The 72,089-nt window shown below is 41.2% G+C and overlaps 1 protein-coding gene across 5 annotated transcripts; it reads right to left on the bottom strand.

The window, feature by feature from the left end:
- Positions 1 to 17,723: 17,723 nt before the first annotated feature.
- Positions 17,724 to 66,235, bottom strand: WT1 (WT1 transcription factor). Of its 5 annotated transcripts, none has more exons than XM_077818458.1 (9): positions 65,845 to 66,235; positions 59,559 to 59,681; positions 58,866 to 58,968; positions 48,204 to 48,281; positions 37,413 to 37,515; positions 35,828 to 35,978; positions 23,727 to 23,816; positions 22,182 to 22,274; positions 17,724 to 18,898 (listed from the first exon to the last, which is right to left on the bottom strand). In XM_077818458.1, exons 1-9 carry the CDS (start codon positions 66,233 to 66,235, stop codon positions 18,777 to 18,779), a joined length of 1,254 nt encoding a protein of 417 aa, XP_077674584.1. In that variant the 3' UTR covers positions 17,724 to 18,776. The 5 variants fall into 5 exon arrangements, with proteins under 5 accessions (XP_077674584.1, XP_077674585.1, XP_077674589.1 ...); XM_077818459.1 differs by having other exon boundaries at positions 22,191 to 22,274; XM_077818463.1 differs by lacking the exon at positions 22,182 to 22,274.
- Positions 66,236 to 72,089: the final 5,854 nt, after the last annotated feature.

Here is a 72,089-nt window from a genome sequence, read left to right as displayed (position 1 = left end):
TATTGTTTCATATTCTCTGTGTATATATAAAGTCTGCTGCAGTTTCCACGGTATGTATCTGATGAAGTGAGCTGTAGCTCACGAAAGCTCATGCTCAAATAAATTGGTTAGTCTCTAAGGTGCCACAAGTACTCCTTTTCTTTTTGCGAATACAGACTAACACGGCTGTTACTCTGAAACCTATCTAATAATTGTGTCTGCAATCTACAGCACTTGGATTCATAACAGATTGGTTGGATTTGAACTCTGGGAAACTAGAGATATGTGAGAGTGTGATCATTTGCATTTTATTATAGTGGCTTTCCCACAGAGGAGATAAGGGTTCTGACTAGTAGCGTGAGCTGTGTTATGTCCTCGAATGGTAGAGACTTTGGCTAGTTTGAGGGCCAGCGCTGTCACATTGCACCTGTATAGAGCCCAAATGCTCTGGCTTTACCAGGGTCGAGTGTATTTTGCCCACAAGGAATATTGTACTGACTGCATTATTCACTTCCATATTTAATTCAGTAAAAACTTCTGTTGTTAAATTTACATGAAGATGCTGCAGGATTGAGTCTGCTGCAGAATCCAGGGGGTCTTTGTTCAGGGTTGCCACAGAGTATAGAGGGCCTTCTTGGAACCTAGTTTGCAATAGACTGATTTTATAAATATGTGTTTCAGAGAAGCAACTGTGTTAGTCTGTACCCACAAAAAGAAAAGGGCCTTTTCTTTTTATAAATGTGTGTTTATGTTTGTGTAGTTATATGTGTGAATTAAATATATAGTACATCAGAGAACCTAATTTAATTGCTGCAGACCCAGTTATCCTTTGTATTCATGAAAGCTTGAAAGCTTGTTATTATTTTTACATTCTATAATAAATGCCAACTGATTCTAACAAACAACAGTATAATGATTAATAATTAAAAGAATCTGGCTTTTATTTTAGCAATAGCTTTTATTTGGGAAGTTTAACAAACCCACTCATCAGACAACTGAAATCTTAACTTCTCACTTTGTCAGGTCACCTACAAAGCACCGAAGATTTATGTGAGCAAGAAATGTTGTTGCTATTTTAGGTAGTGACTTTTTTCTATCTCTATTAGAAATTTAGTCTCATGGTGCGTACAAAGGGCTTTTGCTTTGAGAGTATTTGGTATGAACTGGGTCACAAGAGCAAGTAAAAGTTGTAAACCAGATGTATCATGTCTGTCCAATCCCTTTTATTTGTGTCAGAGAGTGAATCGTCACCTGGTGTGCACTGGTGCATTTTGTCATTCTAAACTGGAAGTGATGTAAACCAAAAAAAGCAACTCCCTCTGATTTTGTAATACTGGAATGGAAAAGATATTTATTAATATACATTCATCTTCATGAGTTGGATTTTCATATGTATCCATCAATATAATCAGTGAGTATCAATTCATTTATTTAAAGATATTATTTTACTTTAATTTGAGCAGGACTGGGCTGTAAATAGTTATTTTCTGCTTCCATGGATGATCAGTTTTAACAAGTAGGAATAAATGAACCATTTATGTGGATTACACACTAATAAACAACTCAACTCAATTATAATTCGGTTGCTTTTGGCAAATACCTAGTGCTGCAATATCTACTCTACTGTAATAATTTGGTGGGAGCTCTAACCCTCTTTTGAATCACACTTTCTATGCATAGTTCAAAAACTATAAACATATTGGAGTGAGGTTTTTGGATTCCATAGAAAGTTTGTTAGCTACTTTACCAACCTAGCCCACCTGCAACAGAGGAGAGTGAAGGTTCCCAAAATCCCACATGTTTGCCCCAAATTTCTGCAATAGAAGTACTTAATTGTTACATAGCTAGCTACATAGAAGGGTCAGGATGTGGAACTATAAGCAGAGTTTTCTACAAGTAACCAGAGAGGGCTTCTTAGTAAAATAGCCCGCCTCTTTACAACCCAGGATTGGTGGCAGGGACTCTTGTTGCTCCTTGAATCTGCAAGGGCACTGGCAGCTGCAAGTGAAGGAGTGACTCTGTAGGGCCATATCTTCACTCCCATGTTCACATGTGGGGCTTCTTCCACATGTGAGTGATACAGTTATGGTTGTTTTATGCTGAAAAATGGCATATGTAATCTCTATGCAGGTTGCTTTCTTTGTACATCAACACACGTGCAGTGATATGGCTATGCTTTTACTTCACCCTGCTAGCATTTTTATCAGAGGAAACTTAGGTCATTGAAAGTTATTTATTTTCTCCTCTACTTTATTGGGTTATTTCCTGTTTTTCTTCCTATTCTCTCGCTGTGTCTGATTTGGCAGATTGATTGATTTTCTTCTTGCACTTTCCTCCCTTTCAGACTTATTCTCCCTGATCTACTCATATCTCTCTCTCACTCACTCACACACACTTTGAAATTTTCATGTTTTAGGTTAAAACTTTAAAAGCTGAGCTGGTCAAAATGTTCAAATATCATTTTGAGGTTTTTCAGCTCACTTCAATCTGTAAAAGTTTTGCAAAAATTAGGTGTAGTTTTTCAACCTGATCTATTAAAAAGTAATTTCGCCTATTTTTGCATATTTATTATTTAATATTTTCTTTAGATTGTGTTTCTCCAGCACCTGCACTACCCACTTCCTTATCTTTTTCCTGCTCCCACTGAACTCAATAAGAATAAGACTGGGCCCAGTCCAATGCCCATTTTATCTACCTGAGGAACCTATATGGACTTCATTATCATAGTATCTGAGTGCTTCACAATATTTATCCTCACAACACTGTGAGGCAAGGAAGTGCTATTTTCCCCATTTTATAGATGGGGAACACAGAGCCTAAGCAATTTGCCCAATATCACAGTAAATCTGGGGTAGAGCAGGGAACTGAACCTTCATCTCCTGTATCCTTGGTTAGCAGCCTAACTGCTGGCTGGATCATCTTTTCTTTCTCTATCAATTTCAGTAAGCATGCCCTATGTGAGTAACATTCATTTTCAGCTCAGCTGACACAAACTTCAGCTTTGATCTGTAGCTGGCTCCTCTTTGCTAGATGTTGCAGATTTTATAATGATGGTCAGAAGTGAAAACTGCTCATTATGCTGAGGAAATGAGCCAGTTTTCTCCAATCAAAAGATGAGTTTCCCAACCTGCTCTCAATAAACCTTATTTCACCAGTTTCTAATAAAATGCAACATGTTTCAGGGAAATAGTCACTCAGAGCAGTAGTATCCCTTTGGATTGAGATACATTGAACAATGTCAGCTGTATCTACTCCATCACCTCAGGGGGAGAGACCATTAAGCTCAGCTCATAAAGGAAAAGCCCCAAAGTGCTTGATCCTAAAGTACTTATTCAGGCTAAGCACAGACTCTAAATCAGCACAGCAAAAAATCCTAAATTTGGCATACTCAGACTATTGTTTTGAATTCCCAAATGGCCCTCAGACGTACTGTTTTGGAACCCAGAAGCTATATATTCTGTGGTTAATCTCACTCATCAACTATATTAATAAGTCTTCCAGGAAAGGGGGTGCATTACTTTACTGGGGTGTAGTGAAAAATAATCCAAGGACTTTTTATTTAAAAAAAATCAGGTACTGATTGTTCTAATTCTCACAATCAAAACAAAACAAAGTGATTTAGTTCTAATAATACAGAAACCAACAAGTACACGAAAGAGGCTTACCAAAACATTATCGCTCCAAACCCCAAACTGAGGAAAATCGATTTATTTTAAAAAAATATTAGTACTAATTGTACTCAGTTCACCAAAACCAGAGAGGAAAACTCCTAACATACTGCGTTTTTAATCCATTTACAAACTTTATCTAAATTTCAACATTTATTCTAAGTAACTAAGCAAAAATTTAATACAGTTTGATAGGAAGAAATAGATTACAGAGACAAAAATATGCTGATACTAAAAGCAATGAAAAAAATATATTTTTCATGCCAAAAAAGAAAAAAAATCCTTGGAGTATGACCTGGAAGTTTGAACACTTGAAGAACAAGGGTTCAGCATATATTTATTTTTTTGGCACACTCTCTGCTCACTCCAATTTACTGCTCATGTGTTTGGACACAGACTTCAACTGTCTCTTGTATCCAAGGATAATGACCTAGCACTCTAGTGATTTAGTAAACCTCAACTCTGTGTAGCCACTCAATCAATGATGGGCTAATCCCTTAATGGCCATTCATGTCTCTCCAATGCCTCTCAAAGAATTCTGCAACACTCCAAATTGTGCTACGTGGAATTACGTGCATGTCTTCCACCCTCGTTATCTTATCTGGTAGCTAATTCCCACAAATTATCATGCAGTTTCAAGTAAAAAATTAAATTGATGTTGAATCATAAATTTGTCACTCTTCAGACAGCTGCTAAATCAGTAAAATCTTGATCAAGTGGGGATTAGTCACTGGATTGAACAATTAAGACCTGTAAGTGTATTTGGCCTTCTGTCAAAGAAATGTTTATTAATGAAAAAAATAGTTTATGTAGAGGTTTAAAGTGTTATTAATTCTTAAGTGGGGCATAATCTTTTATCTGGTATATTGTGACACATAGCACGCTATCCCACTAAAGTCTAGTACAGCTCAGTGCCTGTTTAATCAGAATCTTTTGAAATAGCAATGTTTGAGTCTTTATAAATTACCAGAGTAAATGCAGAGATGTCATTTATTGAAATTGTTTGGTTCAGCTTTTAGTCTGTAAAGGAAAACCTGATTCCACATCATCATTTAGCTATGTTTCTTAATGCAGTTCTTGTACATATTGGGTGAAAGACTTCCTGCACAAAGAAAATGAGTTTTATACAGTAAACTCTCTCTCTCTCTCTCTCTTCCCCCCACCACCTCCCTCAGACCTATTTTAAAAATATGTTAGGGTACAAGGTGCTATTGAAACATCACTTTATAGTGATTTTTATATAATAGAAACAGCTAAAGGAGGTAACCCATTTCTTCAAATTAGCAATCTCTGCTCAAAGCTTTGCCTACCTAGAGATTTTTTGCCATTTTTATCATGTATCCATATTTAAACACAAAGTCCATTTTTCTTAATATATGTGTAGAAACTAGAGATTAGACCTTTAGATCCCAAAGCATGGGGTATTACTGTATCCGCTGCTGTAAGATGACTCTGGAAACCTTTCATAGCTGGATCATTAAGACTATAGTGCCTTAACTGAAGGTATATCTGAATGAGGGTATTAGTAAAAAGAAAAGGAGTACTTGTGGCACCTTAGAGACTAACAAATTTGTTAGTCTCTAAGGTGCCACAAGTACTCCTTTTCTTTTTGCGAATACAGACTAACACATCTGCTGTTATATATTAGTGTAATTATTGAGGTTTTTGTGATGTGGACATTTGTCTACTGAGAACAAACCTTAGACCACCAAGCGCATTTCACACCCACACACACCTCATGGCAACAACTTTTGATTACTATTGTCCTTGGCTGAATTTGAGCCAACAACCTAAAACTAAAATGATCTAGAGTACAGCCCAGTACCAAACCACAGCACCATTCAAAGCTGTGTTTAAATAGCGCCTTAGTAGATTCATGCATGCCCATGTTCTTGAGAATGCTTTTTTCCCCCCCTATTGTGGTTGGCATCAGCTGAATAATCAAACTCTTCCAGTACAACTGATACCTTTTTCTGGTTTGCATGGTGTAAGGAAAATAGCATGGTGTGATTATCTCTTTTGGGTTAATGTCTGGTTTAATCAATTTCTTGAAATGTCTGTGTAGTATTCAGTGGTTTTGAAAATGATTCTCTAGAACTACCTTAGAAATGTTATTTATATTATAGCCAAGTGTGTGGTCTTAATAAAAATAGTGTTGAAACAGCTCAAAAGCCACATTAATTTAACACCTAGCCCCCACATCAGATAAATGGCTTAGTATGTGCTAGAGAGGGAATTCACATCTGTTATATTAAGACATTAACAAAGTTTTCCCTCTTGGTTCTGTACAGCACCAAACACTCTGTCACATGCAATAAATAATAATAATGTTTAGCCAATAAATCATCCACAGCACTTAGATGGAATTAAAGGCATGTATAATTTAGGCTGTTGGTAATTATGTAATGTATCTTTAAAATACTATCTGCCTGGGCATTTAGTATAGACCTTGTTTATGGCCGATGCAAGCTTGAAATTAAGGAAGAAGAGAAAAAGAAGAATGAAAATTTTTTAAAGGATTTATAATTCTGGAGAAATATTTTTAGTCTGACAAACACTTAAATATAATACAAATAAATAGTCCAGCAGCACTGTGAATGTGACAGAAAAATGCAGGCCCCAGCTCAAACATAATAACCCTCTTATATAAAGTACCTCTCAGTCCAAAAGATCCCAAGGCATGTGACAAACATAAGCCCTTCTTCTGAAACCTCTGCCTATGCAAGTAATCCTTGCACTTTAATTTCAGTGCACCCACTCACATGAGTAAGGGTTGCAGAATTATGCCCTTAACAAATTAAGCTGTAGAATTTACAAAGGACTCCGAAACTGAGATGGCAGCAGCGAGCCATTATTTTACATCCAGCAATGAGATACGGTCACCTCTAGGGTGAAATTCAGCAATTGTTTCGGATAGGTGGAAAGAAAGAATGCCATGCCCAACCAACTGAACCTACAAAGGTAGGCAGGTTCATCAGAATGAATTATTATTACTCTAGCAAAAAGATAGATTCTTCCGTTACCATTTCTGCACCAAGCAGGAGTCTGCAGACCTTGTATATTTTTAATGCGCCAGATTGCAACTTAATCTCCTGCAAAACCTCCTCCTGTGTTCTTGTTCTCGTAACCCTAAATTTTGGGCTCGATCCTCAGCTGGTGTAAGTCGGCATAATTCCTCGTATAGACCTATGCCAGTTTATACCAGCTAAATGGAGCTATACCAATTGACAGGAGCTGAGGATACAACCCTTTGTTTTGAGGTGCTCTGCTGGTAGCTCCATTTAGTCTAGAAACCTCTCCCTTCACCCACTGCTGGCTGTGACAAGTCCAAGAAATTGGATGATGTCTCTTTGCATGAGGCCATATTTAGGATATTTCTTAGAGCATGTCTGCAGGCAGAGTTCTCATAGTGTACGGCCACAGGCTCTATTCTTTTTTTTTAGAATAATGCATGCTAAATGGCGTTCACTGAGGACAGTCTCCCCATATTATATTTCTTGATCTGAGTTTTTTATGATCACTGTTAAGAGCTGTATATAAAGAGTGATGCACAAGCAGCCTTCTGCAGTGTACAATAAGTTTTATTGGTCCAACAATATCAAGGAACAATGCTGTATGTTTTTGAGTGCCCTCTACAGAAATGGTATCTATTAGCTAACTATTTACATCTCTTACAGAGCTCTGCTGTAACAGTTGTCAGCAGCTTTCTATTAAACTCAGGTCAGTCCCAGTCTTTTTTTTACCTTTCTCCCTTTAATTTATATATCTTATACGGCCCCGATCACTGTAGCAGCCAACTAGTTGCCAACATGGGTGATTTTATTGCAAATCTCATGCTAGCTGGTATTTTTCTTCAAGCCATCAGCTCTTGGAATCTTCCGTTTTCAAGAGAATCATAGATTTGTTTTAATGAATTTCTAGTCCTTGTGCTTGTGGTGAAAAGCTTAAAAATGGGATCCACATGAACCAAAAAGCCTCAAAATCAACAGACAATAAAAAGAACCTAATATTTATTATTTCAAATTATCCTGATTCTTAAGCCAATATCATGATTTTGGGGGGCCTGACTGATGATTACTGACTTCTTGGGGCTGGTGATACTGAGGGTGTATGAGCGGATTTTAACATAATTTCTTTGGGCTAAAAATATTTCCTTGCAGGTCTCCAGTAGGACAAACACAAGTAGGTTTTACTGGGTTTTATCCATATCATATATACCCACTACAAATAGCAGTGGTTTTGTTGGTTTGTCTTAATAATAATAATTATATTTTAACTTTCTTTTGTAATTGTTTTGGTCTTTTGGACCCTCTGCATCAGATAACTACTGTTTCTTCTTCTGGCTACCTATGTTTCTTTTATACAAAAGGGGAAGACAATATAGCACAGCACAGTTGTTGCCACCCTCTGTCCAAATGGAAGAATTGTGTGGGTGTGGATGTGGGAGATAACTAGTCACACACACAGGTAGTTCACTATGGATTTCTTCACAAATCAGAATGAAAATGCCCTAGTCCAGCCATTGCTTCTCAGTGCTATTCAGATAACATCCAGAAGCATAATTTAGTAACTACTTAAAATGCTACATTAATGGGTCATGATAAAATTCCTGCTTGCCTTATCTACAACTGATTAATGCGAATTAAATTTCATGCTAATCAGCCCAAGCAGTTTGCATGCTGTACAGATAACCACTATTTTCACTAGAGTGAAAAAATATTTTCACTGTTATTAATGGTGTCAAAAAGGTCAGAATATTAAGGGCACTGGTTTCAAAAAAAGAGGATGTGAAAAAAATGAAATCATGCTAACCCTATATCTGAAAATATGATTTAAAAAAATCTGCTGGGTTACTAATTAATTTTCCTAAGTTTAGTGTGTGTCTGAGCAACGATATTTAACAAGCATAAAAATAATTGAGCCTCATGAAGATGGGTTTTCTAGGAAAAAAAAGCCAGGAATGCAGATAGCTATTTCCAGCAAATGGCCAAGTTAAAATGCCATGACAAAAGTTCCAGTCAATTAAAAAAAAAAGTGGTACATTTTATACTCATTCGAAGTGGAAAAAAAAGAGTCTTAGTTTTTTCTGTTGCCTGAATTTTTAGTAGCAACCAAAGTACTTAATGAAATATACTCAAGCATATATCAAAGGGAGTAGTATCCTTCTAAACTGAATGACTCATAGTCTGTAGACACAATGTGAAACCACTTCCCTATTCCCAGTAACTCATCCACAAACTATTTTATGGTTCATCCTCTAAAGCTGGTACTAATCCACACCCTATGGGTCAAATCCTGCAAGTTCTTAGGCAAAATTCACATTGATTTTGGCTGCAGGGAAGTGGGGCGCTTTGCCCACTTCTCAGCAAAGGACTAATAGCACACAGATGTAGCTAGCAAGGCCTCTTACTAAAATTGTACTGTGTTTAAACTGTAATACAGTACATTTATTAACACGATACCTCATCATAAATGGCTACAATGACAATTCTCAAAATAAATTTACGTGGTTCATTCTGTAATGCGTCGTCTTTGCTTTTAATGTTTGTAACTCACAAAATTCACTGATTTGCAGTGATTCTCCCAATTACCATTAATACAAAGTTCCAGCAAATAATGTGCCCAAAGGTGTGTAGTTTTCTAACTCCCATTGATTTCAATGGGAGATAGGTACCTAAATACCTTTGAGGATCTGGGCTTATGTAGTCATTATGAAGGTTTATTGTATAGGTTGTAGGCCCTTATTAAATATAAATGATGCATTTCATGTTAATCATGTTTAAATTTTCAACCCAGTCAACTTTGAATCGGAGTATGGCACATTTCAGTTAAAATAATCATCACCGAGATACTAAATGTTTCAAGCTTTACATTATGACTATGAAGTATTTCACTATTAGGATCACGGAGTTTGAGTTAGCCTAGGCTAATAGTAAAAGAACTTTGGTACCATGTGATGGATCATCAGTGGTTTATGTGCAGTAAGTATTGTGGTTTCAATCCAACTCCTAGTGGACACATGCTCAACATACACCACCACTACATCTGCAGATTGCACCTTGTTGGCAGCCTAAGCACAGAGGCCAAAGACTGGCCTACTATCTCACCCCCTAAAAATTAACTTTCCAGAACAGAGTTGAGGCATGAAACTTACACTGCTACTACCTGTTTCCTACTTGTGCTATGGATAAATAAAGGGTGCCACTCCTGAAGGCTGGCATCTTTCAAGAGTACTAATTTAACTCAAAACTTTTTCCATGTGTTTAGATTGCATAGAAAAAGTCCTCCTGTAGTTTATTCGGCTTTAGAAAACTGGAAATTTCAGAAAACATAACTATTAGAGAGCTCTGGCTCAAGTGAGAACCAAGAGGTTAACAAAACTCTAATCACGTGTTACCATCAAGCAGCAGAGAGTAGCAAATGTACTGGACATAAATAGGTGATAAAAGCTGATAAGAAAGATGACAACATTAAGAAAATAAAGAACACTGTTCTAAAGATTTATAGGTCAGCTAAAGCAGAGCAAAATAAATGATAAACACTGATAAAAAGAAACGGGGCATCAGCCATATAAACACACAGGAAACTTCAATGCTTCTGTATAGTACTATGACACTGGTTTGTTTACATCAGCATTGACCTTTTGCTCCCAGAGAAGTTTATTAACCATCTTGGCCTTCTTTTGTGTTGCTTTACTCATCAAGAGAAAGTTGTACAGGGTTGATTCTGATGAATGGCTTTTTCAGAAAGTCAAGTTATCCTTGACTAGATGCAGATGGCCCAGTAAAAAATGAATACTGCCAGCAGACATTGTCTTTATCAGTTGTAAAAGTTCAGCAGGGACTAGACTTCCTCATCTCTGGCCAGAGAAACATAGCCTTCTGTTTCAGCACCATATCACATATTGTCCTAATGAATTCTTGTAACACACTGCAGCCCAGATAAATACGCTTTTATTAATGTTTTTGGCAGTCTGGGGCATGGTACAGAATTGACACAAGTGTTTGGATTCTGCCTAAAGCAGACATCAGGAATTTATACAGCTTAGGAATATTAGACTGTTAGGTTGTTTGTCCTGTGTGATGACCCTCAGTATCATAAAATGTGGTTCATGCTCCCTGAACTGTCTTCATATAGGGGAACTCTGCATCACGCTTGTGCTGAACTCCCACAGCTCAATCACAAGAGGGTGAGAAATCAAATGCGTCACTAGGAGGTTCCATTCATTCCAAAGACAGCACAAAAGAATAGAGATGTTTTCAAAGAGGTACACAGGGATTTAATGGGTTGAATTCCATTTCAGTCAGTGCAAATCACAATGCCAAGCCACTCTGAGTGCTTTGAAATGGTCACATGACCCAATACCCCACATTGTTGCTTCTAACAGAAGCAACACTAATCTTCATCTCTTTCCATCTCAGAATAACTGAAGGATGGCAAGACATACTTAGAATGCAAACTCCTTGGGGAAGGGATCATTTTTTTGTTATATATGCGTATATATATGTATATGTATATATACATGCGGCATCTAGCACAATGGGGCCAACCAGATCCTTGCTTTGGGCCTCTCGACAACACCAGATATCAATAAACAACCAACATATTTAAAATCTGGTCAGTATAACTACCAAGTAAATTCCAATTTTTATAATATTTCATTATTAATGAATAATAATAAGCATTGAAGCTCAGGTTGCTGAATCACAGTTCAAAATGTGTTATACAATATAATGCAGCTCTGATTCTTCCATTGTAAGCGCTGGAACTTTCTGTTTCAAGTTAGTAAATTCCTCCATGTGTTAAGAGTTGGTTGTTTCTCCTGTAAATACATTGTATTCCCAGTAATGTATAATGGTTCATAAAGAGAATAAGTCATCTGGGGTGAGCCCTCTAGTAGCTAAAAGTTTTTATACATAAGTAAGAACATTTTAACCTTTTGCTAATCTAAAATTAGTTCTTTGCTGGGTCACTTACCTTTTGATGGAGTAAAATCCTCCATTTTTGCCTAATATGATATACAGCATATTTATATTTACAGCATATATTTAGCATGCAGCCAGGCCTATCATTTAATTTACAGACTTCAGTGATTTAAGAGAGACTTTCACAGGCAGAAATCCAATGAAACTTATACAATTATTATAGTACTAGTAGTTGCCCAAGGGTATATGCAGTTTTTCCAAGGAGACTTGAGGCGGAGATTTTTGAGGAAGAGAAGTGTCATGCTTTTTAAAATGTTATATCTCAACATTGCATTCATATTGTGCACACTGAAAATAAAAGTCAATGAGAAATAGCCTGAACATTTTTTTAAAAGTTCTATCTATCCCATTTTAATCTTGGGTACTTCTTTGGCTCCATTATAACTGTATCTGATCACCTCACCATATTTAATGTATTTACCCTCACAATGGCTCCTGGAAGGTAGGGAAGTTCTTCTTTTCAATCCTCTAGTACCACATCAAGTGCTATTATGACCCAGGGGAATGACAGGCAGATTTGTATTAGATTTATCTGGAAACGGTTACTCTCTTAACACATTCTGTTTAGCCAGTGAAGTTAGTGAGTACTGTCTGTCTAGCACTCCTTCAGCGTGGAGTGTAGTGGGTACTGCTGTGCAAAACTTCAGTTAATCAAATGTCAACAACACGTTTCAGAAGAAAAACAATGATGTTACAGTATTAAAATATTTGGCATTCTGTTACCAGGAATGAGAAACTTCTCTCTTTGAAGCTATATTTTTATTCAAGTATTTCAGTTCCTTAAAAAAAACCAAAACTTTGCATACCACAGTTAAAAAGGAATATTAGCTTACCTTTCCTTGAGAGTCAGTGAAGTCCAGCAGACTGAGTACAGAACTGGGGAGAGGGAGGGTCAGCTCTGCCACTGATTTGCTGTGTGACCTTTGTCTAGTCATTTAATCTCTCTGTGCTTCACTTTCATCACTGGTATAACAGGGAGAATACCTACCTTTATAAAGTCCTTTGAAAAATACAGAGAAGTAGTATATTTTTGTATATTCACCTTTGTTATTAAAGTGCAACATTATTACACTTTTAGAAGAATTTCTCTATCTGTTTAAACAAATTGGCTGTGATAACCTCAGAATAGCTATGTTGCTGATATTTTGTAGCAACAGATTGATATCTATGATGTGAAAATTGGAACTGCAAATGATGAGAGAAAAGATGGCTTTGAGATGATGGCACGGGACTGGAAATCAAGAGATATGGGTCCAATTCTGGATGTAGTAGCATTTCAGCAAGTCATTAAAGGCCAGATTTTCCAGTGGGATATTGAGCATTTTTAAAAGTTTGGCCATTAAACACTGTGAAAAATAAAAATAATCTTTTCATTCTCCAATGCTTTGTCTGTCTTGTTTATTTAGATTGTAAACCCTTAGGGACAAGGACTGTCTCTTACTAGATTTTTTTTGTACAGTGCTTACCTTGTGAAGCTTGTGAATGGGACCCTGATAGTAATTCTAGGTGAAACTGTAATACAAATAATAAATAAGTTCAAAATGAAATAGATGTCATGTTAAAACAGGTCCTGAGTACTCATGGTCATTTGAGATCGCCAGGCCTATTTTTTTTCCCCCCTCTCTTTTTCTTTTTTGAATGAGTAAGTTACCATTTCTGTTTTGATCAAATTCCAATTCCAAATTCCACTACTGCATTCTACCTAACCGAATGTACTTACCCATATCAGCTGGATGTGCTATTCCCAATTTCCTGACCTAAACCATTTTAGAGTGCTGCTGTGTCTGTGAGACTGCTGCTGCCCTTAATGATCAGTCCATTAACACCAGGCTTAACCATGCCCCCACTTAAATCAATGGGAATTTTGCCACTGTTTCTAATGGGAGCAGGTTCAGGCTCTGTTTACAATATGGTTTGGGACCCTTTGGGTTGAATGATGTTATGAAGATGATAATCTAATATAAAGATGTATTTCCTTGTACTTTGAAACATGTAATGGGCATCTTCTAGTTTATAGTGCTTTTTCCTGTCCTACAGACATTCTTAGTCTTTTAAGAAAAGTTGATAGAAATACCCTTTTTTATTTTAGCATATCAGCTCCCCACATCATGGACTAAGAAGCTAACAGAGACCCAGTTGCATGGGTTCAAATTCTTCACCACGTTTGTGCTTTCATGCTAATTTCTTGTAGTCATAAGCATCGTCATAAGCATCGCATTAATGAGGCTGCAGGCAGCAATAACAAGCAGGGCTGCTGATAGCTTACAAATTCCTGTCTGTCAGACTCATCTTCCCTTCAAACCATTCTGGCATTTTACCGTCAGTCTTCACATTTGTTGACATGTATGTGAGGCTCCTCCAGAGGTCTGATAGCCTTCTCAGCTACTTTACAGAACTCCTGCAACTCACAGGCGCACTCTGAATTATAGAGCCACTTGGCCCACCAAGCCTGTCCTCCGAGTTTATCTCAACTCTTCCCCCTCTCTTCCCCCTTTTGTCACCGTATCCTTCAATCCCTTCTCTCTCTCCATAAAAGTGTCTTGCTGTCTCTTAAACTCACTTTCCCATTTGCTTCTTTGACCTCACTTGGCAACTTATCCTTGTATTTATTATTTGGGGTGGAACAGTTCTGGCTGCATTTCTGGTTTTCCTATTAATTGTCTTGGTTGGGATTTTTCTTAATTTTATTATTTACTCATCACTATTGTGACCAGTTCCATATTATCAAACTTCTTCCCAGTTCTAACTTCTTTCACGTCTTCTATCTTGAAAAGTTCTTTTTTATAAAACTATATATATATTCATAGGGCCCGATTCTCTGACCCACTAATGCCATTTTGCATTGCATAAGCAGTGCAAAGTTGCCTTAACCCAGCAAGAGATGACCAGTGGAGAATTCCCACTGTGCAGGAGGTCTCCCGACAAGTAGAAAGCTGGTGGAGTCAGCTCCACCATGTCCTGAGCCAGCTGCTTCCCCCCTCTGCCCGATGACCCGTGACATAATGGGAAGAAGGCAGCATGCTGGGGCAGGCATGGGCAGGATAGGGAGGAGTGAACTACTCCCAGTCCTCCACTGGCAATTTCCCTGAGGGTTGTCCTTGTGCAGCCCTAATTTGTACCAGACTCAGGCAGCCCTGAATCTGGGAGCTGCAACCAGCTCCTGAGTGCCCCCTCTCTACCCTGGCCATGTGCAGCTTGACTAGCCTGTTGAACAAGGGTCTAATACGTTTGACCCAGCCTAGCAGCTCTCTTTGACATACTCACATGGTTCCTGTTTGAAAGGCAATATGCTGAATATAGTTGACAAATGAGGTTTAACCAGTGCCTATTCAGGAGGAAAAAACCTTTGTTCAAAGTACAAACCTATATCTCCAAGCCCCAGTTGTCTTTTTAAGGCTGGTTGGTAGAGGAATGAAGTCAGTTCTACTGACATCCTGAAATAGCTAGAGATGATTGTAGGGCCATCTAAAAACATACACACTTTGCCTGGCCTAAAGGGAGACATGCAAATAGTTATAAACTCATTCCTCACTACTGTCTCTTCTCAGATGGATGTAACTATGACTATAGGCTAGATTATTCAGAATAGTACTATAGTCCCAGCAAAATGAAAACTTCTTTGTACCTCATCTTGATTTACCATCGTCCATAGCCTGAAAGAATAAGATGCTACCCAAAAATATGATAGTGTGATTAAATACAGGACATTTTAAGTTACTTCTTGTCAAAAAAGAAAGGCACATTTAGCTGTACTCAGCTGTCTTCAAAAAAAATTTTAGTGATCCCCTGGATCTCAGCAAGTGAGATAAGAAATAGGAGAGATTAGGCTGCTTACCACTACTACCTGTATAGATTTTTGCATCATAATGCAACCAAATAAATGGAATGGCAGTGAATTGCGAATCCATTTTACGTAAGGGAGATATTACCTCACCCACCTTGTCTCTCTCCAATATCCTGGGACCAACATGGCTACAACACTGCATACCTTATGTAAGTAACACGCTACTATATGGTGGATGGCTACTTTTTCTTCCAGGAGTTACTGAAGCTACAGAGCAGGAATGCTAAACTAAGCGCAGTAAAATATATAGAAAATGGTCAAAATAATACAACTCACTGTTTTCAGTTTAAGAACACAAGGCAGAGGGTTACAAGATTTGCTCAATTAATTGTTGCACTGACAACTTTCCCAGCGACCTCAGGCCACATATAACATGCCTAAAATATAGACTACAGCCTCCCTGCTGCCCATCTTCCCTATAGAGGGCTGAGCAACAGAAACTGAGCCCAGTGAACAGTTTGTGTGTGGCTCAAAGCAAGCAGCGCTTCCTCTTAAGTAGTAGTGTTTGTGGACTACATTTGTACAATTCCATTAGTAAAGCACCTCAATAAAAGATTCCATGTCCGATATAATCTTTAGAACAAGAATGAGATAACAAGAGGAAAGGACATAAAAGTCCTCTTTTGACAAAGACTGTAAGAAGACTAGAAATAAAAAAAAACAGTAAAAAAATGTAAACACTGTTCTCACAGCAGTCTGAATGTTGCAGGTATGGTGAACATCATAGGTTACTGTACCAGGGGGCACTGTCGTAGAAAAAGTGGCTGGAGTCAAAACACAAAGGAACAGATGTTCAGCCCCCCCCCCAGCAACCCAGCCTTCATTTTTGGCTTGTGCAGTTGTGTATCCTTCTATTATTATTTGCCCTGCAATTCACTACAGGAGGAAAGCTGTGGACACCCCTATTTGCTGAACACTGAAAGTCTGGGCCATGTTGTCCTGTAGTTTTGGTTACATTTCAGGGACATAGTTTTATTTATGTTTGACTAATGCAGGCATAACTTGAGGTTGGATTTTTTTGTTTATAGTGTAAACACATCTGGCAGATCTCTCTTTTGGGTGCAGATTTTTGTAGTCAGAGAACGCTACTGGTAAATCAGAGAACATTCTTTCTAAAGCTAAATGTTGCCAGAGGACGAGGTGGGGCTGTTTTATTTGTTTAATACTGCATAGTTTCACACCCACCATTCGCTCCAAATATTTGATGTTTGCCACACGTGTTATGGGTTTCTCCAGAGAGATGCTGTCTTTTTGCAGCAAAAGATAAAAACTGACTGATATAAATGAGTCACAGTATCCCAACAGTAATTAACAATGATGCAATATCCATGTGAAAAAGAGAACTTAAAGAATTAACTGTTAAGTTTTCTTGAGGATGCAGCTGCCAAAAGCTTAACCTATCATAGCTGGAGTGCCTTTGTGTTGCATTACAGAGAAAGAAAAAATCTTGGAACGATTTAAAAATAGTTAATGAAAAGGGAATTAGGATACAATAATTTTGCAAGGTCAAAATCTGAGCCTGAGGGCACCAAATCAGATTGTATTTATTTACAAAATAAAAATCACTCAGGATGACAAAGGAACTGTTATTTTTATCCTCATTTTCACACTTCACCTTCTAGAAAAGAATGAGTGTTTTTTAAACCTGCTCAACTGATTTAATGCACCACAGTTGTAATTTAAGTCTTACTTGGTATCCAGCCTATGACCTCCGAAGCTAAAAAGGTATTCATGCGAACTACAACATGTGATTCTATAGGTCAATATTTTCTGTTTCAAACATTTTTTACTAAGCTGTAGTGTTTTCACTCAAATTGTCTTTTAGTGGGTTAGACCAACACAAACTATTGTAAGAAAAAAAAGATTGAAGCAACTGTTTTATAACATAATATGAAACCTGATACTGTTTTCTGTTGCCAGTACAATTCCCCAGTGAGATGGATAAATTGTGGTCAAGACCTGGACAGGTTAACCAGTGGTCATCAATGCTGGTGGTACCTTTATATACAAAAAATGGGAACTATTGGACATGGCATGTGAAATCTAATACCAGCCATGAAACAAGACAGCTGTTGGACTCTCGTTTTTTTCTCTTTGAAGGGGCTTTAATTGAAAGCTTGGTGAAAAATGCAGGTTACATTCTTAGTGTTATCAATAATTTGTAACAGCAACAACATCAGAACAGTGATGCATCTAATATTTATACACTTTCTAATTTTAGTTGTCTAAGAGCAATACATTATCAGATATATTTATATATACACACACACAATTTCAAGCAATTAATAGGAAATAATAAACCCCTCCTTCCAAAACCCTGAAACAATATATTTCCTCACACTAATGTCTCTTTTCACATATACTTGACGAAGAGTCTTTTTAAGTTACTTATCTTAAGAGTAATCTGTCAATGGAGATCCTGGACCAGCCCCATTTAAGTTCAGTTTTAAGTTTATACAGCTTGCTAACCACATAACCAGTGTGGTTTACATTGTAAACAAATCCCAAATGTCTACAATGACTGGAATCCGTTTGGGGTAAGAAGGAGATCTGTGCATCTCATGATGGAATAAATTTAAACCAGTACAAAAAAAATGATTTAAACAGAGAAAATACAATTTTGTGGGATCAATGCTATAATGTTAAAAGCAAGTTAACTTAATTGTAAGATTCTCATTTTCTGCACAAAGTGGTATTGCTTCATCTAGCTTTAACTGCTCTAGAAACTGGGGGGTTTTTTAAGTTGATTTTTGAAATTCAAATCAGACCTTACATTTTAAAAAATTGCCCTCAGGCAGTAGAAGTACAAAGCTTACCAAAAATGTCTCAGGTGTTTTTTTGGAGTGTGTGGTTGTATTAGAATTTGGAAACCTAACCATATGCACATTTGCAGTAAGCACAAAGCTTACCTTAGCAGACATGCACACATGCCCTACACACAGTTTAACTGAATAAGGTGCAATGAATTTGCACCTGGAAAAGTTCAAGAAGAAATAAAAATTGAAAGCTTTTTAGAAAAAAAATCAAAAGTAACTACAGTTCATAGTGATATTTTAACTGTAACAGTATTTGTAATTCCATAACAATGTAACAAAATAAAACTACTTAACATTGAATGGGAAATTTTTTTTTAAAGGCCAAATGGATGACAAAACTGACCAGAATCCTACGGTTTAGTTAACTTGTCTCAGCTGGGTAGTGAAGACAGCCGTAGCTTTCCTAAAGAGGTGGTCAAGGATGATGGAAAAGTTTGCCGTAGTTCATAATGTCCCATCTGGTTTATTCATTTGTTTGAATTGTCTAAAGGGCCAACTGAAGTTTAGTCATGTTCCTCTGGTGCATGTTGTGATGACGGACTAATTCATCGGATCTGGCAAATTTTTTTTGACAGCTGGGCCATCTACAGCTGAATGGTTTTTCACCTGTTAACAAAAACACCCCATTGTTTAACTGGCATAGAGATGGACTGAAACATTTACCATTTATTTTGTTTCTTTATAACTCCTTTCAATAGGAAACTAATTATGGGCTCAGCTCTTTAAGGCACTGAATGCCCTCAACTCCCATTCACTTCAATGCTCAGTGCTTTGCAAGACCAGGCCCTAAATGAGAGCATTTCTCACTCAACCTATGTTTTAAAGATGCCCTTTTAAGATTAAGCTGAACATTTGCAAGAGCACATTCCTGAAGGAAGCACATGGGCCTGGCACACCAGTGGTTATTCTTTAAAGCCTGATCCAATGCCCAAGGAAGTCAGTCATTTCCAATGACTTCAATAGGCTCTATCAAGCCATCAATGCACAATGAAGACTTATGGAGCTGGGTAAGAAGAGGTCTATGGAGCTTAGCCTCAGGCTTGGCGAGCTGATTCAGAAAGTTCCTCACTGCTCTCCAAGTGAAGCAGACCTCACATGTTCCACTGAGAAGAAAGAATGGGAAATTATTGGAGGCCCAGAATGCTCCATATTTTCCTAGCACTCCCCTAAGTAGATCAATAATCAAAAAATCAAACAGACCCCAAATAGAAAAATATCCTTTCTGCACTTTTAGCAATTCTTCAATTTACCACAGCATGCAAATGCAGTAGCAAGTCACATTTCTGACAGCGCAGGAGTGCTGGAGGAATGTCCTCAACAGCGCAGGGCATAGGTCAGAACAGAATCAGAACTTTTATTCTTCTAGATTTGTATCATTAGTGATATAAACTTGGATTTTCTATTTGTTTGTTTGTCTTTCTAAGTATGAACAGGTCTGTTTCTGGAGCCTGAAGTCATCTGTGCTGGCTAGAGGTCCAGCATTCCCCAATGCAATGCACTCTGGGGTTGGAATGAGCTTTCCTAACTAACACTACCCCACCTGCCTCCTTGGCTCACTTTCTGTGCAGATCATTTCAAAAATTCCAGATTCACACTCGGGAAGTTTGAATTGTGGTGAAGTTTTTTTTGCAAAAAGCAGTGAAACAGATGCATAAGCTAATGAATCAGACTTCAAAACTTTAACAAATACTTTGACAAGCTCTGATTATTACAGAAAGGTATCAAATGGTTTAGAACAGAGATGAACTTGTCAGAATTACTAATAAAATCATAACATTTATATAAGTGAACATCACCCCATCAGTTCTCAGCAGCACTGACCAAATCATCCTCATTGATGTGAATTACTCATTACGGGCTAGATTGTAGCTTTGCCAGAACCCCTGAGTAAAAGTAGCATGTAATTATGTTGCCCCAGAGAAAAATCTGCTTCTCGCCTTGCTACAATCCTATACTGGGTGCAGATTACTTTTCCTTCCATGCTGGATCAGCTACGCTATCCTGCACACTGGGGAGACAGTCAAAGCTCCGCCCACTCCTGCCTGCCTGCTCAGGAGGAGGACTAGCAGCCATGTGGGGAAATACAGGAAGAAAGGGGACACTTCCTTACTCCCCTATGGAAGTATTACAGGCTGTCTTCCCTGCCAAAACAGTTGTGCCTTTTAGAGTCAGATGACTAACTCACTCTAAAATCCCTGGGGAGACAAGGCACTGTAATTTCTGCCTTGATGTTGCTAGTCAAGGTCAACTCCAAGTGGGGTGCTATAGTACTGACCTCAGCTAGCTACATGAAGGAATAAACTACCTGTGCACCTTAGCTCCGTTGATCCCCGTGGAGACATCTTGAGTTATCTATCTTGTTGTAAAAACACACGTTTTTTTGGCAGTGAAGACACAGGTCCAGCTCACATTGTGGCTATAAGATGGTAAAGCCCCAGGCTCTAGTCTTTGCTTGAGTTGTGTTAGTCCTCTCACTCAGGCACAGAACAGAGCTTGTGGCCTTGTCTTCACTAGGGGGGAAAATGTGTTTTCATAACTAGAGTTAGCTAACATGAGGTAAAATCCTAGTGAAAATAGGCAGTTTGTAGTTGTCACATGTTAACAGGTTGAGGTAAAACCTACACTCCCCCATGGCCTTTAACTCAATTTACTAATTTATGTGAAAACTACACACTGGCTTGCCTTCACTAGGAATTTACCTCATATTAAGTCATGTTAACTATGACCACACCTTTTTTCCTAAAGAAGATGCACCCTATTTCAGGCCAAGGTCACACTGTAACTGTGGGCATACACCAGAGGTTAAAACTGTACCCTTTACCATTTGCAGACCATAAAAGTGTAGACAATGAAATACACAGCACATTGTCTTATGCTTTCTTTTGGATGCAGCCTGGAAAGTGCCAGTATTCCACAGGCGAATAGTTCTGATTTATGTAAATTATGTTTTACATCTTAAATATGAAAATTTTGTGGGAGGGAAGGGAAGAGAAAAATTCCTTATCTTAGCTGGGAGAGTAGGACATTTTACAAGTCCTTGTCTCGCAGTATGGAGGCATGTCTCAAAGCTTGAGACCATTATGAATAGCACTGAGGTATCTAATAATATTGAACTCTAGAAAGGCAGCTGTTTATTGGCAAGATATTCTGATTTTATAAGTAAATTAGTAGATCAAATTGTTCAGCTAAGAATGGTGCAAAAATAATTCTAAATTACTCCCAGAACATGAGGTTTCAGTTAAAATGCTATGGAAAGGATCTATTGTAATTTCATCATTATGTTTCCTCAGATGTTCCTTGGACATTTTGGTGTGTTTTTACTTTAGATTTTGTGCGTGTGGCTGTTTACTGTTGGCAAAAGGTGCTGTCTTTATCCTCAGGAGAGATTACAGTGATGCCAGCTTCCCCAAGATACCTTACATTAGGCCTCAACCCTGACCTAGAGGGGCCATGAGTAGAGATGAGAAGATCCTTTACACAGCCCCTCTGCTGAGGCTGGCTCTAAATGGCCTCTTTGTGAGCTGTTGTGGGGATGATAGTTTATGCACAGTGGATCTTTGTGGGCTGAGATCACTAAAGCCATTTCACAAAAGCTGACAAAATACATTATGCCAAACTGACATGTCCTAAAAGCATGAAGTAACCAGGAGTAACATTTTCAGAAGAATCTAAGTAACACAGGAGCCTAAGTCCTATTTTGATAAGTGATTTGAGCATCTAGGAGCCAAGTCTCACTGAAAGTCAATGGGACTCAGGCTCCTAAGTCACTTGGGCACTTTTGAAAATGTTAACCCAGGTTCGAAGACTCTCACTAAACATTTAAATCACAATAAAATTTATTTAGTTTAAATAAATAATGAAATATAAATGTGAAGAAAAGTTTACGCACTTGTTTTACCTGTATGAGTCCTGGTATGAGTCTTCAGATGATCAGATCTGGAGAACTTTCTCTGACAGGTTTTACACTGGAAGGGTTTCACACCTAAATAGATAAAACAAATCTATTCCCGTACTCCAACAACTTTTGGGAAGGGTCAGGGAGATCAATTATTTCTGAATTATCAAAATACTGGCATTTTTTTTTAATAATTCCTGTAACTACTCCTCCCCAGCTGCCCGCCTACGTGTCTCAAAGATCATTAATCAGGCTGCTGTACAACTTAACCTTTCATAACCCTATCTTTCTCCTACAGACCAGTTAACACTTTCAGGTATAAAACATCCCAGCTGCAGCCAGTGTAAGCAAGCACTAATCATAGGATTCAAAAAGTCGTGATCAAGAAAAGCTCCGCAAAGTTATTTTTTTGGTTCCTGTGGTTTGGTACCCCTGGCATTCCACCTCAAGCTTGGTGTATTTGGATTCAATTTGGTAAAACCAGATTGAAAAAAAATCCACCTGACAAGTTTTATTAAACAATATATATTGTACAAGGGTTCTTAAGGATTTGTTCAACCCAGAAGACCTACCATGGGATTGACAAAAATGTATATATTAGGGGGGGAAATTAAGTGATGCCACGTAACAGTCTCAAAAATGTCCCTCCTCAACCCAAAAGAGCCACCACTGGGGATTCTGATTTAAGGTTTGCAAAACCCAAAGAAAGTTTACATGAACTGCTAGTTTTCATGTTTAAACCAAAAGATTCCCATCGTTTCAGGTTTCATTATGGAAAGTTTCACACAGCTGAAGTCCATCATAATTCTCCTATTACCTCTTAAGGGCCAAACTGTCTTCCTTAGGATAAAAACTGAGCAAACAGACTTTGCATAAGGAACCTTGTAATATTCCACAATCCAGAATCAGGCCACAGAGCCATTCATAATTGCTACAACATTCTCCACCCTGTAGCCAAGGAGTGCTACATGCTTCCAGTGCAGAGTTTGTGGCCAGTGTAGCTACATGCTTAAAGTCAATAGGATTTAAGCCCATGCACATGCCTAAGTGCAGGATTGGGGTCTGGATGCAGAGCCGTGCTCTGTAGAATGCAGTGGGTGTGGTGTACACTTCATCATCTGCTCCTCCTTTCTGCACAGCAAACTCATGGTAGTTCCATTGCCTTTTGAGCCTCACTCATGGGTGAGTGCAGGTTTTCCCTTACATATTTAAATCATAAGCATTACTGCAGTATTAACTGCATTAATTGTTTTTAAATTATTACTTTTATCAGATTACTAGTAGATGGTTTTATTTTGTTTAATCATTCCTTGTTCAAAAGAGAGAATATTTCCCACCCCATGCACATCACCCCAGAGAGCAGAATGTTTCATTTGGAGAGTTTTGATACAAGTTTGCAGAATCCAAAAGCTCAATTACTGAGGCATAAATTTGTGATTCTGAAATGCTAGTAAAAAATCATCATCCCTGGAGTCTAACTAAGGATGAATCTTCCTGCTAAGAAGAACGTTAGAGAGGAGAGAGCTATAGCCAACAAACCTGTGTGTCGTCTTTGGTGTCGTTTGAGTTGGTCTGAACGAGAGAACCTTCGCTCACAGTCCTTAAAGTCGCATTGGTACGGTTTCTCACCTTAAGAGGGCAAAGGTTTCATTAGCAAGGTATTGCTGAATTCGGAAGCATGTCAGCTTCATGTTTAATGAGTCTCTTCGTTTATAAAATGTGTTATACTAAAAGGCTAGGGCTTCTTTTCACATTTTTTAAGAGTTAATGGGCCAGATTCTCAGCTGATTCAAATTGATATAGCTTGAAGTCAATGGAGCTATGCAGATTTATACGAGCTGGGGATTTAGCACAATTCATGTACCTTAGTTCAATTTAATCTTGAATCAGTTTGTTCTAAAAAGCGGTAAAAAATAAGATTACACAATCTGAACCCAAGTTGCATGAACATTTATTCTAATATTTGACATTATTCTAATATTTGACAATAAAAACAGCAATGTGTCTTTTCCCCTGAAGACCATATTCCAACCCCTTCTATAATTTTCACAAGGAAGTAATTTACACAGGTGAAAGATTTACAAACTGCTGAAAACTGGATTTGAAGGGAAAAAAAATCAAACCCAAAACGTTCAGACTGGTAAATTTTTATCTGGGGTAAGTGTGTTAAAGAATTGGCAACATTTGATCCTGGAATAAAGCACATTTCTCCCCCAAAATGCCTATTCCTTCACTTCCCTTAAGCACCATGAAAAGCAGTATTTCACATGCAAACATCTCCCTCACCCAAGTCTATGAAATCTTTTAGAGCCTCATATACAAAAATTATGTAAACATTTCCTATGTGTTTTGTACATCTCTACTCAAAACCCTAGAACTCAGCCTGCCTGGGATCAAAGTGATATGCTGGCCTTAAATATAAAATAATAATAATGTCTCATCACAAAGAGCTTGACAAAGCATCTAAGCATGCAAACATAATAGAAATGCAGCCATTTCAGGAGAGGAGAGTGGAAGCAAGTTGGAATACAGCACACTGCGTAATAGTGGGGTGAATTAAAATTTTGACCAGCACAGAAGGGCTAACTTAATCTTACTGACACTGGATTTTTAAGGCCTGATTCTCATTTACACTAAGGCTTTTTTACACCACTCTGGCATGCCAGAAGGCATAAAATACATACATTATACTTACACCCGCTATAAGGCCCTTTTACAATGCCAGAATGGAGCCCTTTAATGTGTATACAGAGCAGAAGGACACTGTTTTTTAAATACTTCATATGAAAGTTTTATACACAGTAAACTGCATGGAACTTTTTTTTTTCTGCTTTGGAAGGGTGAGGTGTACAACAAAGACCCAAAATGAAGTCATTAAAGAAAAAGGAGCTTGAAATGAAGTGGGGTGGATTTTTAAAAAATGTATTAAGTTCCCAAACACCTGAATTTCAAGATTCAGTGTCTGTGATTTATAATAATAGCAGAGAAATAGGTTTCTATTAGCCACATTTGAATCTAGAATGAGGGCTGTACATTATGAGGCACAGAGGAGGCATATGCTCAGATATTGTGTTTATGTTGCATGTGATCTACGAAAGTGAACTGACCCCTTTACAGAGTATATTTCATTGCAATTACAGTATTAGGAAAGTTAGAAATGGTCCATGATTTAAGGGGACATAGGAATTTCTACTTGAAAATATTTATCTTTATAGCTTATCCTTACTCATTTTAAAAATTACAAAGTTAATACATCTCTATCATTTTTGTATTATGAAAATATGATTTGGGCTTCTTGGATGAGTCACATTCTGATCTCAGCAAAACTTTTGCAAATGTTGAGTAACTTTGCTTATATTAACAACGAGGAGTCCAGTGGCACCTGAAAGTCTAACATATTTATTTGGATGTAAGCTTTCATGGGTAAAAACCCACTTCTTCAGATGCACGAAAGCTTTTGCCCAAATAAATCTGTTAGTCTTTAAGTTGCCACCGGACTCCTCATTGTTTTTGTGGATATAGACTAACACGGCTACCCCTCTGATATTTGTTTATATTAATGAAGATTTACACTGGTGTAGCAAAGATCAGAATTTTCACTGTACTTAACATCTGTATAAAAATCTTTATAACTTCCTGTGGCAGGTACCCAAAGGAGTTTATTGACTCTTAAACCTAGGCATAAACTATTCCATATCTGTTCAGTTTAATATATTTATGTAAATTATTACATTTGCCACAAGTGTTTAAAATGGTTCCTTATACTTTGACCACAAGAACTTCCGCAGAAATGCCTACTTCTAGGAAACCACTTATTTTCAAGAGATTCAGCCATTTGACAGATTTAAGAGACTGAATGTCAATGGAACAGAATGCAGTGTCAGGATGATTGTCTCCTAATTGCAATATAAACGCAGAAGATATTTAATTAGACATTTGAATAGAACATTGTAACAGGCTTGAAGGCCTCCACTTTGAAAACAAAAGGACCTTTATTTTTCTTTTACAAAATGATCTACTCGCCTGAGAACTCTGATGCCTTTTTCAGACTACCTTATCAGCAACCTTCTTCTGCTGGAGCCAGAGTTGCTCACTTGCATTCAGATTTGTTTGGTCAGAATTATTATGCAATTTAACCATTAGAAGCCAGTTTGTAGATTAAAGCCATTTTTAAAAAACCATTAATTAAAACATATTTTTGATTAGAATAAGGAAAATCGTCAACCAGTGCACATATGGGGGTCAGCCAATCCAGCAAACTGACACAAAACAGTGTGTTGAAATTGAGTGTAGAAGGAAGGGGAGTGAGATATGGAGAGGATCCAGAATGTCTCTCTCTTCCATTTTTCCTGGGCTTCAGCAGGGCCTAATTAAACACCCACTGAAGTCAATGGAGATACATATTGACTTCAATAAGCATCAGAACAAGTATCCAATTAGGAAAACACTAAACACTCAGTGGATTCTCTCAACCAGCAGTTCTCAAGCTTTAGCAACCCAAGGACCCCCATTTTGATTTTAAAATTTTCACAGACCCTCTAAGCCCCCCACTCAGCCTCAGGCTCCACCCCCATTTCCACCTCTGCCCCACCTCTTCCCACCTCCTCTCTCCCCCTCCCTCCCAGCACCTCCTGCACATCGCTGAACAGCTGTTCTCTGGTGTGCAGGAGGTGCTGGGAGGGAGGAGGAGGAGTTAAGGGAGGGAGGGGAAGGAATTGATCAACATGGCCCGCAGACCCCGTGGAGTGCCCTCATGGACCCCCAGGGGTCCGCAGACCCCAGTTTGAGAAACACTGCTCTAAACTGCTTCGCAAAAAGTTTGTTTGTGATTTATTCTTTCCCAGGGCTCATTAGGGCATCCTCAGTTAGAGCTCATTAGAGCTAAAGCCTCCAGGTTTGAGGGACACTCAAACAATATTTCCAATATGACAAAAACAAAACAAAGGAGTTGAAGATCAAACTGCACCTGCCCTTTGCCCTTTCCTTGCTCAGTTTTTCGCCATTACTTACATTTTGGTAATGACAAGAAGAACTGAAAGGCTGACCATAATGCAAGATAAAGCTTTGGATATGGGGGAACGGAAAGACAGCTCGGTATGAAACCATTTTTTCTTTAAAATTAAAAACTCAAATTGCACTTTAACTTTAGATTTAAAGCACAGCAAACATAAAACAAGTCTGAGCTGGCTTGGTTCTGGTTTGCTTTGTTTTTTTTCATTGGCGTCTTAAATATATGTCAGTGTATTTATTCAAAATGGGCCAAATTACACTAGTGTAAATGGAAGGCAACTTCTTTGAAACCAGTGCAGTTACTCCAGATTTACCCAAATATAAGTGCACAATATTGGCTATAATACTTTCATTCAAGTATACTTTTGGTGGAGGAGTTCTGGAATGGGGAGGTGGGCAAGTGCTAAGACTAAAACATGAAGTGAGTAGTTGAAATTTTGCCTTTCGCTCAGAGACAGCAAGTTTTACAGAGAAAGAATCTGAGGCAGATCTAATTAAATGGGTTTTTATACTGATTCCATTCAATTGGTGCAACCCCCTTCTGTGGGTGCAGTTCAATATCAATGCAAAAGTGTTTATACCATTATAACATGTTTCAGTAAATTTTTTGTACATATTTTTCTTTTGTCAGTAAGCTTTAAAGATAAAGTTTATGCATTTCCTTTGCTCAAGAAACCAGATTGGGGTGGGGGGATAGATTTGTAACTGTTGGTGATAAAAGAAAAACCTTCTACACTGCACATTATCCTGTGAGAATGAATCTTACAAGGTCTGCCTTCAAGGAACATTAATAGAGGAAAGACAGTCTAGGGCACTGGCCTGGGACTCAGACATGGGTTTGATTCCCCGCTCAACCACAGACCTCACTTGTGACTTTAAACAAGTCACTTAATCTACCCTCAGTTCCCCATCTGTAGAATAGGGATAATATTTCTCTACCTCTCAATGATCTTGGAGGATAAAATCCATTAATATATTAATGGTTGCAAGGTGCCTAGATACTGTGGTGAGGAAGGTCATATAAGTAACTAGATAAAAGAAGGAGACACAGAAGGGATGTCAAGAAGACACACTCCATTCTAAATGGGTTTTGGTGGCAGTGTATAATTAATCAATAAGATAGAGTCATCTAGTACTGTAAAATTTAAGGTGTAGCAAACCCATGTGTGATACCCTGGCACCCCAGTATTCACCCCTGTCATGTAATTAGGATATGTTTTGTACAAAGCATGCCTTGTGAGGTATCATTCTAAAAGTCTTGATCTGGTAGACAGCAATATCTCGTTGGATTGTATGTGCTATTGCAGAGGTGGGCAAACTATGGCCCGCGGGACCGTCCTGCCTGGTCCCTGAGCTCCTGGCCAGGGATGCTAGTCCCCAGCCCCTCCCCTGTTGTCCCCCCTCGCCAGGCTTTCCAATAAGCCTGTCCTGCCACCGGAACGGTGAGGGGGCCGGGGGAGAGAGGGGTTGGATAAGGGGCAGGAGGTCCCGGGAGGCAGTCAGGGAAGAGGGGGCGGTTGGATGGGGCAGAGGTTCGGGGGGGGCAGTCAGGAGACAGGGTGCAGGGGGGTTAGATAGGGAGTGGGGTGTCCTGGGGGGCAGTTAGGGGACAAGAAGTGTGGGGGGGATGGATGGGTCGGGGGTCCTGTCATGGGGTGGGGGTGTGGATAGGGGTCAGGGCAGTCAGGGGACAGGGAGTGGGGGGGGGGTTGGATAGGTGATGGGGTCCCGGGGCTGTGGTTGGGGCAGGGGGTCCCGGGAGAGGGTGGTCAGGGGACAAGGAGCAGGGCGGGTTGGATGGGTCAGCGGTTCTGAGGGGGGCAGTCAGGAGGTGGGAAATGGGAGGGGAAGGGAGTAGGGGGTGGAGGCCAGGCTGTTTGTGAAGGCACAGCCTTCCCTACCTGGCCCTCCATACTGTTTCGCAATCCCAATGTGGCCCTGGGGCCAAAAAGTTTGCCCACTCCTTTGCTATCGTCATATGTGAAGTGATGAAGTTTGGCTATGTATGTGTTACTGAAACACGTTGTGAGGTTGAAAACACACACAAGCAGCCTTTCAGATCAACAGTAAAAAGGCTAAACAACGTTAATGGCTTATTGAGGAAATGCACACAAGCACAAGGATTACCACAGGAACTGTGTATAATAGAAACCTCTCAGAGATAGCACTACACAATGGGAACTGTTTGACCCAGGTCACAGCAAAAGAGCTTTCCAGAAAGTGGGAAGAAACTATAAAGAGGGGACAGTGACATCATGATGGGTCCTTGCTCTCCCTACAACACACCTGGAAATGCCTGAGGGGCAAGGACTGAACTGTGGGATGTGATGGTCCCAGGATAAAGGGATTTTTAGCCTATGTATGAAAACCTGGGAGAGCCAAGGCAACTTGTGCCTTAAAAATCTGCCAGCCTGTTTATCACTCATGGTGAGAATTTTTTAATTTATATCCTACCTATCTAGTGTGTTACGCTCAGTTTGAGGTTTTGTTTATTTATTAAGGTAATCTGCTTTGATCTGTTTGCTATCACTTACAATCACTTAAAATCTATCTTTTGTAGTTAATAAACTTGTTTTTGTTTTGTCTAAAACCAGGGAGTGGAAATTATAACTTGGGACAAAAAGCTGTTGCATATCTCTCCACATCGAGGGAGGGGGCGAATTTTATGAGCTTACGCTGTACAGTTCCCTGTGCAGCACAAGATAGTGTAATTTTGGGTTTACCCTCCAGAGAGGGGTGCATGCTTTAGCAACTGGGAGGTGCCTTAGCTGAGCCTTCCCAGGCAGAGCTGATCTCAGCATCTGTGTGAAGCTACAGCTGGGTGTGTCCCTATACTGTGTGTATGCTGGCGAAAAAGCAAGCTTAGAGAGCTTGGTAACTTATCACAGCACCACAGTGTGAAAGGGAGCCAATGCTGGTGGGTCAGGCAGGCTCAGTGGTACCCCAGTTACAAGTGGCACCCCGGTGGGAACCCGTCACACCATGGCTATATACTTTCAAACATAACCTTGGACTTTCAACCCCACAAGCTGAAACCCCTAATATTTAAACCAAAAGGATCAACTCCACTAATTGCAGGCTCTCAGCCTTCACTGAGGCCAGCTACTAGACAGAATCACCACCACACACACTTACCCTGTATATTACAAAATCCTTAAAAAACAAATTTCTTGACAATTACTGCTCTCCCTCTGTCTTTTCTTCTTTTTTTTTAAATGACAGGTAGTTTTTAGGAGACAGAAGGTCCAAAAAGTTATTTTCTGTATAAATTGACCAGTTTCTACTCAAAGTGAATTCATAGCTTTATCAGGAATTGGAATAGCACCAGACAAAATTTGGAAAGAATTATGATGTTTCTGCCATAGATCCCATTCATGAAGGGGTAGGGGTGTGTGTGTGTGTGTGTGTGTGTGTGTGTGTGTGTGTGTGTGTGTGTGTGTGTGTGTGTGTGTGTGTGTGTGTGTGTGTGTGTGTGTGTGTGTGTGTGTGTGTGTGTAAGTAAAATATTATTTTATAGATACACACACGTATTTATGTATAACCAGTTTTCACAAAGCAATCTCTGAAGTCTACTCACCACATTATTTGCATTATTGTTTACAGTTTATATTTATTTTTGCATTTCTTTAGGAGCCCAATCTACTACATTGGAATATTCCGTGATAACAAGTACGCTTTTATGGTTATATGTGTTTCAATAATGGCATTGTTAACAGTGGATAAGCAATCTTCGAGGGTACAAAATGTAAATGTATTTTCTACAAGAACTTTGTTGAAACATTAGTAAAAACTGATTAGAGATTCCAATTTTGTGTTTCAGAGCTCTGCTTGATTTTGCAATATAGCAGTTGGTAACATTATCTGAAAGAAAAGGACATAAGTAGAGGAACTAATGAGTCAGTCATATATAAATATCTAGTAGGTGATGGGAAGCAAAACATCAAGGGCCAAAATTATTTTGTAACAGCACTAACAGCTAGTTTAAGTTTACATATTAATATTTCATCCTGTTTCAAGTCAAGTGTCCATTATTGCAAAACCTGATCTATTACTGTATTAAGAAAGGTGGAAGGGCTTCTAACTGCATGTGTGTATTCTGATATCACATTACACCAGGAACAGTACAATTGTGTATTGGTTACAGAAAGAAAGGCCTGATACAGCCAAAAGTAACCTCTATAGTAGCTGGCCCCTGGAAGCTCTCCAGCACTTGTAACACGGACAGACCCTGGTCATCGGCAGGCAGGATCGAACCTGGGGCCTCTGGAGCTTAGTGCATCAGCCTCTACTGCAGTGGTTCTCAAACTTTTGTACTGGTGACTCCTTTCAGATAGCAAGCCTCTGAGTGCAACCCCCTTTTTAAATTAAAAACACTTCTTTACATATTTAACACCATTATAAATGCTGGAGGCAAAGTGGGGTTTGGGGTGGAGGCTGACAGCTTGCAACCCCCCATGTAATAACCTTGTGACCCCCTGAGGGGTCCCGACCCCCAGTTTGAGAACCCCTTTTCTACTGCATGAGCTAAAAGCCACGTGGCCTTTAGCTAAGGCTGTAGAGCAGACTCAGTCTTTCTCTAAGTGGTCTCGGTGCCACTAGATTGGACAGAGCACCACACCCAGTAGGTGTGCAGGTTACACAGTCAAAAGTAACTTCTAAAGTAGCTGGCCCCTGGAAGCTCTCCAGCTTTCCTGCAGCTATCCAGACTATGGTCTACACAAAGGTGTATGTGTTAGTGGAAGAAGAGGAGGAATACCCCTCTTTTTGTGAGTGCAGAACACCATGCTAGACATTCTACTGCCATTCCCTTTCTAGTTGTCTGATTCCACTCAGTCTAACTGGCATATTTAGCACTGAACCCTATGTTTACAATGCTCAGGTGTTGCTCAGCTGCCGGTTTAGTCTCAGATTAAGAAACAGTTTTAAAGGGCTGTGGCTTTACTTTATCAGGTGGTCCCTAGCTGGCAGCTCCATTATATTCAGACTGGCCTGATGATGGTCCCTTATAGATTTCTCTAAGACAATGCCTTGCACCTAAAAAAAGCAAGTGGGGTATGGAAGGAAAGGAGTAGTAAAGAAGCTATCACTCAGTAAGCACTGCTACCAGGAGGAGAGACACTCCACAGCAGTGATTCTGAAAGGACAACTCCTCCATAAAAGAGAGATTGGTTTCCAAAACTTTCCACAAAATGGCTGCACAACCCCCATGCTAGGAAACAGGGGAAAGACAAAGATACAAAGAGACTAGAAATGGGACCCTCCATGAAGTTCACATCTGAATATTAGATACCACTAAAGTATGGATGCGTTCACATCTCGGGGGATAGACCTGCCCTTTTATAAAGCTAAGAGAAATTTGCAAAATTAAAAACTATTTCTAGATTTGAATTTAAAATATCTCAAAGTTCAGAGATGTACAGATCTAGGGCCACATCTGAAAGAGAGATCATTCTGGGGGAAAAGCCCGTCCGGGTTTGTGAAGCATGGAAGGCAATGAACTCACTCGTGAGCATTTTTTATCTCCTCTCCCTGGCCACTCTACAACTCACTCTAGAGGAATAATGGCATTTATGCCCTTCAAAGGCAGTCAGATAACTCCCTCTGGAGAGGATAGCAAGCTACAGTCCCAGCATCTTCAGCTTCCTGGAACTTCTGTCTCCAAATGTTATAGAGCAGGCGCTAAATAGTGTGTGGTATAAAGCAGTACATAGAATCATAGAATATCAGGGTTGGAAGGGACCTCAGAGGTCATCTGAGGGTAGAAAGCTGGCTAGATTGTCGGGCTCAACGGGTAGTGATCAATGGCTCCATGTCTAGTTGGCAGCCGGTATCAAGTGGAGTGCCCCAAGGGTCGGTCCTGGGGCCGGTTTTGTTCAATATCTTCATAAATGATCTGGAGGATGGTGTGGATTGCACTCTCAGCAAATTTGCGGATGATACTAAACTGGGAGGAGTGGTAGATACGCTGGAGGGGAGGGATAGGATACAGAAGGACCTAGACAAATTGGAGGATTGGGCCAAAAGAAATCTGATGAGGTTCAATAAGGATAAGTGCAGGGTCCTGCACTTAGGATGGAAGAATCCAATGCACCGCTACAGACTAGGGACCGAATGGCTAGGCAGCAGTTCGAGCAGGGGGTTTGAATAGATGACCTTCAGGGGTCCCTTCCAACCCTGATATTCTATGATTCTAACCCCCTGCTCAAAGCAGGACCGATCCCCAGTTAAATCATCCCAGCCAGGGCTTTGTCAAGCCTGACCTAAAAAACTTCTAAGGAAGGAGATTCCACCACCTCCCTAGGTAACGCATTCCAGTGTTTCACCCCGCTCCTAGTGAAAAAGTTTTTCCTAATATCCAACCTAAATCTCCCCCACTGCAACTTGAGACCATTACTCCTTGTCCTGTCATCTGCTACCACTGAGAACAGTCTAGAGCCATCCTCTTTGGAACCCCCTTTCAGGTAGTTGAAAGCAGCTATCAAATCCCCCCTCATTCTTCTCTTCTGAAGACTAAACATCCCCAGTTCCCTCAGTCTCTCCTCATAACTCATGCGTTCCAGTCCCCTAATCATTTTTGTTGCCCTCCGCTGGATGCTTTCCAATTTTTCCTTCTTGTAGTGTGGGGCCCAAAACTGGATACAGTACTCCAGATGAGGCCTCACCAGTGTCGAATAGAGGGGAACAATCACGTCCCTCAATCTGCTGGCAATGCCCCTACTTATACATCCCAAAATGCCATTGGCCTTCTTGGCAACAAGGGCACACTGTTGATTCAGTGTTGACATCTTTATCTTGCAGTTAAAGAAAAAAAAAAGATTCAAGAGTAACCTTGTGAGGCATCCAGAAATAATATGGTGTAAACCAAGCATCTACATGTAATAAAATAAGAGCTGAATAATTAATAATTTTCAGATTATGGAAAATCAAGATTTGGAGCAAATAAGTTTAGCGATTAAGGAAATCGGAGTGATTGTGAGGACAACTCAAAACTGTTTAGACATTTTCAAGCAAAATACCGGCATAGGCAGCTATTAGAGGCTCCCAGGTGCCTACAAAATTATATTTTAAAACTGTTTATGGAGACCAGAGTAATGTTTGTGTACAGTTTGAGCTATGAAGCCTACATTTCAGTTGCAATCTAAAGTATCTTGAATTTGTAATCTGAGCAACACTGAAGATGTCCAGCTAAATATTCCATGTGTTGTGCAGTCCTGTGCATTATTAAATTAAAAATGCATTGCACTGGTTATCCTTAACATCTTTACAATTGCTGTGTGCAATTAACATTACCATAGTATTCAAAGTATTCCACAGGCCTGGGGTTTGCAAACTCTCTTTTATAGTGTGAGCCAATTTTAACAGAGATAGTGTATGATAGACCATGTGACTATTTACAATGTACCACCTCTCAACAGTCTATTTCATCCCTATGATAATGACAGCAATTGCTGATGTGGTAGAGCAATAGCAGGAAAATGTGTATCTTTAGCACAGTTGTGATCCTAAGAGCATCCCAACGCAAGAGGACAAGGGGCTCAGTGATAGCTCTTAATACATTTCAGATGGCTTGACCATTCCAGTGTACTCCAACTCACTAAGGTCATAAACCTGTAACTAAAAGGTGTCATGTAAGGTGTCAGTGGGAAGTTAATAACATACTGATCATTAATATGACTGTGTAACGTACATACAGAGCACAAATTCAAAGTTAAAATCCTATCGGAAATTATGTTATCAAAGCGTGTCTGCCAGGCAGTGCTGAAGTTACTATACCCTAGACAAAGGAATATGGTTCTGCCACCTTGAAGGTATTTCCAAAGTACATTAAAAGACAATGGGAATGCAATCTACATAGAAAGTAAAAAGACCGATCAAGCCAACAAGGGGAAGTATTAACGGAGCATCACAGCAGGGGGAGGAGATTGCAGGAAACAGATTAATTTGTATTTTAGCAAATACCAGTGGGGGAAGAAACCAGCATGGAATTTCCTTCACCACTAGACTCCATGTCTCCTTCCTCATAACTTGAATGAGCTTCACTTGGGGGGAAACCTTCAGAAGAATCCATTTCAAAGGTTCACTGGAGTATATAAGAGAGGGGCAAAGAACCCCAAGTTATCTTTCACCTAGGAAGTGAGGACTTTGGACTCTGTGGGAAATCCTGACAAGAGGAGTGGTCAGCCATCTTGCTGGAAAGTAGATGGGTAAGGAAACTACCTTGGACAAGGGCTGTAGCTTGTGTTAAGTCTTAGCCTCTAGAAAACATATTTCACTTTTATTTGCTTTTAGCCATTTCTAACTCTCTCCTTTATACTGGAACTCACTTAATATCCTATCTCCTTTTGTGAATAAACTTCTTTTACTTCTAATCTAAATCAGTCCAGTGCTGTGTTGGATTTAAAGTGAATGTTAACTCCAGTTAATGTGGCAAGTTACTGAGTATGGTATCTTTAAAGGAACAAACAAACCTTAATATCTCTTTGAATGGTCCAGGAGAGGACACAGACACACAGTCATCATCATATAGGTCTCCTCTGTACACGGAGCTATGGGTTGCCTCTTCTGCCCGATCTTGATTTTAAAACCACCCCCTTTGTATGGCATCTTGTTTAGACAATACAGGTACTTACCGGTGTGCTTTCTGCTGTGCATCTGTAAATGGGACAACTTAAAGTATCGTTTGTTACAGCCAGGATATGCACACATGAAGGGACGTTTTTCATTCGTCTCACTAGCTGATCGGACAATAGTTGGAGCTACTCCCGGCACTCGCCGAACATCCTACAATGGCAGAAACAGCAGTGTGCATAGCTCATGTGAGCACGTATAAACACAAGCCTGCTCCCATGTAATCAGTAGAAACACTCAAATAAACTTCAGCATGAGTATGATCATCTGATATACCTACCATACTACAAATGACCATTTTTTATTCTATTAATAATGTAAAACAGTGTTCCTTTACCTTCTCTATGTACAGCATTACAAATATGTGAAGGTAAATGCTACATGCTAAATTCCCTCTAATATTTATATCTTACAATAAATGGGCCAAGTTCCATACTAATTACCAACAGCATAAATGTGGAATAACCCCCTTTAGCATCAATGGATTAGCTTCATAATTACAACAGTGTAACAGATCAGAACCTGACCCAGAGTAATGTTTTTATACTTAATTTTACAAGCTAGAAATTAAGCTAGAGTCCAAGGAAGTCAGTGTAAGAAAAAATGTTACTGTTAGATACTGCTGTAGATTGTAACCTTGACTATACAATGGTACTGCCACAGTGTTCCAACCAAGATGGACCTTTTTCTGGGATAATTGAGTGTTAACTGCTCAGTTCTGTTCACTGCATGTAAAGTTTAATCGTTTAACTTTTTTCTAAGAGCTGGTTCACTAAGTGATGAATTGTTAAACTATAAAAAAAGGACCAGGTACTATTAATATAATCTAAAGATCGTCCTATTGAGATACATTAACAACACTGAAGCAGTGCAGAAAAGACAGAATACATTTCAAATTTCTTAAAAAGCTTTGTGGCCGGTCCATTCAGTTTATAGAATGTATGCATTTATTGTGCTTTATGTCCAGGAACCTCAAGCATAATATACAGCATGGGATCCATTAGTATTAATTCTATAACCAGTTAGAAATGGATGGGAATCAACCATCCTGGATTTTATGGCCCTTTCAAGTGTTTAACTGGTGTGTTAGCCATTAGGATGTGATCACTTAGTGTACTTCTGTCTTCAGGGAATGATGTTCAAATTGTTACAATTTCACAAATCCACACATTCAAAACTTCATCTGACACCTCATTTTTGCTCAACCTTATCTACAATCCCAGGTCTAATCTACTATAACTACAAAAAAACTTATGCGGCCAAACTTACTGAATACCTAACTTTCAAGTTCGATGAGAGGCCTCCAATTTTTGGCAATCCTAAAGTTAGTGAATAATGCAGCTCCAAAGATATGTTTTAGAAGGAAAAATACTTTATTTTTTATACTACAACTGTGTCTAAAAGGTGATCTTATTTTGTTCTTCAGTGAAATAGCAGGTCAACTTATCTCAGCGATTTCTTAATGACACAGGGAGACCTAAAGTTAGCAAGAGAATTATGAATACCAATCAAATAATCAATAAGTAACTGGAACCCTATAAAAACAGTAATTCTTCTTCCCTATGTAGAATGTCCTAATATACTTACTTGTATTCCTCTAAAGACTCCATGGGTGTGTATTCTATATTGGGCCCCACAGCTGTATAACATAGGACCAGTGTGGTTGTCACTCTCATATCCTGTTGCATGGCTGCAGATAAAGAGGGGAACAATGCATAGAGTTAAATATTTTTTAGTGCACAGCTCCAAGCAAGAGGATTTGTTTCTTAATATGGTGATAAATTGTTTAGGCTTTGATTTGGTAGTCAGGAGATCCATCCCCAAGTGAAAATTACTGGAGAAAGATTCTTCTTTCACTGCATGGGTCAGATCATGATTATCACTCCAGCACAATGCATTGACTCAATAATATAGTTGTATTTATTATTGCCCAATAAACACCGTCCAGAAAAAAGGAGTATTGTCAAGGTTTAAAGTGTGGTACATTACCACAAAGATGTTAAGAAAAAAAGACACATAGGAACATAAACTTATGTGCATATGTGCAAGTTATTTATCAGTTAAATGCCGAGCTGGCTATTGCTAATATCTTTGGAATGAGCAAAATGCCTCAAGTTTCACATTAAGTACAGTGGATTTTGTCAGCACCTCATGACTCAGATATTACCAGATAGTACTGAGAAAGTGATGACATTTATAAGAATAGCAGTCGTGTACTCATAAGTACAGATTACAAATCAGTGTCCTAACCATTTAACCCACATATCAGCTTGCAAGATGCACTGTAGTTTAATTCTTTGTAAAAATCAACTTAAGCTAAACACAAAGGGGATGATCCTCAGTTGGTGTAAATTATCAAGATTCCCCAGGCAGCAGCATGGCAACATTTAAAATAAATGGTTTGTTCACAATTTTGTTTACCTAGTTAAGATGTATCCTGAAAAATGTTATGTTTTTATGTGTAGAAGGTAGGAACACTGATGGATTTTTCCACTTTACTAACTGTGAGATGTTCAAGTGATACATGTACATTGCAATTTTTAGTTCTGAATTAATAGTCATATGTGTTAATAAATTAAGAGCCATAGGTATCTATATTTCAGTATCATGAACATTCAAAAACTCCAGGAGTGGAGACCAGGGAGACACAATGGGGGAACAATGTAGATGGATGAAAAGTAGGATTCTGTAGCAAAGCCTAGAATAACCAGGTTTATTGCCATCACAATTAGAGGCCACTGAGGCTCCAGACCTCTGACTGAAAAGGAAAGCAGGGCCCACCGAAAGAAAGCAGTCTATGTAAAGGTCCAGTCTTTCAAATGATTTACAAGAACAATGGAATTGTGGGCTGGAAAGAGTCTGAAAGTTTCATGAATTTGACCAAAAGGGAGAGAGCTTTTGTGACTATGTAATATTTGTAAAATATCTGTGTTTCTTCTTTAGCGAGCCCACATAGAGACTAGCAGTCTGCTTCTGACGCCTAACAGAGGTGTTCCTTTGGTTCATGTGGTACAGTTCTGTGGGGTCAAACACTGCTGATGGCACCCTCTTCTACTAATTACACTAAACCCAAAGGAAGGCTTTCGGCATACATGCAAAACCTCTGCTGGGGTGACTGCCATCATCTACATGTTTACCTTCATATTCTGGAGGCTTCTCTCCCCAAAATTCATCCTGGGGTATCCCAATAACAGCTTTTTTTTATCCAACTCTTCAGAATGGTGCTGCACGACAGTGACCTGCCTAGAAGCCACAACTGGCTTTCTTGAAAGAAAGCCAGATTTTTAGTTCAATTTGTTTTTTTCAGAGCCAAATCTGAAAAGCTATGGCGTCACATCCTTGGCTGGGCAAGTCAGTGGATCAAAAGTGACACAGCAAGCATGTGTTCCACTTCTTCACAAATTCTACGACAGCTGTGATTTTCCTGGTTTGGAAGGGTTCGTTTTTTTTCAAGAACACCTAACCCTGGCAGAAGCAAAGAGTCAAAGACTAGACCTCACAGGAAAGTAGAGGCTTTTTTAAAGTTCAGAATGAAACAGGCTAAAAGAGGATTGCAAGGTGAATAAAATATTTTAATAGTGGCATTACCATTAGTAATAGGGAGAGAACAATGCTGCACCTGTTCAGGGCAGGAATCCTCTTTTACCTATGTATCAATGCCTACCAAAATGGGACTCCAATCCTGATTAAGGCCTCAGGTCCTACCAGAACACAAACAATAAGAAATCATTTTCTCAGCTACAGCATGCACCAATATCAGAGAGCCACAAATGACCCCATCAATGTTGAATTTTCCTCTTGATTCAAAGGACAGCAGCAATGAAATCTGGTACTTGTGTAAAAGCCTATCAAAGGGAAGAAGCATCTACCACATGGCAACATCTGTTTTAATCACAGAGGGGAAGGGTGTTAGCATGTTATAATAAGAGAGGCATCTGTTCAGTTCACAGCAGAAGAAGTTGCTGATCTGAAGTGCCATAGGAAAGCAAGGGTAAATGTAAACTATCATTATTAGTCACTGGTTTGAGTAGCCTAGTTTAGCTTTATAATCCTTCACCTATCAGATCCACATCCCCAATGGCAGCCTAGGCAGTGCAAGAGACAAGATAGTTTGTAGGAAGATACCCTAAAAATATGGTAAACTTTACCCTGGAAGAAACCTCCGAAGGTACAACAAGTTACAGTAGAAATCATGCTACAAAACACAGACTAACTTGCACTCTACACTGTCTGAAATACAGGAGACTTGCAAGGTTTTCATTTGTAGGTGCCAACGATTTTCTGAAGGACTATTCAGTTCTGTCATGGAAAGTAGCCAGCAGAACCCACTTCTCCTAGGAATTAGAAATGGAAGAAAGCTGTATGAGATCCCCTGGAATGCTCCTCATAGTATTTTCTCCAGTCTACTTTTAAAATATCTCCATGGATGGGGCTTCTACCAAATCACTCTGTATTCCCCAAGCTTAAATTTCACTGACAGGAAGTTTTCCCTAACATTCCTCATACATTTTTTTATTTCATCCCATTACTCCTGGTCATATGCCCTCTTTGCTTTGGTGAGCAGAACTGTAGTGAAAGGCTTGATCGCATTAGAAATTGTTTTCAAAGCCACCTGACCACTCATATATTAACTAGTGAGCAAACTACCCATTTAACAGTTCCCCTGAAAAGGCACCTAGTAAGAAGAAACCATAGTTCCAATTTCTTAAAACCCACCAGCATTGTCAGGGACTTATCATATTCGGCCCTGTTATACTAACTTTGTTCATGCCGAGTAAGACTTCTTGGGTAAGAAGGCACAACTCAATAATGAGTAAGGGTAGAGTAATCTGACCCTAAACGATTGTAATATTCTAACATTGGGAACAGTTACTGGAAGTCAAAGGGACTATTGGTACAGCAATGTAAGACTTTCACAAATTGGGCCTGTGGCTGCTGCTTTGAATTGAAATCTCACTCTATATTGATAGAGACTGCCACACAGCTTGTGAAATAGACTGGATTTCTCATGTCTCTCCCTCTCACTATCTCCCTTTTGGTAAGAGCAAACGTGATGCATGCCAAGCTATGTGAATTTTTTGATACACCCATAATTTATTTAGCATACGCACTAGAATGTGGAAGACTCAGTGGAAGAACTAGTGTAAGTCTGGCAGCTCCTCTACAGCTTTTCAGACTTTCCAAAAATTACAGAATCACAACCACTGGTTTCATTTTACACAGGAGATAGCAACCAGAGGAAAGTCCAACCTCTATGAGCAATACAAGTCATCAGTGAGTTCACGCATGCAGTACAATAAAATAATTACAAATACACATCTTTCAGCTGGAGATCTTAAACAAAGAAACAAAAAAAAAAAAAGAGTGGGAAATTCTTTGACTTTAAGCTCTTTGGAGTAGGGACTATATTTACCTGGGTAAGCAGGCAATGCCTAGTACATTGTGACCACTAATGGAAAGTAAAAATATGAATACATAATAAATAAATCAATGTATCCTGCTTGTTTACCAAGGGATCAACTGTCCTACATCTCTACAAATACATTGTAATCTATATAATTTTGCATCTGAGCTAAATAAGAAAAAACAAAGATTATGGTTTAAAATAAAGAAGTTGCAATTGAAGCCAGGGTTTTAATTGTAGAGTGGGAATTTGGAATCATCAAGAGGTCCAAGAAGAAAAAAATGGGAGAAAAAACTGTTTCCTCTGTTTAATGTTTAAAGTCATATTTATGACTGATGGGGGAAAAAATGCTGAAAAGAGTCAAGGCTAAGCAAAGCCAGATGCAGTTAAACCTGGTGTCAGGACAGTACTATTTTAGTGATGCAGGCAAAACCCTACAGGAGTTCTTGATTGAATAAAAGCTGCAGGATTGGCCCTTAAGGGTCCCAATTCTGCCTTCATTGGTGAATACAGAATTCCCTTGGATTTCAATGGAAGTTGCACAGATCTATCCAAAGGCAGAACTGGACTTTAAATATTTAGAGTTCATCCAGTTGATTGCTGAGATGGCCCCATATATATATTGTCCTTTGGTTCTAGGCAGCCAGCTGCAGACCTGGAAAAAATGCATAAAATGTAGCTCCACATTTCTGCAAAACAAAGATTGATACTTATGCAACATAAAATGCTAAGCAAGCGTTATATACTGTAGAGCATTTAGAAACATTTGCCTTTAGGCCAGAAAATCCTTAACACTTGGAGAGTAGCTCTTTTAAAACGATTAATCTCGACGCTGTACAGATTGTACAGAGATTAATAAAAATGAAGGTTTTACAGATGAGAATGTGTGATGAAAAACAGAGCAGCTTTAGAGAGTTGTACCAATCTAAGACTTCATAAAAAAAAAAACTCATAAAAGATTACTTTCTAATCTGAATATATAAAAAAAACCTCACAACCTGCAATTTCTCTCTCACACCAACTTTACTTTGTTACACTAGAACTGTCTGATTAGTTTACAACTAGCCTCAACTTAAGTCTGGAGGGCAAAGCTTGATTTTTTTTATTATTATTTCATACGAATAAAAAAAAAAGGGACGCTATAGGGCATATTGAGAAGAGTGAGCAAATATCAGCATGAAACATGACTGCCCATTCACTCAAAATGGAAAAATTCAGAAGGAAAGATTCCACAAAACAGGCACCACGTTAAGATGCAATTTACTAGTGTTTCAGTGCAGGAACTGGAATATTTGGTGTAGAAACAGAGCCAAAAATGAGACAGAACAAGGGTGCGGGCAGGCTGTGTGATAACAGTACAGAAGAGAAATAAAGCTAAATTTTCTTTGCTAAAATGTTTACCACCCAATATTACGGGAAATATATGCCACCATGGAGGCAATAAAGAGAAGTCTGATTAATGATATAGATGATGTTTCCTCCTGTTATTGGTGGTAATGCAGTTAAGCAGGAGGGAAGCATAAAGTTGCTGCTTTATCTGCATTCTCCAAGGCAACTGCACATCAGAGAAATGATTTCACTGATTCGGGCTCAGTGTGCAATCATTATGGAGAAAGAAAAGGTGGGTGAGATTAAGGCACTGGACTAGTATTCAGAGACCTGGGCTCAGTTCACAGCTCTGCTTGTGTACTTCTTTGGGCAGCTCACAATCTCTCCAAGTGAAATCCTTGTCCCATTGAAGTCAATGGGAATTTTGCCATTGACTTCAATGGAACTAGGATATCACCCTCTGTGCCTCAATTCCCTATCTGTAAAATGGGGAGAGTACTTCCCTTCCTCACAGAGGAGAAGATAAATTCATGATTAGGCATTCTGATGTGAGAGAAAAGGGGGAAATATTTAACACCATGAAAAACATATAATTGCGTGCTCCCATTCACACTGGCTGCAGGTCTGAGCCAGCTAGGGACAATTTACATTCTCAGAACTTACTGATGGTGTTTTATAAGGCTATGATGAAGGGTCTCTTGTTAATCTATTACAGAAAGCCTAAACCTTAAGGGTCTTGTATTAGAATGCAGTTGTAGTAGTGCTTTGCAAAGGATCTCTCTATTGTTCTGTCCAGTGAGACCAAGCAAATGGCAATACACACTGGTGTGCCTGGGAGCCCAGCCCATTGACTACATAGCTCAAGAATAAAGAAAAAAGGCACTGAGCCAAACTCTGCCAGTTTACATATGTGACCTCAGTGGAGGTCTACACATTAACTTCAATTTCCAGATAGCATGGCCCTTATTTCTGCAATTTTCTATCTGTTCTGTGACAGAGCTCCTTGTTTGGTAGCCTATTTAGCTAGTCACAGGTTCAGTTACCACAACAGGGTTTAGGCTCCTGTCCAATATTGACAGGTCTGTGCAATACCAGTGGGATGCTGCAGTATCATCTTTTTTCAGATCATGGCCCCAATCCCTGGGCCCACCAGAGACTGCCAGGGACTAGATCAGACAGCTGAATAGGTAGCTAGTCAATATTTCTCTTTATTCTCATTATTCAGTATGTGGCCATGTTACTTATTTATCATATGCTATCCAAAACCTGTACTGAATAAAGAAATATTAATTTCCTCATGGGCCTTCCAAGATTCTCATCACCATAGTATGGAGGATTTAATAGTCCCTAATGAAAGTATCTTCACATCACCTCCTAAGAGGCCATATTATTTTCCCTATTTTATAGCTGTGAAACAAAGGCTCAGAGATTAAGGCCAAATTTATCAAAAGTGTCCACTAATTTTGAGTGTCCACCTTCAGATGTATAAAAGGCCTGATTTTTCAGAGTAATTAGCATCTTTATAGCACTTTATATTTTCAAAGCACAGTGTCCATTGTCTTCAGTTGCAGTTGTGAGCTCTCAGCACTAATACAAATCAGGCCCCAGCTGTCTCAACATGCACACCAGAAAATGAGGAACACAGTTAGTGAACACTTGTGAAAAGTTTGAAACCATAGAATCCTGTTCTTCTGAGTGACATTTGACTGCCTTAGCCATGGGACCACCTTTTCTCCTCCTGCAATCCTTTGCTTCATTCATTCCACACCTTCCACTGTTTGCAACAAATCAGGGAGGGGTGGGCGGAACGGTTCTACAGACAACAGTCTCATTCACTATGCAATCCAGATCCATTTCCTGACTCCTGTCTATCCTGTGCACTAAACAAGACAGGGGTCCTGTAGATAAAATAGCATGTATCACATAATCAAAGACTATATCATAATGCCTATGCGGGGGCGGGGGGGGGAGGGGAGGGCTGAGTAAGTTTACATAACGGAAACTGCCAGGCAACCTTAACTTTAGGTGTCACTGCCAACCCTGCCTAGAATATGTGGTAATGGTTTCATTTTAGTACATTAAACTTAAATTGAATATAAACCCAGGAATAGGGCTACTGAATGAAGCTCATGTAAAATGATAGGGTTTAGAGAGTGATATGTTGTATCACTAACATATAATTTTAAATTTCCCAATTTCTTGCAAACTTGCAATACTATTTCTTTATTCTTTATAATACAATACATAAAACAAAGTTCAGCTGAGTCATGTGGAAGTGGTGGGGGGAGGGGAATTTCTATATAAGGATTGTCATCTTTGGAGAGAAATTAAGCTCTCCGTTTCAACATAAAGATACCAATATTCATAAAATACAACTTCAAGATTGAGAAAAGTATCTGAAACAGTAAACGCCTGGGAATCACTTATGAACAGGTCATATATTTTAAAGATGTAAATCTTAGGAAGAGTACCTTATGTTCATGGCAACTGAGTTTGGAGGTACTGTGTTTTGTAACTCCCAGCCAGAGAAGACAGATAACTATTTTGGCTCATATTACCAGTGATGAGGCCATGTCTAGCACTGATTTTCCACAGATTCTACAATCTTGGCCTATACCAAAACTTTCAGCTTTGTTTTACCATCAAGATCATTCATCTTGATTTCTTCTTTTTTCCTTTCAAGAATTCTAGGTCACAAACTTTATACTGCTCACAGTCTGCACTTTGAGACAAGTAAAACCATTTATTTTGTTCAGTACTCTTTTAATAATTCTATTGTGTCCCTTTTTTTTTCCCACTCAGTTCCCCAAAGAATAACCTCTTCCTTGTTTTAATAACTTGGACCTCGGTCAAGGTTGATGTGTTTCTCCTTTTTGCAGGATATTTTCTTCAGAAGAGACAAAACAGTGTCTAATATTGCAAAGAAGAGGTTTGGTTGTTTTGTTTTGTTTTTTTAATAAAGGGTGCAGTTTAAAGAGGAAATTACAAACAGTTATGAAAAAAGTAGGAAATAGCCTCAGCAGCAGAGCTGGTCAGCTTGATTTGTGTACAATAGTTGGGTTTCAGGGGGAAAAGAAGGGCCTCCCTTTTCTTTCCAGTAAGGGAGCTGCCTGACAGATTCTAGGTGTACCACAGAAGACCACCACTTCAGACTCACGCTCATTTCACTAGTTTGCTCTGACACACGTGGTTTACTACACTACTATCTAGTGCCTCTAGACTTCAAGTACCATTCACTAATGAAGGTTAGAAGCAGATCAGCAGTACTTCATGCTATTGTGCAATACTGAAGCCAGCCTGCACAAATACCGTACCTGATAGATCTGGATAGAGTCAGTTTTCTACATATTAGTTTGGGAATCTCCCTTTTTAAAAATATATACATATATATTTACTCAGAAAAGGGTAAAGAGCACCCATAGTTTATCTTACAAAGTCAGGCAAATGTTGGCTTTGTCTGGACAAGGATCAGAAGGAGGTTCTTGAGAACATGTTAACTAGCATGTTATTAAACTCTACTCTGTACCAGGCAAGTTATATGTTAGCAGAAGCTAGCTTCTTGAGTTGAAATCTAGGCTTCCCCCAAGCCTTACACTGGACCAGGTAGCACTTGCTAAAGTACAACTTGCGTTGTCCACACTAGAGCTTTAGAATGGGTTAGTTACACTGTGCTACCAAAACATATTTTTAAAAATAAACCACCCTAGTCCAGACAAACCCTCTGATGTGCTCTATTCATTTCCACCTAGCACATCCTCTTCCACAGTCCCAGAGTGCTATCCCATTTTGGAAGGGCAAGAGTGGTTAAATTTTACTGACAGCCCCACAGGGGGATTGGGGAGACATCTCTGGAATCTCTCAATACAGTTACTATCCTGCCTACAGGAAGGGAGGAACAGAAGCCCTGGCCCTGTAAGCACCACACCCTGTGTCTTTGCTACCCTACCAATGTCTCTGATCTGCAGCACCTCTGAGGCGGGCTTCCTGCTTGCCGAGTAACAGGAAACCCATATTGGACTAGCGGCAAACAGACTAGAGTCCATTCCCTGCAGGTGGGAGGGTGACAATGGTATGGAGGAAGGAAGCCAGAGAAGATGGAAAGGGCCAGGAAAGGCAGAGACAGAGGATGTGGAGCCTGGAGAAGGGAAAGATAATAAAAAGGGGGGAGAGAAGAGCTGGCATGAGGAGCAGAGTGAGGTTAGAACTAGAGAAAAAGGAGAAAGGAATGGAGGGAAGGAGACACAGGAGGTAGCAGCAGTATTCTAAGCCTGGAGCGCTTTCATTTGTTCTTGTTCTCACTGTGTGGTAGGAGTGTGGAGAACACTTTACACCCTGCCGTCTGGGGTGGGCCAGTTTGAGGCTGATTATGGCAAGGGTGGGGAGAGCAGACCAGGGCCTGATCATCCCAGCATTGATACCCAGGTGGATGGTTAGCCCCCACATACTCTGCACACCCAGAATGCTGTTCTCCCAGCTTTTTGTGGCCCTTTCCCCTTCTGCTTTCTTGCTCAGGCCACCCCTGCACTGTGTCTCACTCCCCAGGCCCTCTCTAACAGCCGCCATTGTTATTTCAGTCACTGCACTGGTTACGCACTGCCTTTGCCTATGAGCTAGGCCCAGCAGCCCACTGGCAGGCCTTCCAGATGCCAAGCACGCACAAGTCCAGGGCTGAATTCAGCGCAAGATCTATTGGGCAGCCACTGTTTACAGGTTACAGAAAACACATTTCTGAATTGCACTCTGACCCAACAGTAGTTACGATGGGTCAAGAAGACAATACCTTGCTGCAAGGAGGTCTGAACTAATCAGAAGACAGAATCTCCCCCCGCCCCCCCCCAAAAAAAATTATATATATATACACACACACACTTTAAAAAAAAACACAACTTATATTAATGGAAGTTAACAGAACTGACAAGCTCAAACAAGCTTCACCATTCAATTGCAGAGGTTTTTCCACTGTTTCCCATCCTTCCTTCATGAGCTTATTTTGTTAGTGCTTTGGGGTAGAGATCTACCTTGTCCTCATACCCATTCATGCAGTCCCTCCTATCACATATTGGTGCTGTATATATGGAATAATATGGCTGCTTAGAACCATCTATAATATAATTATACAGGTTTTCACATTCATATTATCCCAACTTAAATTCAAATATTACTAGTCTATTACTGGAAAACACCTTGCTCACACAAATGGAAAGGTATTGCATTTACTTGGCACCTGAATTGTGTAACCTACAATGAAGACAGTTTGTTTAGACAATAAAATGGTTAAAAATCTACAACCAACATATTGTTCTCCAAGACATATTGGTTTAAGTCAAAAGACCAAAAAACAAAAACAGTTAAAGAAAATATTGCTAGTTTTTTCCCTGTTGACTAACCTTAGACTAAAAAGTCTAAGAGAAAACTTGACCATAAAATTCTTATTAACTGTGAACTGACTAGTAGAATAAAACTTTTAATAGTTCAATAGGGTTATTTTTTTAAACTCAACGTCTTAAATTACAGACAAATAAAGACCCATTTTTGGACAGGTTAGCATTTTTCGTGCCAGTAACCTTATTCCATTCATAAAATAAAAAATAAAACGAAGTTAACTACACTAATGCAGAAGATTACAAAATAATAAAACACCTTACCCCTTTAATGTAGATCCCAAGTTCATTTGATTCCATGTCATGCATTCAAGCTGTGAGGTCATTTGGTATAAATTGTCACTGTTATGAAAATATCTAGAATTAGAACTAAAATTACTTGACCAAATTCAAGTAATACTTAAAAAAAGAAGCAATAATTTTCATTTTTCTTTTTTAAAAAGTGTTTTCAAAATACATATAGCAGTACCAAATAAATTTATTTTATTTCAACCCTTTTATCTGTTTGTGATTTTAATTTTAAAAGAGAAAAGAAAGAATGATTATGTGGTACAAGACAAGATGTTCATTGTGATCTAACTTGTAAATTTTAAATGGCTGAAAATTATACACAATAAAGCCCTTAAAGAAAAAAAATATACTGCAATTAAATTAATGGAACCAGTATATATACAGACTTGTGGGTTAGCAATAAAGCAGATCTCTTATTTTATATATATATAAAAAAGAACAAGTGAATTAACTTTTAATAAAGAGTGTAGAGGATCACGTGGTTAATGGACTGAAACAGCTATCAGAACTGGTGACCAATGTTACTACATATAGTGACTTGCCAAGGAAAAATGGAGTGGCTGAACCATAAATTAAACTCACAACTGGAATACTAGTCTTTTTTGGTTGTATGTTTTGTTTTGTCTTTTTGTAAAAGCTTATAATCTTAGAACAATGAACTCAGCAGCCAGCAATATTCTCAGAAACTGGTTGTCAGTTGCTTACTTTCTATTTTTAAAGAAAACACTTCAGTGTTTTTTTTTATTTGAGATCAACTGTAACCAAAAGAAATGGAGCTCATAGGTCCACTGATATAATAATGCTCAACACTTATCACAAATAATTTAAACATACAAGTGAACAGGTATGTGCTTCGAGGAGAGGAAAAACTGCTGCGGAATTGCAACACCAAAGGCAGTCCGTTTCCCTAGGGCTCTCTCAGTAAGTTAGCCGTAGGGGGAGAGTCACAATACAGACAGGGCTGAGCAAGCTGCTTTCCATTTACACAGCATGGAAAACCGCCGTGTGTTCTTTCTGAATCTTGGTTCTCCTGGAAATCCAGGTTCCCATTGCTACACAAGATTGCTCCGATCTGCTGCAGAGAATCTTACTGAAACCACGCTTTGAGTCTCTAGACCTTTCGAATCGATTTTCTGATTGATGTGGGTGCCAGAGAAATAGCGATTCACAATCAACATACGACCCCTGGCTGATTAATAATAGCTAAACTCACTAGACTTATGTAGTGATTGTATATAATTGTGTTGCGAGAGTTTTTTCATGGCAGGTAGACGTGAGCTAGAAAAGTCCGATTCCAGTGGGAAGCTTTTGCATATAAAAACAAGTTAAATGACTTCAATCTTAAAGTATGTGTAATATCATTTGTCAGTACCGCGGGACACTATTATTCATTCGAATGTCTGAACTGCTATTATGCTACTACAATGTCCTGCATATCAGCTCAGAAATTGTTAGACTCTCCTGCAGTTTCCCCATTTGCAGCAGCAGTTCGTGCTGGTCTGTGCCACTACGTTTTGCAATTCCACGAATTCTTCCTGTAATGCGGCTGTAATTAATTCCTCCAGGACCCGGATTTTTATTAGAAGTGCCCGCCCGATGCATTTACAGCAGGAGATTTCCCTTTAACTTTCTTTCCCTTGACAGTTCATTTATAAGAGCCTCCTCCACAATATTTCCCCCCTCCCTCCTTTGCTTTTTCATCAAGCAGTACACATTCATCTTGTCACTAACCAGCAGCCACTGTATTCCAGACTGGGTTTGGTGACAGTGCACAAAACAAATCGCTTAGGAACCAGGACAATGTTCGGAGACAGGCTGGAGGTAGTCCTGGGCTCCATTTCGGTACAGCTGGAAGCTGGAACTGTCATGCACTCCATTCAGTAGGAGGTTTACAACGGTGTGTCCCGGCTACAAAAGACAGCCTTGCTCGTGTGATCAGAGGGGAATTCTCCGCTTTAGGGATCGTGAGTTTACACTTGTCATCAAATAAACTCAAAGATGGTTTGTCCCTTGCAACACGGACAGGGGCAATTTCTGCTCGCCTAAAAACTCCCACAGACTTCGGCTCAAGCCCCTGGCCCTGGTCATTCCAATGAAGTTCCCGCGGTGTAATTTGGCCCAGAGAAGTGGCTTGAGGGAAGACAGACCCACTAACCACTTGTTAGATATTTGCTGAGAAAGAGGAGGAGACGATAGTAACACGGTGCCATCTGAGAGGCCACCCACTGGCAACCAAGGTACCCTGGGAGACCGTAGCTGGAGCTGCGGGGAGGGGAGCGATTTGTGCAGGTTAAAGCATGAAGCTCCAAACAGAAGGTGCAGCCCGACCCTGCTCCCACTGAAGCGGACAAAGTAACTGCTGCTTACTGCCAAGGGGGTACGGGGGGAGCGCTCACCTGGTCTGCGGAGCACATAGGGACAGGCCCATAGGGACAGGCCACCCACCCAGGAAACCCAAGCTTGACTAACCCAGAGACGGGCAGCCCAGCAGCCTGAGAGCATAGCCCATCCGAGCGCCGCCCGGCCCCCCGCTCCAGGGCCCCTCTCCCTGCCTTTGACGGGACCCGGGATCACACGGGCCCGGCCGGGCCTTCTCTAGTTGATGATCCGCGCGTCCTTCTCAGGGCGGCAGGTGGGCTCGTTGAAGCTCAGCGCCCAGGGGAAGGAAGAAAGGCCTTGGCGCTTCCCCGGGAGAGCCCCGCTGGGCGAGTGGCCCCTCCCTGCGCTCTGGCCCTTGGCGGAAGGCACCTCGGCAGTTATTTCGGAGTCTCACTGTGAACGCCTCCAGAGCTGGAACTGGGTTTCCATTTCTACCGCAGCAGGGACTTCGGCCCGGTTCTCCCGACGGCACAGCTCCGCGGAAAGGCCCCTGCCCACCCTCAAGACGGATCAGCGCCCAGGTTAAGTCGGCTGAAAACCCGTCCCCAGGGTCCAGCCCTGCAGTGGGGGCTTAATACGCATCCAAAAGAGAAGCCAGATATACAGATGGCTCCCGATCTAAAAACAGGCCTATTTTTAAGTCACCAGTATTTAATCACACCGGAAAAATAAGTGTTTAGATCCATCGGTTCCTAAAAACTTTGCGGACCACCATTGCCACTCAGGGCTGCTTACTGACCTCAGGTTTCAGAGTAGCAGCCGTGTTAGTCTGTATTGGCAAAAAGAAAAGGAGTCCTTGTGGCACCTTAGAGACTCACCAATTTATGTGAGCGTAAGCTTTGGTGAGCTACAGCTCATGGGATGCATCCGATGAAGTGAGCTGTAGCTCACGAAAGCTTATGCTCACATAAATTGGTTAGTCTCTAAGGTGCCACAAGTCCTCCTTTTCTTTTTACTGACCTCAGCCATTCATAGAGATAACCCGCAGAGAGTGGTAAGAGACGGGTTTGTGTATCTGTTTAAATTCAGGCTTGTGCGCGTTCTGGCTGGGGAAATCCCCCGTAGGCCTTACCAGCTACATACTGTACCTTTGACATAGCTCCTGTTAAATCAAACGATAAACATAAAGCGCCTGGGGCACGAGGCAATACTGTGCTTGAATACACAGTTTTGGGCTGGGAGGTTTTAAAGAGGGACTAGGTATCTAGGTGAGTGTGTGTGGCGGCTTGTATTGAATTTTCTCCTTATGTTATTCCGAGCCTCCTCGGTTGCTCTCAAGTAAGCGTGGCTCAATTGCCCTGACAAGCAAACACCATTTTGCTCCAGGTGTGTGCGGGGGGGCGAGGGGGAGAGTATTCATCATCCCCATCTAAGATCAGTTAGGACTGTAGACTCAGCGAATGATTCATAGGTGGTGGACATCAAGAGCCCAGTCCCGCTCCCATTGCAGTCAGCGGAGTTCTCTCAGTTACTTCAGTGGGATAATAGTAATAATGATGATGCAGCCGCCCCTTTAGCTACCGATCACAGCACAGCCTGGCTGGACGGTTTTGTGAGTCTCGGCTCCAGTGGAAACACTCTCCCCTTCCATGCTGCAAATAGGACCCAGAGCTGAAAGTTGCTGCTGCTGGGGAGAGACTCCAAACGCCAAAACACAGCGAGCTGGAAGGTAAGTACTGCCAACTCTGGGCTCCACGGCGGATCACCCCAGGCTGGAAGCAAGCGGGAGGCAGAAAACTGCAAGCTTGACCGAGTCTGCCAAGTGCACCGTCGGACTTCCACAAAAAGAAGTAAGTATGGTGTCTCTAACAGAGGAAGTACAACAAGGTACCATGCATCCCTTTAAATCTAAAATGGGTTATTACTGCCAGTGCTACAGGATGGTCTCGGAGTCAATAGTTATGTTCAAATCCTAGCTTTAAATACGATTTGAATGATGAGAAGGAAAACTGGAGTCTCCGGGGATTTGCCTGCATTGATTCCCATTTGAATCACTAGTTCCCCCAAAGAAGACACTAAAAATAACTTATTTTCATTACAGAGATGTTTTTAAAATGAAGTGGGGGGGGGGAACTTTTCTACAAGGAGGATTAATGTAAGTTGGAGTGAAATAAAAGGAAGTCAACCCTGAGCGAAAGAGGAACTTTAAAGGAAACCAGTAGTAGATCATATAGAGTTTGTTTTGGCCTGCACAGCAGTATTACTGAGTTCTTGACCTCTGCACAGAAAGAGCTATAATCTGAACTGAAACTCCTCCACTCTTAAAGTCTTTGCAAGTGTGACTCACAGTAAATTTTCAACATTAAACATGTTTACTACATTAAACAGCATGAGGTAGAAAAGTTCACATCACCATTTTAATGGACTCACAAATACTGGCCTTTCAATGCACGCTTGCAGACTGCATAGCTTTGCCATCAATAACTAGCCATCAACAACGGACACAGTATCTCTTGGCAGATGCGGTGCCTGTGTTATGAGAGAGAACAAGTAGTTGCCAGAACTGGAGATTTCAGAGATACTGTTGCTTCCATTATAAGAATTATGGGCTCTTGAATATTTATTTCAAGTTATCGCCTTTGTTACTGTCTCTTTTACCAGGGCAAAACAATGGAAAGGTCTTCAGTCTTAGACTTGCTTGCATATTTTCTCCTTACTGCCTTTCTTTCTTATGGACAAATTGGTTGCTACTAGCTAGCTAGACTTGGAAATCTTCTTAAGAGCAGTATTTGGTGAATTACTGCAGTGTATGTAGAACTCCGGAGTTCTGTAAATGTATTGTTAACCTGTTAAAGGCATCGTTATGAATTTTATACCAAATTTGTTATAGGATTCAGTCACTGATCAGAGCAATAAGAAGCCTGAGTGACTGCTGGTGGCTGTGAAATGATGGTTGATGCCTCTCTGCTTTCAGAGATCAAAACAGTTTAAAGCCCTGCTTTCTTTTTACAAACACAACATTTACACTTGTCCCGTGGAACTCATTGCCACAAGGATACCTTTGTAGGGTTCTGAAAGGATTTGACATTTGTATGATAGTGAGAACAATAAAAAGTTACATTAAACAAGATACAAAAACAGCTAGAAGGGATATAAGCCCCTTTTCTGAAAGCATAGAGCCACCTTTAAGCTTATGGAGACCAGGAGGAAGCTTTTCCTTACGGGCAATTTATTGCATAAAACGTCCTCTACAAGGTTTCTTACACCTTCCTATGAAGCATTTAGGACGGGCTACTGACTGAGACAGGATTCTGAGCTAGATGCACCCAGTATAACAGACCGCTCCTATGCCTCTAGTGCCACCCATTGGCTGTTGCGCTCGATTCCCCCTCCTTCCTCCACTTTTAAACAAACAAAAGGAAACACTAATATGTATGCACACAGTGTGTTAAGCAACCTCTAAACGGACTGAGGAAAAGAAGAGGATTAATAGGGTTGGCCTGCTAATAAAGGTGGAGCATTACTGTACTGCTCACCTTCCGGAATACTCTGTGGGTCATCTCCTAAGGCAAAACAATGCCTTGTCTACACTGCAAAATTACGCGTGTTAACGAATGTCAACACCTCTATGAAACAGCAACACAAATACTGCCTGGCATCAACCGGCTGGGATTAATCCTAGTCCAGCATAGGGCCACCCAAGACCAGATGTTAAACGCAGCAATCCTGGTCTAAATCAAGCACCACGTGGTGCTTAACACTGTGTTAATACTTGTTTTAACACAATGTAATTTTCCAGTGTAGACATCCTTTATGGAGATTTCATAAACACTCAGAGAGAGACATTGTAGGAAATTCTCTCCTTTATCTCAGGATTTTGGTACCTTTTTGCCACTCTAGCTTGCCTGTTGTACATAACAAGGCTTTTCCTCCAGGAACTACAGCCCTGTACGAAGATGCACATGAACATCTGAAAACATCCAGAGACAGATCAAGTTAGGCATTTTCACCAAAATGAGTGTACCTAAAGTTAGGCACCTAAATACACACTGTCAAACCTAAATCCCTGGCCTGATTTTCTGAGGGGATGAAGTTGAAGTCTATGGAAGCTGGTGGAGCTTTAGGTTCCTCCAGTGGGACTCAGTGGTCAAATTCAGAGGTGATGTGTGTAAGGAAGGGACCATATTACTGACTGCAGGCTAAGTCAGTCTAAGCAGTCCAAGTTGGTGTAACATACAAATGGAGAAGGCCAGAAGAAGGTGTAAATTACACCAATTTGGACGCCCTTAGATTTTGTCCGTCTTGTTTTAGTTATGCATGGGGTGGAGTGAGAAGAAAAGGGATCGGCTCTCCGAACAGGAATGAAGACAATGGCTATCAAACTGTGGTCCATGGGTCACCAAGCGTCCCATAAGCCCTTCCTGGAGACGTGAAGGATTGAATATTTTGCAGAGCAGGTCCTAGTGGCCCACGAGAGGATCTCTCAAAGAGCGATCCACAGAATGCCAAGTTGGAGAACCCCTGGGCCAAGACCTAGTTAAATATGTTCCTTGCATCTGTACTAATCTCTACCATCTGTGTTCTCCCTAGCCGCTCCTCTACCATCTTCCGTGGAGGAACTGAGGAACTAACATGAAAAATACTCTTGTTTCTGAGATATGTTCTTCATAAATTCCAGTCCATGTTTCCTACCCTCTGTACTGCCTACAGGCCAACCGGCCTTCAAACAGGGCACCAGTTTTCCTGTTTCTAGCACTCAGAGAAAAAGAGATTAGATGATCTGACACACTCACTGGGATGAACCTGGTGATCCAAGAGGATACTACCACCACATCAGCAAGTGAACTTTGGGTTTATTCTGATCACCACTGTATTGTAATTTTTCAGACAAGGGGCGTTCTGGAATGCGCATTAAAGCCAAAATTGAAGCTCATCTTTCTATCTAGGCTTCAAACAAACAACTTGTTTTCAAGTGTGGTCTATAATTGGTGCCTAAGTGGTGAGAGAATAGTCTCTACATATGCCTATTTACAGCAGATAGCTGCTAAGGACAAGAACTGTATCCAGGTGGATTACGTCAAACTGTGGTCTCATTAGGAGGTTTTATCGTTCCAAGTGCTGAAGGTACCGAAAGACGACTAGTATAGCATCCCATCCTCTATTTTAGGAGAGGCTCCCTATTATAATCAAATGTTGGAGAGCCGACGCTTTAAAGATCTGTCAGTATACCCACTACAAAGTGTTGAGAAACCGGAGTATTAACGTTTTTGTTCTGACGTGTGTAAACGTTCTGGTAGAGTTATACATACATATGATGCTAGCTCCAAAAGAGTTTAAGGGATTAATCCTTAGCCCACTGCAGTCAGTCGGTGTTACAACTTTCATTGGCTTCAATGGGAGCCTGATCAAGCCGCAAGTCAGGGAGAAATTGACTGCATGCTAGAATGCCGAGCAGTAATAGGGGGAGTTAAAGATTGAGTTTCAGCTACCCATGAATGTAAGGGTCTAATTCCAAAACTCACAGCAAGAGATTTTAAGTTACTGGCGATGCAGTGTTTGTGCCCTATTCTATTCATTAAGGAAAATGTCACCGAAGCTTATGAAAAATGCCTATTATACAGCCATCGTTGGGAAGGTGGAAGGTAGAGTTTTAGAACAAGCAACAGTTCTTTACTTTCCTACTGGAATGCATATATCAAAGTGCTGGGCTTGCTTCATTAAGCATAATTAGTGCACTTGTAAAACTGAGTGCATCCGCCGTGGAATAAGTTAGTATCATTTAGATTGTGCTTGCTCACATCCCATCGCTAGAAGTAATGCTGAAGCTATACTCTGCAGCCAAGTCGAGAGGGGCTTAAAACAGAAGCTTTGTATCTGCTGTTGCAAGGGTGAAGAAGGTTTCTTATTCAGTGAAGTAGCTTTATGGGTTAGTGTTTGTGTCAACATCTAGAATAGTTTAGAGTGAGTCTCCAAAGAACAGACCTGCCAGGGTCACCATGGATTGGCTGGGGAGACCGACACACCATCTGTAAAGGTACCGATCGTTTCTAAAGAACTAGTCTAGCTATTGGGGTTCTGACGAGATAAAGTTCTATGGAGTTCTCCCGATTCATCAACAAAATTAAGTTTCTGTTAAAGTCTGGCCATTTGTGCATTTACCGTTATAGATACGAGTTCAAAATGGAACAGAGAACGAGAGGATTTCACCGAGCTGTCTGAAATCCAACTGCAAAATGCAAGGCGATCTTATAAGGCACCGAAACATGAATAAAACTGCTCAGAAAGAAAACACTTTATCTGTGCCTTGAGTTGCACGCGAATTATGCAGAGCCACACATTTTCCCCTTTTGAGGCCTCTCTACAAATCATATTTATAGATTTTCCTGAGAGATGACCCATCTTTGTCAGTTTCAGTGAAGGCATTCTCCCCGCCAATTATTCTACAACTAATCTATGTGGATAGGCTTCTTTCCTTCCTTCATTACCTCATTCCCTCTTTCCCTTGACGTCAACTCACGTTAATTGGAGAAGTGGCTTCTGGAAGTGACAGAATTTTGTTGTCCCATGTCCAGTGTTGATTAATCAAAAGCGATTAACCAGCCTATGAGAAGAGTCAGTTGCAACTTCCTTTGCAAAGGCACATTGTTTTGTGTGCTCGGGTTACTTAGCAACTCAGAGATATGGGACTGGCTCCAAGTTCACAAAAAGTTGAAGAATAAATTTTAGGTAACTTATTTTCTCACTCCTAAACACACTGTAAAATTGAAGGAGACACACTGACCCCCCCCCCATGCCAAACGAAGAAAATGGGAAATAGCTATTGAAAAGGGTCCATTGTAGATGTACGCCACTTAACACGATCAGAAAACGAGATCCATATTTTGGCGGCAAGCAACGCGGGTATTAATTTTCTGATTCTGCTTTTTAAGTGTATATTTAACTCATAACATTGGGAGTCACAAGAAGGGGGTTTTAATTTGCGATACAAAGCCACTTCGTGGGAAAATTTTTAAATGAACTGGTTTCAGAGTTATGGATATTTACTTTCGTATGCATTGTACATTGCTGTCATTCCTAAATGACCTGCTAGTCTCCCCTCACACCCATACACATACACCTTTTAAGAACAGGCCGAAACACAGCACCAGAGCCCACTGAAATGAAGTCGCTGAAAGCCTCCCGTTAATTTGCATGGGGGTTTTGGATCATAGTTTGGAGCGTCCCACCTGCAGTAGATAGTAGGCAGGCGGACTACTCCATGGGTCAAAGAGACTATCGATTGCGGGATCAGAACCTGTAATGGTAAACTCACGTGAAAGGGGAAATGGAATTGATAGTGGTGTATTAAAAATAATCAAACCCCAGGAAATGCAGTTTTAGGGAAAGCAGCATCAACATTAATCTGGCATGTTTTCGTTCTTACCAGCTTCGCACAGCTGGTAAGAAAAACTACCACAGAAGCACATTTATATAAATCCGTTTTGCAGCCTTCTTACAATGTTTGTGTCAGAAAATTCCAGGACAACATATGTTATACACCACACTCCCCCCTCACCCCCCCACCCCAGTTTTCAAGCATTCATATTGTGTCCTGTCACTCTGGTCCCTTATAATCACTTCAATCTGATCAATCCTTTCTCCGGGCCTAACCCTACTCCCACTTAATTCAATGGCAAAAACTATCTCACTGAATTTCACTGGGAACAGAATCTGGCCCTCAGTTAAAACTGCCATCGAGTCACTGGTGGGTAGAGGGGGGGCCCTTCATGTAAAAGAAGAAAGCCCTTAGCATGGCTCCTATGGTACGTACACCGGACAAGTAAATTCATTGTCAGGATCCACCTTGAGATTGCTAAACCGTTGCTTTCAAAGTGTCTCTTTGTAAGGCGATATAGTCCACAATTTATAGTAGTATAGATCAGGAAGGAGAGCCAGGCTCAACACACTATGAGGGCTTCATTGTTGTTCCCGCTCTAGTGAGAAGCAATCCAAGTAAAGCAGGTAGCTGGGACAGGCATGTTACCTACATCACAGAACCTTCAGAACCGAGGGAAAGGTGTGCGCCAGACAACAGAAAATATCTCGTTAAAAAAAAATTAAAAAAAAAAAATCAGTGATCAGGACAAAACCAGAAAAATGCATAAAAGCATGAGGGAAGACCAAAAAGAAAAGAAAATTTATTTCCCCTATACAAGGAGTGGTCTGCCAGGGAGTAAAAACATCACACACACCAGCCAAAAATCTTGTCAGTGCAACAAGCAAGGTTAAATGCAATGGAAGAGGAAGCGAACAGTAAAGGCTTCCGCGTGGAGGTACCTGTTATAGGGGGTCCTCAGGAGAAGGGCCTGGCTGCCCGTGCAGCTGTCTGTGGGGGTGTGACAGCCGTACACTGGTGGAGGTACCGAGTACTGTTGATCGCCTGTAGACAAACCACAGAGAGTTAACCACGGCCATGCTCAGCCCTTTTACTGGAAATCTGGATGGGGAAGGGGAGCGCTACTTTGAAAATTAAGAAAAGTTCCAATACAAGATACATTGGCTGGTTGAATTCAGGATTAAGCAGCTATAGTCAGAATTCAAACACACGGGTGTTGGGCCTGCATAAAGCAAGTTTATTTGTGTGCACCGGCCAGATTCTGCTCTCCTTTGGCACCAGCGTAAATCCGGAGTAACTCCGCTACGAGTCACTGTGGATTTACAGCGAGATCCCCGCCAGCCATGTAACACCTTTAGCACCACTAACCAAGCGGCACTGGAGTTCATTACATCTCAAGTATCTCCCATCGATGTGGAGCCCGCAGGTTCAGGTAACCCGTGTAATCAGCTCGGTACGCTATGCAGCAGCCAAGAGTAAAACAATGTATTAATAATGGGACCCCTGGCCTCGGGGACGGAGAACCCGGGTAACGTGTAACTGCTGGGGCCATTCCCTAGAGAGGCTATTTTTTGCGTGGGCGGTGTTGGATGTTTCTCCCTCCTTTTCGGCTACAGAAAGGTCTCTACCGTTACCTAGCGAGGTCTGTTGACTGATGGGGTCCTCATGTTTGAAGGAGTGGTTTGTAAACTGCGCTGCGTGGTGAGAGGGAGTGTGGCCGTAACTTGGAGTCCCATCAAACGCCACTGCGCTGTAACCTTCCAAAAGAACAACAGAAGAATCAGGAGTTAGTTGCCTAGCCTTGAACTTTCTCGTGAGGCAGCTTCCTGCGAACTGTCTCCAAGCAGGCGTCGAAAACTGAAGCCTAAGCTCTCCCAAGGGTTTGAGCTCTCAATGGCTCCCTTCTGCCAAGATAGCCATCAAAGTGAACTCCGATAACCCGAAGAGCGGGTTACCAAAATAGTTCGCTCTCTATTTATGGCCGTGGGTCTAGTTAAAGCCTCCCCCTTGGTGCTGTTTGCGTCTATTCTCCGATTGCTGCTCTACTCTGGTGCAGCCCCCTCTGCATTGAGCATCGGAAATGGTGGGGGTTTGCCCCATAACTCGCTCTCCCCATTGCAGCCTCACTCGTGCCATTTCACAGCAGCCTAGAAGAGAGAGGCATTGAGGCCAGGACAATACATTATCTGACCGGGAGAGTTCAGTTAAAAAAAAAATATCAAAGCCTTTGCTGAGAAGGTCACCTCTGGAGAGGTCCTGAAAGGGGGGAATGGGCCAAAGAGGGTGCTGTGCCCGGGAAGGAGGAATGCCCATTGGCACAGTGCAGCTCCGGGTCAGGAGCCAAGCCAGTCAGAGCACTATGAAGAATGGAAAATCGGAAGTCTCGTTCCTCTTTAAAGAGGACAGATCGGTTTCAGTCATAAAAAGGATGTTTTCATTAATTGTTGCTCATCTTAAAGAGGAAGATTCCCATCTGCTGTGTGTTCTCATCTGCCATTTCCAGTTTTAAAGTTACCCTTTAATCTTTTTTTTTTTTTTTTTTTTTTTTAAAAAGAACAGCTTTCCGAAGAGTCTGCAATAAAAAGGTGGAATGTTAAATGAAAAATAAACTCCTACTTTAAAGCGAAAATTGCTGGCCAAAATAATAAACCTTATATTTTTCACCGAGGAGATTCAGATGGAAAGGGATCACCTCTGCTGACCCGAGGCCGACACCCAATCGTAAATCAGGCGTTTGGACACCAACTTTCATTAATTACTTGGAGCCAGCTAAACAACTTCAGCTAAAAAAGTAATTACAAAGTAATATTATCTTTGAGGCTTCTCAGCTCATCAGCATTTACCTCAAAACCCAAAGATGTCAGCGCAGCTCTTTTGAGAGCAAATACAAACCTTAAATCTTCCTTGGACCGCGAGCTCAGCTTCTTTATAAAGATCACATTTTCTTCTAACCCTTATTAGTCTAGCTCGGGCCTCCTTTGGGGAACCGTTTTGACGAAACACACAGTTGGACATTGGCCTCTACGAATCTCTTTATCACCATTCTTACATGTATATTCCATAACCCCCCCCCCCCCGCAGCCCAAAACCTCACTCTGGCTTGGAACCCCCTTGTGCTAGGCGCTGTACAGGTACATCAGAAAACAATCCTTGCCCCGACAGTGCTGTGGTCACTTGTTACGACAGAGATTTTCCAATGAGGTTACACTGGCTTTATTTAAAGGAGCTCGGGAAGACATATCAGTGGGAGGCAGAAGATGGAGATTACAGAAAACACTGTGGCGCTGGAGTAGCACTAGTCCCATGCCTCCATTTTATAATAAATTATCGGACTATGGAGTTCCGTCACGGAGATGAAAGGAGGAAGCTACAAAATAGCAAAGATCTTGATTATTCTGCCCTGGAAGTCGTTCTGAACCAGCCCTTTGGCCCGGGCTTCCATTAAACACCGAGCCGCATTTCTCCAGACCAACCCAGTCTTTGTATCCCACCCCCATGGCTCCCCATGGCTCCTTTCTCTTCCAGAGCATGCTGGGCCCCTTTGGCAGCGATGACAGCACGGGTACCCCATGGACTTCCATGATACAGCTGTTTCTCGCCCTCTTATCTCCTTCACAGACTCAAGGATTTTTTTCTTCCCCCCTCCTTGTTTCTTTTCAGCGTTCTAAAACACTAACACTTTCTTAGTTACTTTTGGCCTGATACAGACATTTGGTGGCCTTCGAAACTCTGCTCCGAGCAGAATGATGTTTTGGCCGCATTTTCCGGTGTTGCCTGACCCAAAGCTTCAGGAATGTGATAAGAGAGTTGAGTTCTGAACAAGCCTCCTGATAGCAAGGTCTCTTTAATTAGGACCTTATCAGAGGCAGGGCTGATTAAAATGTGCTGAAAATAATTGAAAGTTGCGCATCTGTTGGAGCATGCGATCTTCTGAAGGAATCCAATTGTTGGAGGAATCCAGCTGGATGAAAGGACAGGGGAAGCCAGAAGAGAAAATGGGCAGAAGTTTCAAAGCCTTATTTCCCCCCCAACACTTGGCAAAAAAGTGATTGCTGAGCCAAGGTAGCGTCTTTCCCACGGTCTGAAAAGGCAAAGTGCAACCTTGACTGATTCAAAGCAAGAACATTTTATCCAGCCCTAAAATACTGTTTGCGATCTTACCAAATTCCTTGAGGCCCAAAGGAAGCGTTGTGTGCTGTAAATATTTTTGCTTAGTGGAGAAGATGCTCGTACCCGTTACTATTTTGGGACTGTCACTGTACTGGGCGCTATATCGGGAGGTGTATCAAAATATGGCACAAGCATGTGTGTCTTGAAACCAAATATTTACGGCCTGGGCGCCCCACCGGGGAAATCTCTCCAACGGTTTAGAGATCAGAGTCGATCTTCAGAAAGCCTAAATTTAGCGAAAGTTGGCAGGTAGGCATTTTAATACGGAGAAAGAACAGGTAGGAGACATACAGAGGATTAGTAGACCATGGTAGTAGATACCACCCATTTCCCCCCAGCCTCTAAGACCTAGGTTAATAGGGCCATTCTGGAAGCTCTTTCAATTCAGTTTTTGATCAGTCCGAGTCTTGTCTTCTCCATTCTGAACAAAAGCAAGTGAGGGGGAGTGCGATGCGTTTGTAAATGTCAAAATATGCAGACAACCGATTGCGTGAAGCTCGATCGAAATGCTGGAGGTATCGCATACCTGCATGTGTCATAAAGTGATGGTTTTAGCTGATCCACTTACAGTGTGATTGGATCTGGTTCACCTCTAGTTTTGGACAATTTTGCTGTCTATTTATTAAAAGACAATTTGCTCCCAGAGCGAACTATATTTTCCCCTAGAGATAAGCTACCAGATTTGCCTGCAGTAACACCCAGGTCCAGCCAAAGGAACAGAGAAGACTGTTCTTTGGGAAAGTTAAACCAATCTCTCTCATTTAAAGAATTCCTTATGCTAGTTTAAATCAAAATGCTGAGGAAAATAAGTTTATTTTGGCTAATATTCTCTAAGAATCGATTAGGGGGAATCGATCTGACCAATTGCATTCCTTTCACCACCGCCAGACACACATTAACATTTAAAATTATCTTAATGTCGGTGGAACCAAAATTTCCTTCCCATCTGACACTGTAGATCATCGTGGGGAGAACAGATACTTTTAAGTATACAGATAGAAAATCTAACCGAGAATGACTGAATGTGTAGTCGCAGAAAAATATAAAGGTAGCAGTATCTGGTGTTGAATTATTAAAAACGGAATTACTCTTATTCTGAGCAAAATGTAGACTGCAGCTCAGTTCTGATGGTCACTGCAAACTGATATTTAAAACATTTACTATATATGCTGCCCTTGTCTGTGTCTTGAAGCGGTCTGCTTCTCCTAATCCTCGCTGTTGTTTCTGATTGTTTAATTCTTGCTGGAAGGCCCCAGGAATACTGCACATATACATTTTAAACGTTTAAGCAAACATAGAAGAACTTCTCCTGAGACATTAGGTTATTCGAAAAACGGCTAACCATTAGAAATCCAACATCAGCCTAGGTGCACACAAACTGAAAAAAAAAAAAAAAAAAACCACACAAAAAAACCCACAGAGCAGGTATTTGGAAAGGCGAATGCTCTTTAGTTTGCAATCGTGGAAGGCGTACGTTTTACCTAACATGTTGGAGAGTGCAAGAAATCCTGATACCCCCCCAGCTACTCCACTGCCCAGAAATCTGTGTATTAAAATAATAAAAATAAATTTTAAAATATCAGTAAGACATCCTCCCGCGCTCACACACGCCCAAGTGTCAAATAAATCTGAAACATCTCCCCCTCCATACACAATTCTAATAGTTCTCCAAAAGTAATCGTTTTTCAATAATAAGGCGTTTGAACGACTTTTGGAACCAAGTAAATGAACGCTGCTTAGAGACACTTTACATCTACTACTGCCTTCGAATCAACGAGCATTTTGGTTTCAAGGACTGCATTGCTGAAGTAAATGCTACAGTAATTGAGTATTAAATCATGAAGCTCAAATACTTTATTTTTCCTACATATTCTTAGCTTTTTCTCCTCAATGCCTAGTCTACAACCCACGACGCAATTCAAATACTAATAAAAGCCCAGTTTCTTTATCGGGATGGCGAGTTATCAATATGCACTGCAATGAGGCACTTTAGAAGGTAACAGGAATAGCAGCCGTGTTAGTCTGTATTCGCAAAAAGAAAAGGAGGACTTGTGGCACCTTAGAGACTAACAAATTTATTTGAGCATGAGTTTTCATCCAGTGAAGTGAGCAGTAGCTCACGAAAGCTTATGCTCAAATAAATTTGTTAGTCTCTCAGATGCCACAAGTCCTCCTTTTCTTTTTTGGAAGGTAAGCAATTCAACTATGTGAATATTGCACTTATTCCACAGAAGAAACCATGCTCTTGAGGTTGTCATGTGTGTGTGTGTATATATATGCCCGAATTGCAACCGATCTGGTGTAAGGCACCCAGAACACCTTTGCGTAGAAAGGATTTGTTGCCCTCCTCTTAAAAAGAACAGAACATATATTTGATAAAAGATAATGCAACCTGCCTGAAGGACTCTTCCCGTCTGATTAAAAAAAAACCCCGATCAGCCTAATTTAATTTATCTTAAAATCTCATATTCAAGCAAGGGTTGGTCTCAATAGATCTATAATTATATTTTTCCAGTTTTAGGTTTAAGATAATTAAACCTTATATCTTAATGCATTTAAGATAATTAATTAGTAGCTGATTACATGAGGCATTTCTAAACAGCAAACCCTTAATCAAGGAGCCATTGCAAGCTTTCAGATGACCCAGGAAAGTGTTGCACATGGAATAAAAACGACGCACTTATTTCTTTCAAACGGGGTAAAAACTGAACCTTAAACGCAGTGCTTCATTATATGCTGCTTGGTATTTTCCCCCTTCCCCGGTTACATCTGCAGATGTTTAAATTACAGCAAATGGAAGGAAAATGGTTAGACTATAACTACGTGTCCACATTTAGGGATTGCTTGGATTTATGCTAATGGATTTTCCTGGTAATTTAATGGGTGTAAATTTAATGGCTACTGAAATAGTAGTTTCTCTGTTATTCCCTTCCTGGGAAAATACATTCTAACACCAGATTCAGAGATTATCTAAATGTCATCCCATTGTTTGGTTAGCTCGGGTTTTGTTTTTTAAAATATCTTCCAATGGGAGATGCCACAATTACCTGTTCAGTGGAGAGGGAAAAGTGGGCGTGTTATTTCACTGCTTCAAAACGTTAGTTTAACAAACAGAGGGTTTCAGATTAAAAATATATTCTAACGGGAGTGATTTATTTACGATGATCCATTAACTGTTAAAGATAATTCCCCACCTTATACTAGATGTGTTGGAAGTAAACGCTCTAGATCACCTTGAGAGTAACCCCACCGACATTTGACTGTCTTGAAGCCAGCCCCACTTTGAAACAAAACTCTGCAAGGAGAAAGTTTCCTGGTCTCGCCAAACAACAGGAGTGAACCACCCACCTTCACTACAGAAGCTGAGTGAGAACTCAGTTTAAGAGCGAATAGAATAGCAATGCCAATTCGTACACTATTTTAAAGAAAGCCTGAGTGAGTGGCCATCCCAGTTTAACAGCGGCGTGCAATGGAAATCCCTGCAGAGATGTGGCTGCCAGAGCTGGGTCTAGAGACGTTGGTCCCAAAAGTCATTGGTACAGTTTAAGAAGGGGGAGGGGGCTGATCTTGGTTGTCTAGTGAGTTGCACGGGGAAGAGGACACGCTTGGGAAAGGGCTCGGGTGTTAGATTACCCAGCTGCTGTCTGGCGGGGAACAGCCAAGATACAGTTCTGTTTACAAGCCTGTCGGGATTGTTGCAAGAAGAGGGAGAGCCCCATAAACCATTCCCCGGGCGCAAGCTGGCCTTACCCTGGTTGCGGATGGCTTGCTGGCTCTCCAAGCAGTTGGGCAGATAGGCGCCGTTGGGGAACATCCGAGCCTGGCCGGAGGGCGCCTGGCTGGGCGGGGGGGCTCCGAAGGGTCCGTAGCGGCAGGCGCCGGCGGTGCCGGTGAACTGGCCGGAGAAGTGGACGGTGAAGGCGCTCAGGCACTGCTCCTCGTGGGGGTCCGAGGCGTTCCAGCTGGGCTCCTGCTTGATGAAGGAGTGCGGGGCCAGCGAGCCGTAGGACGCCCCCGGGGGGAAGTCCAGGACCGGCGCCCACTGTGCGGCGCTGCTCACCGGCATGGCGCAGTTGCTGTTGCCCGGCAGGGAGGACACGGGGGGGAGCAGGGCGTTGAGATCTCGCACGTCGGAGCCCATCTGGTCGCAAACTTTCCTCCTGCCGGGGAGCCAGTCCCCCCCCGGGCCGCACTTATTCCAGGCGACCTGCCCCCTGCCTGCCAAGCCAGAGCCCGGCTCCGGCTGCAGGCACCAGGCTGCCGAGCTCAGCCCCTTGGGGGAAGCTTGCTCCGGAACACAAGTCCCCGGGTCCAGCCCTGCGGGAGCCGGCAACAGCGCCAGGGCAAGGTTATTCTCCAGGTTCACCCCTTACTCCGACAGCACCGGGAGAGCGGCCAGCGGCGGGCTGGGGAGAGCAGCGGGGCGCGCGAGCCGCCTGGAACTCCCTACCTCGGATGCTGCCTGGCCGCCCTCAAGTTCCCAAAGCTCAAATAGCTGGGCTTGCACGGGAGGAGGAGCCAGGGGCTCTGATGCTCCATTCATCCAAGCTCAGCCTGCTCTGCTGCGCCAAGCCAGACCCAAAGCACTGGAGGGAGGGGGCTGGCGGGGCGCGAGGAGAATCTTTCTCTCCCTCCACGTTACTCCCACCCCTTGGTGCAAACGCCACTGACCCTAACAGCCCTCGGGCTTGCCTTTGCCTTGAGCGAGAGTCCGCAGCAGGCAGGTTATTAGATGGCTCCAGGTGGTCAGTAAGTACAAGCTAAACGATTTCAGATACGAGCGGCTTGCATGTGGAACAGTTACTGGCACAATTGGGATAGGGGAGGGGGATCTCTTACAGGCAATCCGGGGAAGGGGGGGAAAGAGCTTTTCCTGGCCAGAAGCATGAATGAAAGGCACCGTTTTAAAGAGGCAGAAAATGCGTCTTTTCATTGCAAATCTCTCGTTGCTAAAGGTCCCAAGAGGAATTAAATACTCCTTTTACGGGCACCTGTGGGCAAGTGGAAACTCTAAGGACGGGCAGGGGGAATTCACTCTAGTAAGTGAGATGAAGACATAAGAGTAATACGATCATTCATTACCTGGCAGGGTAATGCCTAATTGGCCTGATCTTTTGTGGCCGTTTTGCGGAGCTGGGGGCGGAATTAATTGCCCGGACATTGGGGAGACATCAAGAGCTTCCCTCCTGCGGCAGCCAGTGTGACAGGGCTCCTTAGGGTACCAGAGTACCGAGATCTCTGTACGAATCTCTTCAAAGGCTCAAACTGGAGAGGACCAGAGGTATGGAAGAGAATCACAAGGAAGGCAAAGGGCAGAGACACACAGGAAGGGACTTTAGTTGGCTGGCCAGTGATACGTTAGTGTGCTGAGATATAGGGGATTCAGTCTCTTAAAAAAGATGTCCCCAATTCTACGCAGCGAACTGGTATTTAAATGAAACACACAATCCCACCGAAAGGACTCAGCCAGGCAGGCTGCTGTAGAACCGTACACAATAAACAACAGGGGCTGATGGAATCTTTGCTTCCAAAGGAATCGCCGGGCACTTCCCCCCGCCTCACCAGCCCTTCTTCCACGCGCGGCTAGACCCTGTTTGCCCGGGAGACCAGCATCCTCTGCAAAGCAGGGCCTGGGGGCAGCTTCTATTGGCGCTGCCAAAGTGGCACCCGGGAAACCCCCATTAAAACTCAGCGCACCCGCCCTTCCCCTTGACATTGTCCCAGGGCTCGCAGAGAGGCGAGCCACGTTAGCGCACACTCTGGGCTAGCGCAAAGGCCCTGGCTGGGCGTCCGGCGCGCGGCTGAGGTTAGCACCTGCACTAGCCAGGTGTCCCCAGCCGCCTGCTCTGCTACCCTACGCTTTAGCTCCTGGTTAGATGCTCATCATGGCAATGAATCGTGCTGAATGGAATCCAAACAAACTGCAGGGCGATGAGCAATTAGGGCCTGATCCACAGCCCACTCCAATCAATGGGGAGCATCACCATTGTCTTCAAGGGGCTTTAGATCAGGTCCTTACAGCGGTGGGGGCTCATTAGAAAGCCTTGGCTGGAAACACCCACTGACTCTGGTCCGTGTGAAATTTCCTTCCAACCCTCTCCCTCTAGAGATCGAGCTCCCGGGACAAGTGACAGTTTCTCCCACGGGATTGGATTTTGCCTGCAGACAACGGACACTTACAGCAGGGAAAGACACCGATACAAACCCATCTTCAGCTCTCACAGCAGTTTGTCTCGTTGGCGTTCTCTGTCCTGCTCAGCCAATAAAGTGGTGGTAGTTGGTTCGGTTTTTTAAAGCAATGACACTCTTTCCAAACACGAAATAGGGGCTCCTGTTCGGCTACCTCCTTTTTTCAAAGTTACTAATAAATCATCTGCTTCTGAAAGACGCTTCCAACGCCTCATATAAACAGGGTTCTGATAGTTCCTCGATGGTATATTTTGATATTACACGCCCTTTACATGTCTTTACATTTTGATATTGCATGCATATTCCACGAGAAGCGAAACATTCCAAATCACTCGGTCGGTGTACTTTGTATTTTTTCCCCACCAGGCATGATTCAACCTGCATAACATAAAATTATCTACGGGACATGTAGAATATTAAACAAAATGCAGCAGTCACACTCGAACCTCACCCTGAAACCTTCCGCTTTGGGTACGTAAAAATAAAAGATCTTTAAATCTCAACGAACTGTAACTAGCATTTTTCTGTAAAACCGAATTTGTCATAGTCTACATAGCAATTTTCACTGTAATCCTTTCCCCACACAGCATCGGAAGTTGTCACAAAGCATTATCAACTCCGATTTTATGTTTTAAAATAAGAAAAGAATCAATGCTAATCACCGTATTTAAGTATCAGGGTCTGAATTTGTTTTCTCCTTTAAATAATTAACACAGCTAAAAGTTTTGTAGTTAAGTGATTAAACTACATGATTTTGAGAAATAACGTTGAAGCAAATCACTGGTTGAATATGTAAATTGGTCTTACTACTCTAAAAGGAAACAGATTTTAACCCAAAGGCAATCAGAGAAATGTTGCTGTTGCAATAATCAAAGATCGCCCAGGTTTGCGGATTTATTGTTAAGTGAGGATGAAACTAAGGAGAACTCTGTTTGGTATTGCTTCCAGAAAATTGCTTATGAAATTAGAACCCATTCTTTCAAGGGAATCGAGGTGATTCAACCTTCGATTACATTGATTGGTTTGTATTTTTATTTCTGTTCCCTCTCCCACTTCCTAATGTGGTACAAATTAACCTAGTACTGACAAAGCTATAGTCATCTGTTTTTATTCCTGTAGCTCGAGTCGCGTTTTTGAGCTACTGAAAGATAAATATTCTGCTGGCTACAGCTGTTATTGAATTTGTTTGTTTCAGCAGTTGATAAGTGCTTTATAATATAATTAACCTCTAGTACTGAACACTACAATATATACGTGGAAATGAACATCTTTGAACTGTTATACCAAGTATTTTAGGGATCTCTTAACACAAAGGCAAAGTCTTCTAAAAGTGGACTATCTTATTCTTTAGTAAATTTTTTGCTTTGTTTAAGTAACCAGAAGTATTACTGAACAGAAAAGGTAATTTCCTCATTAGGGAGGACTGTATTATTCAGACTGTCAGGAAGACTTAAGAAAGCACTTCCAAAGCTTCCCCTCTCTCAGCTGAACACAAAGTGGATAGAATCAAACAAACAGCAAACTTTAAACCAAAACAAGGCGCAAATAAATTCCAGCAGGTTCTGTCTTTATACCCAATACACCAGCTCCAGCTGAGAATAAGGACTGACGGGGTGAGGGAAGGGAAACAAGTCAATTTGTACCCCCAAAACCGAGTTTAATTTGTTAAAACTGTGTCTTATTACAGATAAATGTGGAGGTAGGTGAGATAGGTGTTGAAATGTTCCTTGCCCGTGTGTGATACGTGCTGTAACTGGCACAGGTTACATACCGTCTTTACGAGAGTTTCACCTGACCCTAGCAGAAATGCTAAGCATACATAGACTGGCTATAGGCTAGGAGGACACATACATTCCTGAATCGATCAATCCATCGCTTTTAACAGGTTTCTTTAAAGAGCCAGATTCAGGGGCATGCACTTCCCAACAGCGATGCCCAGCGACTGCCACCTGAGAAGATCCTACGGGGCAAAGCCACAAATAAATATAAAATTGGAGACTTCTATATTTGTCTATACTACTGGGTCGAGCAAAGAAATCAATAAAAGATTGGGTGGAACTCTATTTGCCGGTCAACTAGTCCGCCCTTGTCAATTATGAAGGGAAAAAGTCAGCAGGAAGATCACAGAGAGCCCTGGTAATTGGCCATCCCCACTTTTTGCATCCATTTCCTCACATTCAACAGGGCACCAGGTTAAAAATACCCCTGCAATAGACGCACTTTATTGTTGGAGTTGTTTTCAAATAAGAGCTAAATGTCAAGGTCAGAAGCGTGGCCGATAACTCAGGAAGGGGTTAGTACATGCATCCAAATCCATTGAGCTCAGAGCCCTCTTTTTCCAGAATTAAAGCGATTCCAGTGCGTATGTATGTGTGTGGAAGGAAACGAGCCCTTCCCAAGTTCATTTTCAGATCTAAGGAGCAAAGCCAGGGACCTTCCCTATTTCAAAAAGAACCTTTAGATATAGCTATATCTCCATCTGTCCCATTTTTAAAATATTGGACGGAGGCCCGATTCTAATCTCACACCAGTGTAAATCAGGAGGAACCCCACTTAAGTCACAGAGTTACCCAACATTTAACAGGTCAGAATTCTGGTCCCTGGGCCTCAAAACAAAAGACAGGAACATAGGAATTGCCAGACCAGATTAGATCTGCGGTCATCCAGTGTCAGGTCTCTCTGACGGTGGCCATGAGCAGATGCCTCAGAGGAAGGTGTGAGAGCCCCAACAGACAGATGTGGGATAATCTAAGCGCCCCACTCCCACTTTAGGTCTCATCCAGCCCTCCCATACTGAGAAATGGGTTTAACCCCCGAAGCAGGTTTAATATCTCTTCCAACTTTTTAATAATTAATTGCAAAAGTTCTTTAATAATATTTAGAAGCGTTTATTATCCCAGCACTCTGATGCAGAGATTCCCTCTAGATCCCTGGCAAAATGGGCTTTGGGAACCACCTTTACACACTGCTGCAGTGTTGACCCTTTCTACGTTTTTCCCTCTTATTTTTCTGCCTTCCATCCCACCAATTAATGGGCTGAGAATTCTTATTACGCTTTACTAAGCACCATAAATGATCCGCTCATGGCTTGGGGGTGGGGGAGAATGACTTAAACAGAGATAAATTCCCAACAATCCCGATCTTTGTTCACGCGGTTCAGTGCAAACAGAGGGATCTGTCTCCTTTCACTCAGGGAGCTGATCAGGGTTTGATTATTTAAGTGCCAAGAGCAGCAGAAACAAAGCTGTGAACCATCTCCAGGAGTCCAGGGTGCAGGGAGCAAAGAGGCTGAGAGAGGCAGAGAATTAATCACAGCGGGCCCGATCCTGCATTCCTCGTGAGCCTCAGTGTCGCGCTGAAGCCACGTTTATTTATTTGGAGTTTTAAATGCGCCTGCAGCGGAAGTTACAACAAAACAGTCACGCTTGCTATTTACAAATACACCAGCTACAAGGCTGGGATGCACTAGGAATGCAGGATCGGGCCCTCAGCCTCGAGGGAGAGGATCCGACAGTTACTGGGCGAAGAAGAGGATTCTCAGACAAATGTGGAGCGGGAAGACAGATTTCAAATGTGAGCTTCTGCGTTTGGAGAGGAGCCTTCTCTGTAACATGTTCCTTCCTTGCAAACAAATAATCGGATTCGCTCTCGGCTGCGCAGTAGGAAACTCAGAGCTCCCAGCCCCCGCCAGCAGATTACTATTTTCTTCGTAGTTCATGGATCAATTTCACTGAAACCGGCGGGGAAACAGAGCCGGTTCCCTACCCTTGCCCCTTCCCTGTCAGCCTCTAGTCTCAGCTACATAG

Source organism: Eretmochelys imbricata, chromosome 6 (genome assembly GCF_965152235.1).
Source record: "Eretmochelys imbricata isolate rEreImb1 chromosome 6, rEreImb1.hap1, whole genome shotgun sequence".
Classification (NCBI taxonomy): Eukaryota; Metazoa; Chordata; order Testudines; family Cheloniidae; genus Eretmochelys; species Eretmochelys imbricata.
The sequence above is the reverse complement of the archived record's forward strand: the minus strand, read 5'-3'. Positions and strand labels throughout refer to the sequence as shown.

Bases quoted from the DNA above. Each gene is read 5' to 3' on its own strand.
- WT1 (XM_077818458.1), bottom strand. From the start codon at position 66,235: ATGGGCTCCGACGTGCGAGATCTCAACGCCCTGCTCCCCCCCGTGTCC. The intron at 48,282-58,865 runs GTACCTCCACGC...TTTTCATAACAG, and splicing joins CTGAGGACCCCCTATAACAG to TGACAATTTATACCAAATGA. The intron at 22,275-23,726 runs GTTTGTTGGCTA...TTATCTATTTAG, and splicing joins ACACCAAAGACGACACACAG to GTGTGAAACCCTTCCAGTGT.